The 71566-nt window shown below is 45.8% G+C and overlaps 1 protein-coding gene across 1 annotated transcript; it reads left to right on the top strand.

Annotated features, from left to right (window-relative positions):
- The first annotated feature begins 14395 nt into the window (after positions 1 to 14395).
- Positions 14396 to 22681, top strand: TRIML1 (tripartite motif family like 1). Its single transcript, XM_010385738.2, has 6 exons — positions 14396 to 14937; positions 15502 to 15597; positions 17215 to 17445; positions 18789 to 18811; positions 18987 to 19084; positions 21766 to 22681. The coding sequence occupies exons 1-6, from the start codon at positions 14512 to 14514 to the stop codon at positions 22314 to 22316; spliced, it is 1425 nt and encodes a 474-aa protein (XP_010384040.1). The 5' UTR covers positions 14396 to 14511; the 3' UTR covers positions 22317 to 22681.
- Positions 22682 to 71566: the final 48885 nt, after the last annotated feature.

Here is a 71566-nt window from a genome sequence, read left to right as displayed (position 1 = left end):
GCCCCACTGAGGGCTTGCTGCACTTGGCTGCGTTAGTGTTGTCTGCCTTCGACTGCTCTCACTTACAACCAAACTTCAGTGTGCCAGGGAAAGGTCATGTTGAATCAACATGATTTTCTTGTCATACTAAAACAAGTCCTTTATTTTGCATTATAGAAACATGTTATTTTTAGCGCTACAGTTGATTTCCAGTCCTCGTAGGACAATTCCCAAGGATGTTTAAGATCTATTTGAACTCTGAGTTTCACCTGCCTTCTATAATCATGACAATGGAGACTCCCCATTTGACATTTTCTTCCTGGACAGCTACCTGTGATCTAGTCTTCAGCTACCTTCTGTATGCCAGGACTTTATCTCTAGTTTAGGTCCCTCTGTTCATCTTCAGACTCATACGTATGTACATACCGATCACTGGAACTCTTTATTCAGATATTGTGCAGGGCATCTCAAAGTCAAGGTGTCCAAAATGAAACATATATATATATACACATCACTCGCTCCCCATGTCAAAGGCAACCACAACCACTTGGTTGTTCAGGAATACCAGTATTGTCTAGGAAAGACTATCTGCTTCGTATTTCTGTAGTTAATTACCAAGTGTTATCTATCTAAGACTTTTTTTTGAGATGGAATCTCGCTCTGTCACCCAGGCTGGAGCACAGTGGTGCAATCTTGGCTCACTGCAACCTCTGCCTCCTGGGTTCAAGCAATTCTCCTGTCTCAGCCTCCTGAGTAGCTGGGACTACAGGTGCCCGCCACCATGCCCGGTTAACTTTTGTATTTTTAGTAGAGACAAGGTTTCACCATATTGGCCAGGATGGTCTTGATCTCCTGACCTTTTGATTTGCCTGCCTCAGCCTCCCAAAGTTCTGGGATTTCAGATGTCAGCCACCGCGCTGGCATATCTAAGACTTCACACAACATTGAATTCCACTTCTGTCTATCGCACTGCCACTACCCCAGCCCAGCTTTTAGTTAAGAATTGCAACCAACTATCAAGTTCTCTGACAGTGTAAACTATTTTGATCCCAACCTGAAGCCAGTCAAAAAAATAAAAAATAAAAAATAATCTCTCTCCCTGCCAGTCTTCCGTTTACCACTTTGGTGGATATATATTTACTTTGGAATTAAGTAAACTTTTTTTAGCTGTGTAAGGCCCTGCCTATTTTCTCCCAAATAACTTTTGTTGATGAGGAGCTTGACTTACTCCTCCTTCCAGTCCTTCCTACATAACAATGGTGCCCTCTGGGCCTTCTTGTCCCTTCAAACCCTCTTAGGGTGGAAGAGGTGACACTTGAGCAGAGCCCTTAACTAGTTCTTTGAAACTGTTTCTGGCTTTGGTGCTTTGTATCCACTACAGCCATTTTACCACAGTTTCCAGATCATGACTGTCCAGTGACTTTTCTGACTCTTCCATGAGGATAGTTTCCTTGAGGCAAGAACTTGTTATATTTTCTGGCCTTTATATAGTTCAGGTGCCCACATTTGGGCAAATCGGTGTTTACACCATGGTGAGGAGAAGCTGCAGCCTGTGGCCCTGACCTCACTGAAGACCCCTCCGTAATCACATGGCCGTCCTTACTCGGAAGAGCCCCAAGCATACTCACCCGTTCATTTTTCTCTGCCGAGGCAGTTGTCCGCTTGTGAGACCGTTGCCTTGTGTAGAAAACTCAGGATTTCTTGGACCTCATTCTGAAAAGGATAACTATTATCCTCTCTTGGAGGTTGCTATGCTAGAGCTATGAAGTCAAAAGTAAGCATAAATTTAGGCATGAATTAGAATGTGAAAATTAGAATTACTGTCAGTCAAAAGGGGGCTTTTGGGGCTCCTGAGTCTCCATTGTTGACAGGTCAGGGATAGAAAATGAATGAGCTAATAGGAATTATTTTGAAGACACCATGTCTTAAAGAAGGAAAGAATGATTAAGAATGAACCCCTGAAATTTTCTTTTATTCTTTTTTCTTTCTTTCTTTCTTTTTTTTTTTTTTTTTGAGACAGCGTTTCACTCTTGTTGCCCAGGCTGTAGTACAGTGGCACTATCTTGGCTCACTGCAACCTCTGCCTCCCGGGTTCAAGCAATTCTCCTGCCTCAGCCTCCCGAGTAGCTGGGATTACAGGAATGTGCCACCACGCCCGGCTAATTTTGTATTTTTAGTAAAGACGGGGTTTCTCTATGTTGGTCAGGCTGGTCTTGAACTCCCGACCTCAGGTGATCTGCCTGTCTTGGCCTCCCAAAGTGCTGGGATTACAGATGTGAGCCGCCATGCCCGGCCTGAACTTTTCAGAGAAGACAATCTTACCTTGAAGATGACTTTTGCCTTCCCAGTGATGAATTTTGAGAGAGACTTGTGTTGCTGAGACAGACCACCAGTCTCACACAGCAGCATCTGATCTGTCAACACAAGCCTTCAGGCTTTTTGGGTGCATCTCACATGTGCTATTCTTGAAATCCATTACATGACATCTCAGATGCTTTGCCATCTCAGCCATCATCCCCTATGGCACAGTACACCTCGGAGCACAGGTGCCATCGCCAGGCGTTCCTTTCCATCTCCTCAGAGGCACTCGCAACAAGGCCTGCATGCACCTGCAATTACAAGTGGTTTGATCCAATGATGTGAACAGATGGAAGAAGTCAGCTTTCTTGAAATCTGGTAGATCCAAGCTATAGCCTTCATACTTTTCAGGGAGGAAGAGAAGGATTAAGAAGAGAAAAATCAATAAAAACCACTCATCTTGACCTGATTTTTTGCAGCAACAGGAATTTGTCTTTAATGTCAGCTCACGATCACATTCCTTCCTCTTCTGAGTCACACTTGCTATTCTTAGCCTGTGTAGAAGTTGTCTGGGACTTTTCTCCCTCCGCGAGACCTCCCTCAGAATGTTACTATCTACCCGCATTCATGCTGGGAACTCTCATTTGGAATGAGAGGAGGGAGACACAGTTTTGCTAAGAGGCAGAGTAAAAGCATGTCCCGGGAGCCAGCCTGCAACTCCCTGGGAACCCAGTCTTTGTGAGGTGGTTTTATTTGTGAAAGCTGTGATTCTTAACTTCGTAACTTCATTGCATGTTAGAATCACCTGAAAAGTGACAACAATTCTGATTCTTTCTTTTTTTTTTTTGACGGAGTCTCACTCCACTGCCCAGGCTGGAGTGCAGTGGTGCCATCTCGGCTCACTGAAACCTCTGCCTTCCGGGTTCAAGCAATTCTCCTGCCTCAGCCTCCTGAGTAGCTGGGATCACAGGCTCCCACCACCATGACTGGCTAATTTTTTGTATTTTTAGTAGAAACAGGGTTTCACCCATGTTAGCCAGGCTGGTCTCAAACTCCGGACCTCAGGTAATCCGCCCACCTCAGCCTCCCAAAGTGCTGGGATCACAGGCGTGAGGCACCGCGCCTAGCCAATTCTGATTCTGAAACCTGTGGCTTCCAGACTTCTGTGTGCTGGACCTCAGAATCACCCGGAGGGCTTCATAGAGCAGAGTGCCGGGCCCACCCCAGAGCGTCTGACTCCACAGGTCTGGCGTGGGGGGCGGTCTCAAGAGTTTAAGTTCCAGGTGAGGCTGACAGCCATCCCCAGAGGGCTGCAGGCTCATTAGGATGCTCCACTTGTTTACTCAGAACCCCTGGAGGTGGGACTCGGGCTCCAGGTGGCTGTAACTCCTCAGGTGATTCAGAGGCCCAGGTAAGTTAGGGAGTCACTATTATAAGGGACTGGGGAGTTGAAAGGGGACGTGGCGGGGCGTCTATCTTAGAAGACAGAGCCGTGAAGTTGTACTAAGCATGTGGGGTCAGCGTCCTGGCCCAGCTGTGGCCACAAAGTATTCCTTGTCCCCCCAGACGCAGATGCTCCGTCAGTGAGAATTTCAGTCTTCTGGGCTGCTTTTCCTCAAATGTTCCCGAAGTCTTCCTTTAGATTCCCTCAGTTTCAACCTCGCCCGCCCCGCGCCTCACAACCCCTTGAAGGCATTCAGCGCTCAGGCTCCCAGCCATTCTCCCCAGAGAACCTGACGCGCTGCTTGGTTATTGCCATGAATTCCCACCATGCCTGACTCCCGGCTCGACATAAAACCATCCTTCTTTTCTAGGGTTCTCTACGACCCTACGGCACCCTAGCATAACACATTTCCTTACATCTTTGCACCTCAACATCCAAGGAAGAGAGATGGTGGAAAAGAAGGCTCCAGGCCGGGCGCGATGGCTCAAGCCTGTAATCCCAGCAGTTTGGGAGGCCGAGACGGGCGGATCACGAGGTCAGGAGATCGAGACCATCCTGGCTAACACGGTGAAACCCCGTCTCTACTAAAAATACAAAAAACTAGCCGGGCGAGGTGGCGGGCGCCTGTAGTCCCAGCTACTCGGGAGGCTGAGGCAGGAGAATGGCGGGAACCCGGGAGATGGAGCTTGCAGTGAGCCGAGATCGCGCCACTCACTCCAGCCTGGGCAACAGAGCGAGACTCCGTCTCAAAAAAAAAAAAAAAAAAAAAAAAAGAAGGCTCCAATTTGCTTTTTCTCGAGAGGCTCCACTGACTCCGTTTTTGTTTTTGTTTTTGTTTTCAAGACGGAGTTTCACTCTGGTTGCTCAGGCTGGAGTGCAATGGCATGATCTCGGCTCACCGCAGCCTCCGCCTCCTAGGTTCAAGTGATTCTCCTGCCTCAGCCTCCCAAGTAGCTGGGATTACAGGCACGTGCCACCATACCCGGCTAATTTTTGTATTTTTTAGTAGAGACTGGGTTTCTCCATGTTGATCAGGCTGGTCTCAAACACCGGACCTCAGGTGGTCTGCCTGCCTCGGCCTCCCAAAATGCCCAGATTACGGGCATGAGCCACCGTGCCCAGCCTTGCTGGCTCCTTTTGAAAGCCCTGTCATAAACTCACCTAGAAGTAAGCGCTCTCTTCTCTGGCCTCACCAACTGTGGCTACAAGTAATCAACGAGCATGGGAGGAGTGTCCCCAGGCAGCATCCAGCACCAATTATTATTGGATAGTTCAGGGATCCGGGGACCTCAGCCCATCCACTGTCAGGGACCGACTTGACAGGATCCTTGCCCAGCAAGCCTCCTTCTGGTCACCAAACTCAAGGAGTCTGGCTGCCAACCAAACTGCATGAGCTTTGCATTTGCGGCTCATTCAGTTCTGTGGAAATGCCAGCCTGGCTCTGTGGTTGATAGCCGGAACTCTGAAATCAGGCCACCTCTGGGCCGGGCGCAGGGGCTCACGCTTGTAATCCCAGCACTTTGGGAGGCCAAGGCGGGCAGATCACAAGGTCAGCAGTTCGAGACTAACCTGACCAACATGGAGAAACCCTGTCTCTACTAAAAACAAAAAAAAAATTAGCCGGGCATGTCGCCTGTAATCCCAGCTGCTCTGGAGGCTGAGGCAGGAGAATCGCTAGAACCTGGGAGGCAGAGGTTGCGGTGAGCAGAGGTTGAGCCACTACACTCCAACCTGGGCAACAAAGGGAGACCCTGTCTCAAAAAAAAAAAAAGCCCCCGCTGTGAATGTAAGACAAGTCATATAACTAGAGTTTGTTTTCTCATCTGTAAATGGGGCAGGAACTGACGTCCGCCTCACAGGGTCATGTGTTGAAAATGTTGAGAATGGTGTCTGGCATGAAGCAGGTGCCATTAGAACAACTAGTCTCATGTTTCTTTCTGTTAAAGATCCTATTTTTTGCAGTGGGGGTGACTGGTAGAGTCTTATGAATAAATGTTAAGATTTCCAGGTCAGGTGCGGTGGCTCATGCTTGTAATCCCAGCGCTTTGGGAGGCCGAGGCAGGTGAATCACAGGGTCAGGAGTTCAAGACCAGCCTGGCCAAGATGGTGAAACTCCATTTCTACTAAAAATACAAAAATTAGCCGGGCGTGGTGGCAGGCACCTGTAATCCCAGCTACGTGGGAGGCTGAGGCAGAAAATTGCTTGAATCTGCGGGGAGGAAGTTGCGGTGAGCCAAGATGGCGCCACTGCACTCCAGCCTGGATGACAGAGAGACTGTCTCAAAAAAAAAAGATTTTCCTAAGAAAAGCAAAAAGTGGATTTTCTCATTATGGAAGTTGTGTGCACTTGTAGTCCCAGCTACTTGGGAAGCTGAGACAGGAGGACCTCTTGAGCCTAGGAGTTCAAGGCCAGCCTGGGCAACATAGCAAGACTCTGTCTCTACAAAAAAAAAGCAAACAACAAAAAAACAAAACAAAACAACAAAACAAAAAACAAACAGATGAGGAAACAACGTGTATATACTTAAGCATCTGTTTCCCTATAAAATACAAGTTTAATGTGGGATGATGATTTATTTCTTTTTTTTTGAGACAGAGTCTTGCTCTGTCGCCCAGGCTGGAGTGCAGTGGCCGGACCTCAGCTCACTGCAAGCTCCACCTCCCGAGTTCATGCCATTCTCCTGCCTCAGCCTCCCGAGCAGCTGGGACTACAGGCGCCCGCCAACACGCCAGGCTAGTTTTTTGTATTTTTTAGTAGAGACGGGGTTTCACCGTGTTAGCCAGGATGGTCTCGATCTCCTGACCTTGTGATCCACCCGTCTCAGCCTCCCAAAGTGCTGGGATTACAGGCTTGAGCCACCGCGCCCGGCCTGATTTATTTCTTAATATACTGGGTGTATTACACCACCTAGAACTTAAAGGATTTTTAATAATTCCTGCAGACTTAAGTGACAGGCGTCTCAAAGGGGATCATATGATAGAAGCAAGACACAGAACAAGTGACCTTGGCTTTCAAGGGTTTTTCTAAATTAATCTGCCATTATTCTTTACCAATATTAAATCCTATACACATGGCAGTAATTCAAATTATTCATCTCTAATAATCTCAAACCCCAGAATCTGCATTAGAATGAGGGAAGAAGCTAGACTCTAACTCCTTTTTTGTTTTTTGAGATGGAGTCTCACTCTTGTCACCCAGGCTGGAGTGCAGTGGTGTGATCTCAGCTCATTGCAACCTCTGCCTTCCAAGCTCGAGTGATTCTCCTGCCTCAGTCTCCCAAGTAGCTGGGAATACAGGCGCCCACCACCATGCTTGGCTAAATTTTGTATTTTTAGTAGAGATGGGGGTTTCACCATGTTGGCCAGGCTGGTATCGAACTCCTGACCTCAGGTGATCCACCCACCTCAGCCTCCCAAAGTGCTGAGATTACAGGCATAAGCCACCATGCCTGGCCTTAGACTATAACTCCTAAATGTCAACCAAGAGTTTAAATTCTTATTTGTCTTGTTTGTTTGAACTACTTTTCAAAGTTTCCTGCCCAGGCTCCCCAACTTACACAGTTTCTTTTTGACTTCCCCCTCCTCCACCTTTTTTTTTTTTTTTTAAATCTCTTTAAGAGACAAGTACATAAAGCACCCAGCAGAAAGCCTGAATCAAGGAAATTTTTATCGTTTAACGTTTATTAAAGCAAGGGGATGAACAATATAACCTTTATTCTCCAGAAACAAACAAAATACCTCCCCCTAAATCCTCAGGGAAGCTACCTAGATGGACGCTCTTAGAGAGCGCCTCCCAGTGGCCAACCTGGGCAACTGGTTGAGAGTGGCTGGGTTCAGCACCCCCGGAAACCTGTGGGGTCCAGTTCCCGGAGCCTTCCCCACACATCTGGCTCCATGTCTTGCTGCGTAATGTTAAAGGCGAATATTGTCAAGCTGAATTGGGTCTTTAAATATTTCCAAGATAACAAGAGTGTTGCGACTTTTTTTTTTGTTTGTAATATTTTGACTCACCATCAATCAGATTTCGTATTTTATTTCTGAAATATTCAGTTAGTTTTCTCACTCCTAAATAGTAGCTTATCTCTTCAGTCGAAATACGTGTTAGCCCTTAAAGGTCCAGGTCAAATGCCATTTCTCCAAGAAGTTTTTTATAATTGTTCCAACAAGAATGTCATGTTCCCGCCACTAAAATGCCAAAGCAGTTAATTAATTTAAATTCTACCACTCTCAAGGCACACGTCTTTTCGTTTTGTAGATTTTTCTTCTTCTTTTGCACATATATCTTCTGTTCCCAAAGAAGAGAAATAATGTTTAGTCACTTTCAGCACTGAGCTCATTGCTGTCTGTATAATAGAGGTGCAATATCTATTCGATAAATAAATAAAAGCTTCCATTGAAATTGCAGACTACTAAAAAATTTTATTATATCACAGCTGAAACCAATGTTCAGAGACAATTTTATCCTTAAAGCTGAGGAAAATTGCTTCATTAATTGGCTTACTCCAAGTCACACCTCACATTTCTTAGCTCCTACTCCATTCTCCAATATTTCTTTTTTTTTTTTTTTTTTTTTTTTTTTTTTTCTGAGACGGAGTCTCGCTCTGTCGCCCAGGCTGGAGTGCAGTGGCCGGATCTCAGCTCACTGCAAGCTCCGCCTCCCGGGTTTACGCCATTCTCCTGCCTCAGCCTCCCGAGTAGCTGGGATTACAGGCGCCCGCCACCTCGCCCAGCTAGTTTTTTGTATTTTTTTTTAGTAGAGACGGGGTTTCACCGTGTTCGCCAGGATGGTCTCGATCTCCTGACCTCGTGATCCGCCCGTCTCGGCCTCCCAAAGTGCTGGGATTACAGGCTTGAGCCACCGTGCCCGGCCTCTCCAATATTTCTTTACTGAAAAAACTGCTGACAAATTATTTAGAGTGTGTGTGTGTGTGTGTGTGTGTGTGTGTGTGTGTGTGCATTTGGAGACAGGGTCTTGCTGTGTCACCCAGGGTGGAATGAAGTAACAATCAGCTCACTGCAGCCTTGAATTCCTGAGCTCAAGAGATCCTTGTGCCTCAGCCTCCCAAGTAGCTGGGACTCAAGCCTGTAATCCCAGCAGTTTGGGAGGCCGAGGTGGGTGGATCAGAAGGTCAGGAGTTCGAGACCAGCCTGGCCAAGATGGTGAAACCCTGTCTCTACTAAAAATAAAAAATTAGCCGGGTGCAGTGGCACGCACCTGTAGTCCCAGCTACTCGGGAGGCTGAGGCAGGAGAATCCCTTGAACCCGGGAGGTGGAGGTTGCAGTGAGCCGAGATCACACCACTGCACTCTAGCCTGGGTGACAGAGCGAGACTCCATCTCAAAAAAAAAAAAAAAAAAAAAAAAATCCGTCTAAAAAAAAAGCTATTATTTTAAGTATACATTCATGGAAGTCCTCTCCCTAATTTCAGAGTATTTGTTTGACACCTGTTGCAAATTCTCTTTCCTAGAAATATATAAATAAATAAGGTGAAAAAAGCAATAGAAAAGGAAATAATATGAGTAGAAATTCATATTTAGAGGGGAAAAAATAGACACGCCCCCTTTCCCCCAACATACACACACACATGTATCCTGTATTTATCTACCTGGAATATACTTTGGTGTAAGTTGCGAGGTAGAGATCAACTGAATTTATTTCTCCAGATGACTCCCCGACTTTCCCTGAACTGTGCTGAGTAACCTGTCTTTTCCAGACTGGTATGAAATGACAGATGTATAGATGACCTTTGAACAACGTGGGTTTGAACTCCTCAACATGGACACTTATACATGGATTTTTCTCAATAAAAGTTACACCAAGAATGCTTGCCTCTCCTGCCCAGCCTTCCACTTCCTCTACCTGCCTGGCCTCTGCCACCCCTGAGACAGCAAGGCCAGCCCTCCTGCCCTCACCTCCTCCTCCTCAGCCTACTCAACGTGGTAACCGCAAGGGTGAAGACCTTTATGATGATCCACTTCCACTTAGTAAATAGATTTTCTCGTAATAACATTTTCTTTTCTCTAGCTTATTTGATAAGAATAAAATAATACATGTAACACAAAAATATATTAATTGACTGTTTCTGTTATTGATAAGGCTTTTGGTCAACAGTAGCCTATTAGTAGTTATGTTCTGGGAAAGGTAAAGATAATTTTTGGGCCGGGCGCGGTGGCTCAAGCCTGTAATCCCAGCACTTTGGGAGGCCGAGACGGGCGGATCACGAGGTCAGGAGATCGAGACCATCTCTGGCTAACACGGTGAAACCCCGTCTCTACTACAAAAAAAAAAAAAAAAAAAAAAGCTAGCCGGGCGAGGTGGCGGCGCCTGTAGTCCCAGCTACTCGGGAGGCTGAGGCAGGAGAATGGCGTGAACCCGGGAGGCGGAGCTTGCAGTGAGCTGAGATCTGGCCACTGCACTCCAGCCTGAGTGACAGAGCGAGACTCCGTCTCAAAAAAAAAAAAAAAAAAAAAAAAAAAGATAATTTTTGACTGTGTGAGGGGTCAGCATCTGTAACCCCTGCATTGCTCAAGGGTCAACTGTAGTTTCTTTTTGTTTGAAATCTCGCTCAGTGCCCAGGCTGGAGTGCCCCGGTGATCGTGTCTAACTGCCGGCCTTCTCTCCTGGGTTCAAGTGATTCTCGTGCCTCAGCCCCGAGTAGCTGGGATTACAGGCACCCGCCACCACACCCAGCTAATTTTTGTATTTTTGTAGAGACGCGGTTTCACCGTGTTGGCCAGGCTGGTCTTGAATTCCTGACCTCAGATGATCCACCTGCCTTGGCCTTCCAAAGCGCTGGGATTACTGGCGTAAGTCACTGGGCCCGGTTAACTTTATTTTTATTTATTTATTTATTTATTTTTGAGACGGAGTCTTGCTCTGCCACCCAGGCTGGAGTGCAGTGGCCGGATCTCAGCTCACTGCAAGCTCCGCCTCCCGGGTTCACGCCATTCTCCTGTCTCAGCCTCCCGAGTAGCTGGGACTACAGGTGCCCGCCTCATCGCCCGGCTAGTTTTTTGTATTTTTTAGTAGAGATGGGGTTTCACCGTATTAGCCAGGATGGTCTCGATCTCCTGACCTCATGATCCGCCCGTCTCGGCCTCCCAAAGTGCTGGGATTACAGGCTTGAGCCACCGCGCCCGGCCAACTTTATTTTTTAAAACCAGGCTTTCAAGCAATGTATTTTTCAAATAAGCTCCCATCTAGTCCACTGCCTCATCAACAAGCCCTTACTAACTATATCTATAAAGTTCCTTGTTTTCTGCATGTGCCAACCCTGATGGCCTCTGGGTGATAGTTGATAGTTGTGACTGTGACCCTCTTGGGGTCTCCCTAGCATCACCCTCTCAGGAGAGAAAGGCCAGAGAAGAAGCTGCTTGAGTTGTTGATCTCCGAAGCCGTGTCTGGTAGTGCGACTGGGTCATATATTTTGGGAAGGCTGGTCTGCTCTATGAATGCATTTCATCTATGAATTAAGCCCAGGTAATATGTTTAGAAAGACGGTAAGGAAGTCTGCCTTCCCAAGAGTGAATGTGGCCAGTGATTTCAGATACCTGTCACACCATCACTCCATCGTGACAGCTGTCTGACTTCCTTCTGACAGCAATTGGACAATGTTCATTTTATCGAGAAAACTGGAAATTTTCACCCACTCACCAGTCAATAAGTGAGACTCAGTATAGTGTGTTGACAAAATAGAAAAACTGGGAGGTAGGCGCTCCAGTTTCCTGTCCTAATCTGGCCTATGTAGTAAGTAAGTATCAGGGGACGAATTCAACTTATTCGAGCCTCAGTTTTCTTCAGTATCTGTGGAAGGTAGTTGGACTATAAGATCTCTTGACTTCCAGCTAAATGTAAGACTATATGATTCCATAATAACATAGTTCCTCTATTCATTTGTAACTCATTTAGAGAAAAATCGAGCCGTATGCAAAGAATTCTTGTAGTCACCAATGAATAGCACACGGTCATTGTGTTATGATGCTTATAAAATAAAACAATTTATCCAGAAGAGGGAAGCGGGATGGATCAGATTGGTGTGACTTGAAGACAGACTATGCCAGCCTCACTATTCCAAATTGGAATACTGGCTCTGTGATGTGCTGTAACTGTATTGTGAGGCTTATTCTCATGATTTTGGTAATTGGTAAAGACTCCTCCTGGGGTTGTGTTGGAATAACACACTGAATGGAGGTGCTGGCTAGTTCATAAACTCTTTTTCTAGTGGTGGTAGTTAGTGTTATCATAGACTTTTTTTTTTTTCTTCTTTGAGATGGAGTCTTTCTCTCTCTCCCAAGCTGGAGTGCAGTGGCGGGATCTTGGCTCACTGCAACCTCCATCTCTTGGGTTCAAGTGATTCTCCTGCCTCAGCCTCCCAAGTAGCTGGGATTGCAGGTGTGCAACACCACGTCCGGTAATTTTAATTTTTAATTGTTTCTTTTGAGACAGAGTTTCGCTTTTGTCGCCCAGGCTGGAGTGCAATGGCTCAATCTTGCCTCACCCCAACCTCCGCCTCCTGGGTTCAAGCAATTCTTCTGTCTCAGCCTCCTGACTAGCTGGGATTACAGGCATGCGCCACCACGCCTGGCTAATTTTGTATTTTTAGTAGAGACAGGGTTTCTCCGTGTTGGCCAGGCTGGCCTCGAACTCCTGACCTGCCTGCCTCAGCCTCCCAAAGTGCTGGGATTACAGGCATGAGCCATAGTACCCGGCCTAATTTTCATATTTCTAGTAGATATGGAGTTTCACCATGTTGGCCAGGCTGGTCTTGAACTCCTGACCTCGAGTGTTGCACCCACCTCGGCCTCCCAAAGTGCTGGGATTACAGACGTGAGCCACCACGCCCGGCCAACCTTTTTTTTTTTTTTTTGCAAGTCTTACTTAAGACTGACTCATAGCAATATTCTGAAGCTGTGACAAGTTAGTATCCTGGAAGCTATCTCGGCAGCGGTTTCACGACGCCACCCTGATGCCACCTCTCTTCCACTTTACAGTAGTGTAACTTTCGCTCTGTTTGTTTTTTTTTTTAATAGCTTAAATTCTCATCCTAGTAATTCACGTACGCTTTACGAAGGATGTATATAGGATTTAAACATTTTGCATTCATGATTTCAGAAAGGTGAGTTTTGACTCGGAGAAAGGAAGGTGAGGAAAAAACATTCTCAGCCAGAAAACTCTCTTTTCCCAAAGTTCAAGGTAAGAAAACATCTAACATCCTCTTGGAGGTAAGTGGAAGAGAAGCGGCAGTCGGAGCCTTGAAAGTCAGAAACCAATGAATGGAACAACCTGAGTAATGGACCCAACCCCCGGAAGGTGGCCGAGCCGGAGAGTGAGGGACGGAAACAGAAACCTGGCGTGATGGTGATGGGGGGGCTCAAACTCTCTAGCATTTGAGGAAGAGCTTTTGAGGCGCCACTTCCCGGCGTGCAGCCAGCGGAAGGCGAGTCAGGACGGGAGCTGACTCCCTAGCAGGGGACACAGTGAATCTGTGGCATTTGGCCCCAATCTCGGTGTTCACTGTGCACAGTCTCTACACTAGGTGTTTATTTTTTCATATGTCTGTTTTTTTTTTTTTTTTTTTTTGAGACGGAGTCTCGCTCTGTCGCCCAGGCTGGAGTGCAGTGGCCGGATCTCAGCTCACTGCAAGCTCCGCCTCCTGGGTTTATGTCATTCTCCTGCCTCAGCCTCCCGAGTAGCTGGGACTACAGGCGCCGCCACCTTACCCGGCTAGTTTTTTGTATTTTTTGGTAGAGATGGGGTTTCACCGTGTTAGCCAGAATGGTCTCGATCTCCTGACCTCATGATCCGCCCGCCTTGGCCTCCCAAAGTGCTGGGATTATAGGCTTGTATTTTTTCATATGTCTATAAAAAAGTCTGCACACTTCATTTCTGTCCAGTAAGAACTGATAGAGAATCAGGGATTTGAAAGGACCTAGTCTGGAAATTTTCAATGGGTGGAAATAAGTGAGCAAAATTACATTCATACTAAAGTATAATTCTTTCCATCTGCTCCATAGTGGGATAGCCTCTTGAGGCAACTTCCAATTACAATGTCATTTTAGATGCTTTCCATGGTGGCAGATGGGTGAGGACTAGGGTCTGCAGCGAAGAATAATAAACGCAGCTCTGGCGCTCCATGGTGCTTCTAACACCAAGGAATACTCCAGTGGAAGCGTTCTCATTTTGTTGGGATGAATAAAATAAAATAGAAGTACACAGTACCCAATAAAGGACCAGAAAGCTTAAGCTTTGGTCAAGCAGAACAAAGGGCTAATGAGAAAAGGACGATGTATTACAGTTTTCTTCTTTCAGTTCAAAACTAGGTTTTATTAGTGGAGTTTCCCAAAAGATTTGGACCAAATTTCCAATTCAGATTATTATTAGATATCATCAAAACTCAAGTCTCTTTACTGGTGTACACCAAATCACCCACACTTCCAGCCTAAAACCCACGTGTTCACATGCTTCCACAGTGCTGTTTATGGACGATAACCAATTCTCGAAATGGTAATCCTGTTAGAAGCCAGAGCCCTCGGCCTCTAGCATGTGTGCTTTGCACAGAGATAAGTCTCAAAGTTTGGGGCTGGTGAGGAGCCCAGTGTACAAGAGTTCCACATTAAGTCATAATTGGCTTTGTGTTGGGCAGTGGATGTCAGTTGGTGAAATCAGGCACAGAAGAGATAAGGGTTTCTTGTAATAACAACATAGCAACACGTCACCCACGTGTTACTCAAAACTGTAGGACTGCAGGGAGGGCTCTGCTAATCCCAGAACAGAGGTGTGACCTTGCCCCATGTCCGGCCTCGAGAAAATGTCTACAGCAGATTTGATGGAGAATCTCAGGGAAGAACTCACCTGTTTCATCTGCTTGGACTATTTTAGCAGCCCCGTGACCACCGAGTGTGGGCACAGCTTTTGTCTGGTGTGTCTCCTCCGGAGCTGGGAGGAACATAATACACCTTTATCTTGTCCTGAGTGCTGGAGGACCTTGGAGGGCCCGCATTTCCAGCCCAACGAGCGTCTGGGGAGGCTGGCCAGCATCGCCCGGCAGCTCCGGTCCCAGGTGCTGCAGAGCGAGGATGAGCAGGGCAGCTACGGGAGGATGCCTGCTGCTGCCAAGGCGCTCTCCGATGACGAGCAGAGTGGAAGCGTCTTCGCAGTCCAGAGCCATGGTGTAAACAGAGTGCATCTCTCCAGCGAGGCTGAGGAGCATCACAGGGTAAGACAGCTGCTCAGCATGAACCCCAGGACTCATCACAGGCTCCCCCCGTTAGCTTTTGTGACATCCTCTGTGGGGGACGGTCAGGAGTGCCCATCTGAGCACCACATCACAAACCAGTGTGGGTCCCGCTTACACTCCCCTTTCTTTTTCTTTTCTTTTTTTTTTTTTTTTTGAGATGGAGTCTTGCTCTGTCGCCCAGGCTGGCGAGAAGTGGCATGATCTCAGCTCACTGCAACCTCCGCCTCCTGGGTTCAAGTGATTCTCCTGTCTCAGCCTCCCAAGTAGCTGGGACTACAGGTGCCCGCCACCACGCCTGGCTAATTTTTTGTATTTTTAATAGAGATGGGGTTTCACCATGTTGGCCAGGCTGGCCTTGAACTACTGACCTCAAGTGATCCGCCTGCCTCGGCCTCCCAAAGTGCTGCGATTACGGGCGTGAGCCACCGTGTCCGGCCTGCCCTTTGTTTCAGAGGCCTAGTACTGTGCTGTTACCGGTCTTCAAAGCCCCTTCATGACCTGGTACTCTGCTCATTTGCCACAAAGGGTTTGTTTCTATTGCAGGAGAAACTTCAGGAAATCCTGAATCTTTTGTGTATCAGGAGAAAGGAAGCTCAGGCTGTACTAGCCCACGAGAAGGAGAGAGTGAAACTGTGCCAGGTCGGTGTCTGTCTGACTTTTGGTGCTTGTATATGACCCCATGAGGGGGACTAAAGGGAAATTTAGTGAAATATCAGGAAAAAAAAAAAAGACAAATTTTTCCAGTCTCACCCCTAAAATATGCGGTTTCCTTACACTGGACTGCCTTCTTCTGATTGTCTTCGTTGGAATCTCAAGGCTCAGCTCCAATTCCCCCGCTCTAGGCAGACTCCTTTGTGCAGCTAGACAGTGCTGTGGCTTCCTCTATGATAGCTCTGATAGAATTATTTAAAACATAAGTGATACTTATAGACACATAACAGAAGATGGAAAGCAATTTAAAAAACAAGTATCTCAAAAGCATTGAGGGAAAAATGCAAATTAAAAAGAAATAAAGAGAAAGAGATATAAAAGCAAAATAGTGGTTTAGATGAGACCTGGCAAGTCCTCAAGGTTGGTCGCAGACATGGATCTGAGCTCTGCGGCAGTCAAAGCATTGGAATTCTTTTTTTTTTTTTTTTTTTTGGAGATTTTTGGAGATGGAGTTTCACTGTCGCCCAGGCTGGAGTGCAGTGGTGCGATCCCGGCTCACTGCAACCGCCACCTCCCAGGTTCAAGCGATTCTCCTGCCTTAGCCTTCTGAGTAGCTGGGATGACAGGCATGTGCCACCACACCCAGCTAGCTTTGTATATTCGTAGAGATGTGTTTTTACCATGTTAGCCAGGCTGATCTCGAACTCCTGACCTCAGGTGATCCACGTGTCTCGGTCTCCCAAAGTGCTGGGATCCCAGGCGTGAGCCACCATGCTTGGCCATAGACCTTGAATTCTTCAGTGAGAGTATTTGCCATATATATTTCTATTCCTTTATGGTTATCTGACACCTATTTTCACTAAATAAATATTTATTGAATAAATGAAAACGCATTTTTCATAATTTTTCTTAATTTTGTTTTATTTGTGTCATAGTCCTGATCACTCCCTGTCATACTTCTTGTTTTCGGTTTTCTCCACTAGAACGACAGCCTCCTGGGAATGGAGATTTTGGTTTTGTTCACTATTGTATCTACAGTGCACATACCTCTGAAAACATCAACCTCTACACCCAGCACATCAATAGAATATCTGTGTTATATTCTGTGTTATATGTTGGGGTTCAGGAGTTGCTGCCATGAAACTCTAGGACTTGGCCGGGCGCGGTGGCTCACACCTGTAATCCCAGCACTTTGGGAGGCCAAGGACGGTGGGTCACCAGGTCAAGACACTGAGAAAATTCTGGCCAACATGGGGAAATAAATTTTGTCTTTACTAAAAATACAAAAATCAGCCGGGCGTGGTGGTGGGCGCCTGTAGTCCCGGGTGCTTGGGAGGCTGAGGCAGGAGAATGGCGTGAACCCAGGAGGCGGAGCTTGCAGTGAGCTGAGATCCGGCCACTGCACTCCAGCCTGGGCGACAGAGGGAGACTCTGTCTCAAAAAAAAAAGACAAAAAAAGAAACACTAGGACTTGTAAGGATTAAAAATCTACAGACAGGGGCATTTCTCTTAATCACTTTATCTTGTGTGTGTGTGTGTGTGTGTGTGTGTGTGCGTGTGTGTGTGTATGTGTGTGTGTGTGTATGTGTATGTGTGTTTTGGCAGGAAGAAACAAAGACTTGCAAACAGGTTGTTGTGTCAGAATACATGAAAATGCACCAGTTCCTGAAGGAAGAGGAGCAGCTGCAACTCCAGCTACTAGAACAGGAAGAGAGAGAGAACATGAGGAAACTGAGGAACAACGAGATCAAATTGACCCAGCAAATCAGAGGCCTGAGCAAAATGATCGGACAGATGGAGTCCTCCAGTCAAAGCTCGGCTTTAGAATCTCTTGAGGTGACAGTAACATTCACGAGAGTCATGGGAAAATTGTAGTAACTCATAGTACTTCAAGCCATAGGAAATAATGTTTTCTTTATTTATCTTAAAAACTAAGTTCTGGTCCAAAAGTAGTTTTCCTAAAGAATTGACATTCTATATGTCAATAAAGCCTTATAGAAGAGAGAGAGAAAAAAAAAAAATCCAGAGGAATGCTTATCCCAAACAAGCCTGACAGTGGCTTCAATTTCTTCTGTACCTGCCTCTCTGCAACCTCAGCTTTGTTAATTTTTTTTCTAGTTTATTAATGTGTATTTACTATGTGCTGGGCAGATTAAATTTAATCTTCACAAAGATCTGATGAAGATAAGTACCATTATGATGTGAACTATAGGTCTACATGACTGTCATCTACAGGATGGGTTAATAGCAGCACTGATTTAATCATTCACACCTGTGGTCTCAGGCGATCTGCCCACCTGATAGTTAATAGATGGGAGAGCCCCACTGTTCCGTGCAGGGAGCTCCTATTTCTCACCACCTTTGGTCTACTGCCTTTCTAGGCTACTGCATTCTTCAGGACCTTCTTTTTTTTTTTTTTTTTTTTTTTTTTTTTTGAGACAGAGTCTCACACTGTCACCTAGGCTGGAGTGCAGTGGTGCCGTCTCGGCTCACTGAAACCTACGCCTTCTGGGTTCAAGCGATTCTCCTGCCTCAGCCTCCTAAGTAGCTGGGATTACAGGCATGCGCCACCACGCCCGGCTAATTTTTGTATTTTTGGTAGAGACGGGGTTTCACAATGTTGGCCAGGATGGTCTCGATCTCTTGACCTTGTGATCCACCCACCTCGGCCTCGCAAAGTGCTGGGATGACAGGCGTGAGCCACCGGCCTGGCCATGGACTTTCTTAAACATAAACCATGTGATCCAACCCCAGCTTCAGGTCTATTTGTAGACTGGTTCCACAGAATGCTACTATTTAACTGAGGGCCTTCCAAACACACCACCCCAACCCGACACAGGCTTGGTTAGCCTCAGTTGTCACCAGCCCATTTTCCTTTGTTATCTCTGTCTCTCACTGGATGGTCAATGAGACCAGCAAGTTGGCTTGTTTGCAGAACGGGTTCCCCGGACAAAGTGATGACATGAGAAAAAGAAAAGGACCAAGTATTCTCTAGTCATTGTGAGAAACACCTGGTGTTCACCACGGCACACCCCATCTCTCTGCTCTGTGTGCTCCCACTCATGCGTGCTTCATGGGAAGCAGATTCTGTGAGCTTTGCAAGGACTGCATGCAACATGAATTTCGTCCATGTTATGATCAGAGCGCAGAGTGCTAACTTCTTTCTTTTTTACCCTTAGGAAGTGAGAGGAGCCCTGGAAAGGTAGGCTTTCATTCTGTGTTCAGTTATGCAAGCTGTGGGGAAGGGGTGCTGATGGCCAGTTTGGAGTGGGGAGCGGAGATCTGCGCTGTTGCTGGGGGAGAAATGAGGTGGACTCTCCAGCGGGACCAGGTCACACGATCTGTGCTGAGGAGTAAACCTGTCTGCTGTCTTGCAGGAGCGAGCCACTCTTGCTTCAGTGTCCGGAGGCCACCACCACAGAGCTGAGTCTGTGCCGCATCACAGGAATGAAGGAAATGCTAAGAAAATTCAGCAGTAAGTCAGCCTGATGTGTTAGCCCTCCCGGGCTCGTAGAATTAACTTCAGCATACGTTCTTCCAGTGTCATTCACTGTCTGACACTAGGCTCCTGGTAAAGGAATCTGGGCCAGCAAGGAACATCAGGGAGGGCTGGGGCCACAGACTGTCTCTGAGTGTGAGCAGAGAGAAGCAGTGAGACTTGACTTAGGCTTTATCTGGCTTTGTTTTCTGTGTAAGAAGTCCTGGTCCTTCCCTTTTATTTATTTATTTTTTTTTTTGAGACGGAGTCTTGCTCTGTCGCCCAGGCTGGAGTGCAGTGGTGAGATCTCGGCTCACTGCAAGCTCTGCCTCCCGGGTTCACGTCATTCTCCTGCCTCAACCTCCCAAGTAGCTGGGACTACAGACACCCACCACTACGCCTGGCTAAGTTTTTGTATTTTTAGTAGAGACGGGGTTTCACTATGTTAGCCAGGATGGTCTCGATCTCCTGACCTCGTGATCTGCCCACCTCGGCCTCCCAAAGTGCTGGGATTACAGGTATGAGCCACCGCGCCCGGCCAATCCTGGTCCTTTCTTTGTTGGTTTTGTCATTGTTGTTTCCATCCCTACCTTGCACATGCAGACACACCCCCCCCCATGCAGGGGCGTCTACGTTTCTAGCTCTGTTCCCGTTAGGATAAAAGCTGACTTAAATTCTGCAATCCCAGCAAGGGCGCATTCAACGAACTGTCCTTGTAGAATGCTCCAGATGTTTAGTCTGGCTAACACCCAGAGACGTCAGGATTAGTTCTCAGCTTTTATCTTGTGGACAGTCTGACCTTCAGAGGAAGGTCTAATGAGCTTTGAACTCCAGAGTGTTGAATAAAGCCCTGCCATGGGCCCGGCACTGTGCTGTTGGGCTGTGTCCTTACTTACAATGATAAATAAGGCAGATTTTGCCTTTGCTTTTGTAGAATTTTCAATGAAATTGAGGAGACAGGCATTAATCACACAGATAATTAGTTATGGTGGGATCTGGTATATACATAAAAGCATGAAATGGTATGAGTGGGGCCGGGCACGGTGGCTCATGCTTGTAATCCCAGCACTTTGGGAGGCCAGGAGGGCGGATCGCTTGAAGTCAGGATTTCGAGACCAGCCTGGCCAACATGGCAAAACCCTGTCTCTACTAAAAATACAAAAAAAATTAGGTTTGTGTGATGGTGGGCATCTGTAATCCCAGCTACTCGGAGGTCCGAGGCAGGAGAATCACTTGAATCCAGGAGGCAGAGGTTGCAGTGAGCCAAGATTGCACCACTGTACTCCAGCCTGGGCAACAAGAGAGAATCTCCGTCTCAAAAAAAAAAAAAAAAAAAAAAAAAAAAGGAATGATTGGGGCACCTGATCGTGTCTGGACAGTGAGTGAAAGTTGGAGTCCTCGACCGGGCACAGTGGCCCACGCCTGTAACCCCAGCACTTTGGGAGGCTGAGGCGGGTGGGTCACCCGAGGTCGGGAGTTTGAGACCAGCCTGGCCAGGATGATGAAACCCCATCTCTACTAAAAATACAAAAAAACTAGCGGGGCATGGTGGCGGACACTTGTAATCCCAGCTACTCGGGAGGCTGAGGCAGGAGAATCGCTTAAATCTGGGAGGTGGAGGTTGCAATGAGTCAAAATCGCACCACTGCACTCCAACCTGAGCAACAAGAGTGAAACTCTGTCTCAGAAAAAAAATAAATAAATAAAGGAGGCCCCGTATGTGACTGTCGGTTCACAGCGTGTGTGTGCTTCATCAGATGGTCCCCGGGTGCTGCCCTGAACTCACAGGAAGCTGCATTTGTCATGACGTAATGAAAAAAGCTGATCAGGGATTGTGATTCGAACACTCAGTAACTGTATAATCTTGGTGAAGTTTCCTAACCTTTGTGAACCTGTTTTCTGTTTTGTAAAAATGATAAAAGAATGCTTGCAGTGATTAAATGAGATAATGTATAGAAAATGTTGGGCACATTAGAAGTTCAGCCAAAAGTAAGTGCTATTTTCTCTCCTACCCAAATTGAAGAACCAGAACCTACCATGGCTAATATGAATGCAAACAACCAAGGGTATCCCTGTGTGGATACACAGTTCAGAGCTCTAAAGATGTCCTGTAAACAGAGCATTCCACTCACAGGGATTCTCCTCCCCACACCAGGCAGGCTAAAGCTCCTTCTCCACGAGGCTCTTCTCTCTCTCCATTTGGAGCTTCATGCTATGTGTTGTGGAACAGTGAAAGAGGAACTCAGAAATTTTGTTCTAAACCAAATACTTTTTCTTTTTTTTTGAGGCTGAGTCTTGCTCTGTCACCCAGGTTGGAGTGCAGTGATGTCATCTTGGCTCACTGCAGCCTCCACATCCTGGGTTCAAGCAATTCTCATGCCTCAGCCTCCTGAGTAGCTGGGATTACAGGTACATGCCACCACGCCTGGCTATGTTTTGTATTTTTAGTACAGACGGGGTTTCACCATGTTGGCCAGGCTGGTCTTGAACTCCTGATCTTGTGATCTGCCCACCTCGCCCTCCCAAAGTGCTGCATTACAGGCGTGAGCCACCGCGCTCGGGCCCAAATGACATTTAAAAAACCAGGACTAAATACTAAGAATTCAATGTAAATCTCACATACGTAAGAGGTTTTTCAAGCACGCCCAAGGGAAATTTCTTCTTTCCTCCTCTTGCAGCGGAGATAACGCTGGACCCAGCCACAGCCAATGCCTATCTCGTGTTGTCCGAGGATCTGAAGAGTGTGAAATACGGCGGAAGCAGACAGCAGCTGCCCGACAACCCGGAGAGATTCGACCAGTCCGCGACCGTGCTGGGCGCTCAGATCTTCACCAGTGGGAGACACTACTGGGAGGTGGAGGTGGGAAACAAGGCCGAGTGGGAGGTGGGCATCTGCAAGGACTCGGTGAGCCGGAAGGGGAATCTCCCCAAGCCGCCTGGGGACCTGTTCTCACTGATCGGTTTAAAAATCGGAGACGATTACAGCCTCTGGGTCTCGTCCCCTCTGAAGGGTCAGCACGTCAGAGAGCCTGTGTGTAAGGTCGGTGTCTTCCTGGACTATGAGTCTGGACACATAGCATTCTACAACGGGACGGATGAGTCCCTCATCTACAGCTTCCCGCCGGCTTCTTTCCAAGAGGCCCTCAGGCCCATCTTTTCCCCCTGCCTCCCAAATGAGGGGACAAACACAGACCCTCTCACCATCTGCTCACTCAACAGCCGCGCCTGAGGGCCGTGCCCTGAGCCTTCACAGCGGGCGATGTCCCAGACCAAGACATAACTATTAAGATGATGAAGGCATCGGCAGTATTAATGTCAGGTGATCTGAAATAAACTCCCCTACCCCCACCCCACCCCCAAGAGTTTCCATTAACTTGATCCCACTATGAACAGCCAAATTACACGATCGACTTCAACCCCAACAGAAGAGAGCTGATCATATTCTGTGTCGTTAACTAAACGTCTTCTCTAGGCTACCCCATGTATGTGCTGGTCGCTCAACTACTGAGACCCTATTACCATGAATCCTACTGCCATAGGCCGGATTTTATAAATAGATGTCACTTTTTCAAGTGTATTTAATTATTTGACTCTGAAAAACTGTGCTGTTCGAATGTGTCTTTGTCCTCCGTGCAGAGCTCTGCAGGCTGGAGTAACTCAAATCCATCTGGGAAACTGAGGCACGGGCACATTTTCCAGGGCAGGTGAAGGGGCTCAGGCCTCATCCTTCTCCCAAAAGCCATTTTCCTTCCCATCCCACAAGCCTGCAGTGTTTGTACTCAGGAAGGCTTATATATACTTACATACATAAGTATATTTCAGAACACTGCAAATATTTGTGTGAATATCGTCATATCATTCACGTTTCCATAATCACAAGAGGCTGGAACCTTCCGTTAATATGTTAAAAGGTGACAGAGTAAAGTCTCTATTCAGTAAATATATCATGGCAAGGGGTGCCAAGAGACTATACTGCACTGTATATAAGGTTCTTTTCTGGGCTTTTGCGATGTTCTGTGAGCAGAAGGCTTTCAATCTCTGGAAGGCCAAAGAGCCTACCCTCCTCTTACCTCAAAACGTCAGGACAGGCCAGGCACGGTGGCTCACGCCTGTAATCCCAGCACTTTGGGAGGCTGAGGCGGGTGGATCACCCGAGGTCGGGAGTTTGAGATTAGCCTGACCAACGTGGAGAAACCCCATCTCTACTAAAAATATAAAAATTAGCTGGATTTGGTGGCACATGCCTGTAATCTCAGCTACTCAGGAGGCTGAGGCAGCAGAATCGCCTGAACCTGGGAGACAGATGTTGTAGTAAGCAGAGATCGCTCCATTGCATTCCAGCCTGGGCAACAAGAATGAAACTCCATCTCAAAAAAAAAAAAAAAAAAAGTCAGGGTTTGTTAGGAAGGTGTGGTGGCTGAGGGGAACTCTTTTGGCTGGTGGTCTGCATGAGGCTCGCTATCTTTAGTGATCTGTCCCTGCAGGTGTTTGTTGTTTGTTTGTTTGTTTTAAGATGGAGTCTTGCTCTGTCACCCAGGCTGGAGTGCAACGGAGCGATCTCAGCTCACTGCAACCTCCGCCTCCGGGGTTCAAGCAATTCTCCTGCCTCAGCCTCCCAAGTAGCTGGGATTACCGGCACTCGCCACCATGCCCAGCTAATTTTTCTATTTTTAGTAGAGACGGGGTTTCACTACGTTGGCCAGGGTGATCTTGATCTCCTGACCGCCTGCCTCGGCCTCCCAAAGTGTTGGGATTACAGGCGTGAGCCACCATGCCCGGCCTTATTTAATTTATTTTTTAAAGTTATTATTTTTGAGATGGAATTTTGCTCTGTCGCCTAGGCTAAAGTGAAGTGGCGAAATCTCGGCTCACTGCAGCCTCCTCCACCCAGGGTTCATGTGATTCTCCTGCCTCAGCCTCCCGAGTAGCTTAATCCCTATAGACGCCTGCCACCATGCCCAGCAAATTTTTGTATTTTTAGTAGAGATGGGGTTTTGCCATGTTGGCCAGGCTGGTCTTGAATTCCTGACCTCAGGTGATCCGCCAGCCTCGGTCTCCCAAGTGCTGGGATTATAGGTGTGAGCCACCGCACCTGGGCTCCACTTATTTTATTATATAGATTTCATATCTTGATTTCTCACCTCAAAAAGCTAAGAAACAAAATTATAAAAAGCAAACTGCAAACATTTGGAATATATATTTTCTTGATTACCGAAAATCTCAATTTTGTGGAAGGACTAAGTAAATAAAAAAGCACAAAAGTAATTTACATTTACTTTGGGGAGTGAGAGTGGGAGTGAAGGGGAGTGAGAGTGGGGGTGAGATGAGGATTGAGAGTGGGGGTGAGATGGGGATTGAGAATGGGGGTGAGAAAGGGAGTGAAAGTGGGGGAGGTGAAGGGGATCGAGAGTGGAAGTGAGAAAGGGAGTGAAAGTGGGGGAGGTGAAGGGGAGTGAGAGTGGGGGTGAGAAGGGGAGTGAGAGTGGGGGTGTGAAGGGAAGTGAGAGTGGGGGTGTGAAGGGAAGTGAGAGTGGGGGTGAGAAGGGGAGTGAGAGTGGGGGGGAGAAGTGGAGTGAGAGTGGGGGGGAGAAGGGGAGTGAGAGTGGGGGGAGAAGGGGAGTGAGAATGGGGGGGAGAAGTGGAGTGAGAGTGGGGGTGAGAAGGGGAGTGAGAGTGGGGGTGAGAAAGGGAGTGAAAGTGGGGGGGTGAGATGAGGATTGAGAGTGGGGGTGAGAAGGGGAGTAAGAGTGGGGGTGAGAAGGGGAGTGAGAGTAGGGGTGAGATAAGGATTGAGAGTGGGGGTGAGAAGGGGAGTGAGAGTAGGGGTGAGAAGGGGAGTGAGAGTGGACCCCGGGAGGCGTGTTCCCTCAAGTAGACACTCATCCTTTGCACTGCTCAGGGCGGAGTCTCACTGCTTCGGCCTTTAAACTTGTGATAACGACATTCCCCGAATATGAGGGTGTCCCCACAGAACCTGCCACCATTCCTTAAGCTGTTCCCTCATCCTCCCTTGTTAATTCCTCTGCAAATCCCTGTCTTCCCCCCTTTCCTGAGTGGTCCGTTTCCCCAGGACATAGCTATTCCAAGTGGAATTTGCTTCTCTACCTCTTCAAAATTAGCTAGAAGAGGGAGGAAGGACATCAGGAGGAATCTTCCACGTTGGACTGCAATTTGCTTCATTTTTAAATTTTCCTCCTCCTGGAGCACTTTAAAAATAAAATCTTGCCAATCTCTTATGCTGAAATCTGATATCCAAAACAACTTCAGATAAGATCTTTATCTACTTTTTTGCTCTGATTATTCTCAGCTTCCTGGTGTACCTCCCCCTGCCCCGCCACAATCACCCTATCACGCTTAGAGAGTATCGGTACCTTATCTGACCTTAGATCACTTTACAAGGTCCTCTTACACTGAGTTAACTGAAGAATGTGGCCAATCCAGCCTTCTGTATTCTTGGATTTATCCCTGGCTTGTACCTTGGAAGGATGAGAACTAATACATCACCACAGGAAAATGAGAACATGCTGCAATGTGCAAAGGTTAAAATAAAAATTGCATGTAATTTTACAACATGCAGATAACCAGTGCTAATATTTTTGTGTATATCTTTCTAATCCTTTGTTTTTTAACGTATGTATGCTTTTAGCAAAATGAAAAAAAGTTACCATAATATTACATAGTGAACTTCCTTCAATCATTAGATAGTTCTTGAAAATATGAATTTTTATATTCCTAAATGTATAAGCATGTGTCTTCTACAAATTAGCACATTTTATTACATTACACTTATCTTATCCAAAAATCTACATCCAATAAATGGTACAATGATATCACCTAATAAACACTTCATATGAAAATTTCTCACTTGTCCTTGGAATGTTCTTTACAGTTGTTTTTCAGTCTTCCAGTGACCAGGAATAATATAGGAGCATGCACTGAATTTAATTGCCTTAGAAACTATGATTTTTTTTTTTTTGAGGTGGAGTCTCGCTCTGTCCTCCAGGCTGGAGTGCAGTGGCACGATCTCGGCTCACTGCAACCTCTACCTCCCAGGTTCAAACAATTCTCCTCTCTCAGCCTCCCCAGTAGCTGGGACTACAGGCGCCCACCACCACGCCTGGCTAATTTTTTTAATAGAAATGGGGTTTCATCATATTGGTCAGGCTTGTCTTGAACTCCTGATCTCAGGTGATCCACCCACTTCGGCCTCCCAAAGTGCTGGGATTACAGGTATGAGCCACCACACACGGCCTGATTTTTTTTTTTTTTTTGAGATGGAGTCCCACTATGTCACCCAAGCTGAAGTGCAATGGTATGGTCTTGGCTCACTGCAACCTCCACCTCCCGGGTTCAAGTGATTCTCCTGCCTCAGCCTCCCTTGTAGCTGGGTTTACTCGGCTAATTTGTGTATTTTTAGTAGAGATGGGACTTCACTATGTTGGCGAGGCTGCTCTTAAACTCCTGACCTCGTGATCCACCCGCCTTGGCCACCCAAAGTGCTGGGATTATAGGCCTGAGCCACTGTGCCAGGCAGAAGATATGATTTTTAGTGGGAATAGTGCTTCATTATATGACTGTCCCTAATTTATGTAATCATTCCACCATGGCGTAGCATTCAGATTTTCTGTTGGCCACTATTATGCCTCCCACTGTGGTGAACACAGTGCACAGAAGCCCCTGGGGGTGTCTCTGATTCTTCCCCCAGTGCGTCTCCGGCAGGCAGGAAGGCTCCCTGTGCGTCCTGTGCCGTGTGTGTGTTGGTTGTCCCCTCCCTTCGTTCTACCTGCACTGCAAGGAGTCCCAAAGGCTTCCCTCACACCCCCACACCGAAGGGACAGACACACTAGTTCCAGACCAGCGAAAGGCCATGTGTGCTCTGCCTTACGGTCTCGCCAGAGCATTGCGTTTATTCCCCAGGAAACTACACTGGGAAGGATTGGAGTAGTGCTTAGACTTTGAAACTAGACACTCAGGCTGGGCGGTGACTCACACCTCTAATCCCAGCACTTTGGGAGGCTGAGGTGGGAGGATCGCTTGAACCCAGGAGTCTGAGACCAGCTTTGGCAACACAGTGAGAACTTATTTCTACAAAACACTGAGGGCTGGGCACCGTGGTTCATGCCTGTAATCCCAATACTTTGGGAGGCTGAGGTGGGCGGATTACCAGAGGTCAGGAGTTTGAGACCAGTCTGGCCAAAATGGCGAAATCCCATCTCTACTAAAAATACAAAAAAATTAGCTGGGCGTGGTGGTGTGCGTCTGTGATCCCAGCTACTCAGCAGCATGAGGCAGGAGAATAGCTTGAACCCGGGAGGCAGAGGTTTCAGTGAGCCGAGATTGCCCCACTGCCCTCCAGCTTGGGTGACAGAGTGAGACTCTGTCTCAAAACACAAACACAAAAACAAACAAACTAAAAACTAAAAAATAAGCTGGGTGTGGTGGCACACAATGGGGCATCCAGTTACTCTAGAGGCTGAGGTAGGAAGAGGGCCTGAGCCCAGGAGGTCAAGGCTGCCGTGAGCCATGACTGCTACACGCCAACCTGGGGTGAGGGAGCCAGACTGTCTCACAGGAAAAAAAAAGTTAAAGAAATGAAACTAGACAACCTAGGCTTGAATGCTTGACTTTGCCACAAACTAACAGTTTTAACGTTCACAAGTTATTTCAACTCTCAGAGACTTAGTCACCTCTTCTCAACAGCGTGGGGAAGACCTCCTCGCTGTGACAATTACATGAGCACAAATCACAACAACGTGTGGGGCACGATGACTTTTGTTGGCTCTCCCGTCTCCCCCAGAGGCTCTATTTTGTGTTCTTCAGAAAGGAGACAGAAAAACATCGGACTTGTGGGAAGACAGAACACACAGGCACCAACATCTTTGAAACGTTTCCAAGCTTGGTGTTACTATTTTAGAGGGAAAAATATTAATAAAAATTCAGTTGTAGTAAAAGAAAGCCTCCACACATTGTTTTCTTATGTCTGTGCAGTCCTTCTGACCCTACATGCTGAGCATTCTATTCCCCAACGTTTAAAAAATCAACTAATATAATATATAGTAAATAAATACAACTAGGTCGGGCCTGGTGACACATGCCTGTGATCCCAGCACTTTGGGAGGCTGAAGTGGGAGGATCCCTTGAGGCCAAAAATTTGAGACCAGCCTGAGCAACACAGCAAGACTCTGCTTCCACCAAAAATAAAAATGAAAACAAATTAGCTAGGCATAGCGGCAGGTGCCTATAGGCCCAGCTACTAGGGAAGCTGAGACGGGAGGCTCACTTGAGCCCAGAGCTGGAAGCTGCAGTGAGCCATGATGGTGCCATTGTCCTCCTGGGCAACAGAGCGACACCCCGTCTTAAAAATACATTTAAAATGAATACGTAACTATTTTAAAGAGGAAGTCTTGTTTTCATCCTTCCGTCTTGGGACTCTCACACCTTTGCCCTGAGCTCCTAGGACATGGTGCGAACTTTGCTAAATGTTGTGAGTGTGTGCACTTCACGTCCTGCAGGTGGAAGAATGGGCTAAGGTCGCCCGGCCTGTCTACGTTTTTATATTGCATACATGCATGGAGTCCTGTGAGACCTCCCCGGGCCTGCTGTGGGTCTCCCAAGTGATGGCCTGTGGGGACAACACCCTCTATCCTGGCTTCACAAAGCGTCTGTACAAGGAGCTGAGCGCTGATCATGTCTCCTTCACCAAGGCCATGATCTGGGCAGGTTCCAGTAGAAACTTTACTGTCTGGCTAGGAGTGTTGGTTGTGGCTCACTTTTCTACCTGCAAGTCTGAGTGAATGACCCAGGAGGAGGACGGTGAGTGTCTGAGGACGTGACCTACTCATTCCTGAGAAGGGGCTCCTGCTAGACGGGCAGGGGTGGATTCATTTCAGCAAAATGCTCTGGGCAGGGGTAGGATGGGGTGAGGTGGGGTTAGCTGACTTTGGAATTCTGGGGACTTGAGTGTATTTTTTAGGCTCTAAGGTTTTAGGGTTTTATCTTCTTTCAAGAGTGGGACCTCCCCAGGCAGAGGACAGGAAGTCATCCTCAGAAGCCCTACAGGGGCAGTTTTTCCAGGGTGACCTGTCACTGGGGTGGGAGTGGCTGGCTGCGAGCTCCATGCCTGATAGCCACTGATTTCTCATTGGCATCTCTGTTGGTTTGTCTCATTCTTCTTGGTTGAGTAGGTTTTAACGGGGGTAACCCTTCTGCTAGAGTCGCAGTTGGTTTTGACTGGGGACAAACAAGTGTTGGGGATCGGGAGAGGTGACATTTCTGGTCCTACAGGCCCTTTCTGGCCAGGGAGGCATTGCTGCAGGTGAGCCTGGAATGCTCTTGCCACCCATTGGGGTCTTTGTTTTTTGTTTGTTTGTTTGTTTGTTTCTGAGGCAGAGTCTCGCTCTGTCGCCCAGGCTGGAGTGCAATGGCGTGATCTCGGCTCACTGCAACTTCTGCCTCCCGGGCTCGAGTGATTCTCCTGCCTCAGCCTCCCGAGTAACTGGGATTAGAGGTGTGTGCCACCGTGCCCGGCTACCTTTTTTTTTTTTTTATTTTTGTATTTTTAGTAGAGATGGAGTTTCACGATGTTGGCCAGGCTGGTCCCGAACTCCTGACCTCAAGTGATCCACCCGCCTCGGCCTCCCCAAGTGCTGGGATTACAGGTGCGAGCCATCACACCCGGCTGTGGTCTTGTTTTATATCTGCAAATAAACAGCTTGTTTGCAAAAAAAGAGAAAGTAAAAGACAGAGAGAGAGAAAGTTACCCATAGTTGCACTGTTGCACAGTTGCCTGAGATATGCTGTTGTAACTTTCTTATTGACAGCTCACAGAATGGTGCAAGGTTTTTTGAGGCCCGACCTCTTTAAGAAAAATAATTTAAGCTGGGCACGGCGGCTCACACCTGTAATCCTAGCACTTTGGGAGCCTGAGGCAGGTGGATCACCTGAGGTCAGGAGTTCAAGACCAGCCTGACTAACATGGAGAAACCCCACCTCTACTAAAAATACAAAAATGAGCCAGGTGTGGTGGCGCATGCCTGTAATCCCAGCTACTCAGGAGGCTGAGGCAGGAGAATCACTTGAACCCAGGAGGCAGAGGTTGCGGTGAGCTGAGATTGCACCCTTGTACTCCAGCCTGGGCAACAAGAGCAAAACTGTCTAAAAAAAAAAAAGAAGAAGAAGAAGAAGAAGAAGGCCGGGCGCGGTGGCTCACGCCTGTAATCCCAGCACTTTGGGAGGCTGAGGTGGGTGGATCACGAGGTCAAGAGATTGAGACCATCCTGGCCAACATAGTGAAACCCTGTCTCTACTAAAAATACAAAAATTAGCCGGCTGTGGTGGCAGGTGCCTGTAATTTCTGCTATTTGGGAGGTTGAGGCAGGAGACTCACTTGAACCTGAGAGGCAGAAGTTGCAGTGAGCCAAGATTGCGCCACTGCACTCCAGCCTGGTGACAGAGCGAGACTCTGTCTCAAAAAAAAAAAAAGAAAAATAATTTAAAAATTACAAATGATAAAATTAGGCCCAGGGTCTTAGAGAGTCTCAACTAAAGAAGAGCCTGAACCTGAAGTTTCTCTGGCTCCACGGTGCATCTGCCTCTGGGTTAGCCAGATGCGAAGACGAGGCGCAAAGGCAGGAAAGCCGGGTCTCCTGGGTTGAAATCTCGGCCCCACCACTTACTAACGGTACCGCCTTGTCTCCCTGTGCCTCAGTGCCCTCATCAGGAAAACATGTTTGAAAATAACATCTGGGCTGGCGCATTGTAATCTCAGCACTTTGGGAGGCCCAGTCAGGAGGATTGCTTGAGCCCTGTTCAAGACCAGCCTGGGCAACATAGTGAGATCCCAGATAATATTATTACCAAAAAGAAAAAGAAAAAGAATGAGCCAGGCGTGGAGGCACACCTGTGGTCCCAGTTACTCAGGAGGCTGAGGTGCGAGGATCACTTAAGCCTGGGAGGTTGAGGTTGCAATGAGCCGTGATCGTGCCATCACATTCTGGCCTGAGTGACAGAGTGATACCCTCTCTCAAAAAAAAAGAGAAAGAAAATGGAAATAATACCTGTTTCACAGGGCTGTATAGGGCTGTACAGGGCTGTACGAGGCTGTATTAGGGCCGTACAGGGCTGTGCGAGGCTGTACAGGGCCGTGCAGGGCTGTGCGAGGCTGTATAGGGCTGTATAGGGCTGCTGCATGTATGAAATGACATAACACTTGTACTTGGAGCATCACTTAATTTAAGGTGTAAGCACCTAACAGTGCTAACTATGAATCGCTCCTCACCAGGCTTGGACATCTACACTAGCATGATTCTGTTTGCATTTTTAGACACTGCCTGGATTCCTCAGCATTCTGACCGAGAACCTGAATCTGAGGTCGGAATTTTGCCTTCTATTCCTCCCACTTCTGCCTGGGGGTCCTGGTTCTGTCCTTACAGAAACTCTACCTCCCCAGTTTTGCAACGGCCTCTGTGGGGTCCCCCAGTAACCCTTCTCCCCTACTTCACTTTCTTTCTGTGTCCTGACCAAAAATCGCAGAGTGCCTTGACTGCTCTGTGACCCAGCCAGGTGCAGGCTCCTCCCAGCACACCCAAACCCAAACCGGGCCCAAACCAGAGTCTTGAACCTTCCCAGACACTCACAAAGGTCTCGAGGTTGTCGCCCAAAACATGAAAAGAAACTGGCCTTGGCCCCCAACCAAATTTCTTAAACCCTCACATTCCATAATCCCTGAACCCCCTCACTGCAGACACACCCAGGTAGAACACCTTTTTTTTTTTTTTTTTTTTTGAGACAGAGTCTTACTCTGTCACCCAGGCTGAAGTGCAGTGGCACAGTCCCGGCTCACTGCAGCCTCTGCCTCCTGGGTTCAAGCAATTCTCGTGCCTCAGCCTTCTGAGTAGCTGGGATTACAGGCACGCGCTAACATGCCCAGCTAATTTTTGTATTTTTAGTAGAGATGGGGTTTCACCACATTGGCCAGGCTGGTCTTGAACTCCTGACCTCAGGAGATCCGCCCACCTCAGCCTCCCAAAGTGCTGGGATTACAGATGTGAGCCACGGTGCCCAGCCTCCATCTCTCTCTTTTTTTCTTTTCTGGTTACTATATAAATACTTTTTAAAATTGTAATTTAATTTTATTTTAAGCTCTGGAATGCACGTGAGGACATGCTGGTTTGTTACATAGGTAAACATGTGCCAGGGTGGTTTGCTGAACCCATCAACCCCTCACTTAGGTATTTAAGCCCTGCAAGGATTCGCTATTTATCCTGATGCTCTCCCTCCTCTGCCCCACAGACAGGTCCCAGTGTATGCTGTTCCCCGCCCTGTGTCCAGGCAGAGCACCCCTTTCTCTCTGAGGATCGCTGTGGCCTCGGTAAGCTCCCGTCACAACTGCTCTGAACTGAGCACCCTGCTGCTGGGGGCTTCTTTCTTTGGAATCCCCATCGACCCCGTCCTGGAACGGTTCAGAGCACTCCCTTGTGGGAATTCCCCCGCCGCGGCTTTCGGGGTGATTCAGCCTTGGGTTGGCCGGACAAGGCAGCCTCAAAGCGTTCTGCCCCAAATGCGGCCCCTCTGAGTCTCTCATTCCCTCACTCTGCATCCGGCAGGAGGCCTTCCTAAACATTCCTGAGAGTTTCAGACATTGTCTTTTATTTGACTCACGGATTCATCCCCTTCCTGTTCCAATAGTCAACTCCTCTGCATGGACGCACGGATTCACCTCCTTCCGGTCTAAACAGGAAACTCCTCTGCATGGACGCACGGATTCACCTCCTTCCGGTCTAAACAGGAAACTCCTCTGCCTTGTCAGTCAGTGTCTAGAGTGGGGATTTGCTTTCTGGGGTGTGTTTTTCACAGTGATGGTGGATCCACGACTTTCAAACAAATTCCTTCTCCACCAGTTCTGTTCGGTTCTAGTTTGGTGGGGCCCACCCCTCCTTACAGAGTATCTGGGAGGCCTGCCTTCCAGCAGATGGGAAGGGAGGCCCAGGTGCTCAGGAGAGGCGACTGTCCTCTAGGTGAGGGGTGTGAGTGTGAGTGTGAGGACTGAGGTGCGGTGTAGGAGGGTCCTTGCAGGGTCTGGCTGCTTTCAGAGGCTGTTTTTCTCAGCTCCCCATCTTGTCCCTTCAAATTGTGCCCCTCTCCTTCCAATTGTCACTCTCCTTTCCCCCAGCCCTCTCTGTCTCCCAGTTATCTCGCTTCTCAGAAATGAAACACTGGTTCTGTAAACCTGTTTGAGAAGAACAGCTTAGGGTGATTTCTGGCCTCTCTGCTTCTGGAGCAAAGGATAAAAATAGCCCCAGGCTAAAGACAGGAGGAACCAGATTACTGCTTGGTGACGCGATTTCACTGCCCAGGCAGCCAGGAGACCCTCCTGAGACCAATCATGGAGTCCACGCTGCTTTTACACGCATCCTAGTTATTTCATAACTAGCCTTTTCCTATTAACAGACATCATTCAAAAGCCAATTTTAAGCAACATAAATATTGAAAACAATACTATTTAGAATTAATTATAAGTTTTGTTTTTAAAGCCTAAATCTTCTATTGTTGTTTGAACCCTGGGCACTGAAGCTAATAACGTAACTTTTCTCCCTTCTTTCTTCTTTGGCATAGATCTAAAGCACTGTTAGACTCATTTAAAATGCTATGAGGCATTTTAAAGAGTAACTGTTAAATGTGTTGTCCTTTTGTGGGGCTGGAAATGTTCTGTTCTTATCTGGCGCTGGTTACATCCTGTTTTTCATTGGGAAAGTGCATTGAGCTGGAAATTTATATGTTCAATTTCTGTATGTAAATTGTACTTCAGTAAAAAGTTTCAAAAAAGTGGTTGCCTTTTATAGCAGGTGTCCCATGCTGCTATATATATATACATATATATATATACACACACATATATTTGTTGTTGTTGTTGTTGTAAAGGGGATGACCTCAAGACCAAGACCTGTTTAAAGGTGGGGAAGGAAGCAGGATTGCGCAGAGGGGTAAGTCTAGCTGCCATGCAGGGCCCACTACAGGCTGCCTCAGCTGCACACAGGGCGCCCTGGAGCTAAATTGGCTCTGCAAACTAGCCTGGCTGGAGTTGGACTGAGATATCCTAGCCCTTGGGCAAGGCGGCTCCCCCAGCAGAGGCAGTTCCTCAAGGGGCTGACAGCTGTAGTCTATCTGCCCAGGGCACTCCCCGTAAGAGGCAACCAAATCCTTCTTTGCTGGGAGGAATCTGGGACGTGCATCAAAGTGTGCACCTTGGCCGGGCGCGGTGGCTCACACTTGTAATCCCAGCACTTTGGGAGGCCGTGGTGGGCAGATCTGGGGTCAGGAGTTTGAGACCATCCTGGTCAACATGGAGAAACTCCGCCTCTACTAAAAATACAAAAATTAGCTGGGTATGGTGGTGCGTGCCTGTAATCCCAGCTACTTGGGAGGCTGAGGCAGGAGAATCACTTGGACCAGGGAGGTGGAGGTTGCAGTGAGCCGAGATCAGGCCACTGTACTCCAGCCTGGGCGACAGGGTGAGACTCCGTCTCAAAAAAAAAAGAAAAAAAAAAAAGTGTCTCCCTTAATTCTGGAGACCAGGACTTCAGGAGGGAAGAGGTGGGGCAGAGTTCCTGTTGACCTTTCGTTTTAAAACTCCATTTTATTTATTTGTTTGTTTGTTTGTTTGTTTATTGAGACAGAGTCTCACTCTGTCACCAGGCTGGAGTGCAGTGGCACAATCTCGGCTCACTGCAGCCTCTGCCTCCTAGGTTGAGGGGATTCTCGTGCCTCAGCCTCCTGAATAGCTGGAATTTTAGGCACGTACCACCATGCCTGGCTAATTTTTGTTTGTGTTTGTTTTTTTAGTAGAGAATGGGGTTTTGTCATGTTGGCCAGACTGGTCTTGAACTCCTGTCCTCAAGTGGTCTGCCCACCTTGGCCTCCCAAAGAGCTGAGATTACAGGTGTGAGCCACTGTGCCTGGCCCAGCACTCTGTATTATTTAATTTTTAAAAATTCTTGTAGGTGTGTTCCTTTAATTCAATGGATTAGTGGTTGACACGTCCACACACCAGCATCATTATTTTAAAATCACATACACTGCATCATTCTTCTGCCAGGAAAAGTTCAAATTGGGGCTTATCATCTCAAATCTGCACAGAGAGATTTGGATATATTTTGCTTTATTTCCATGTGATGTCTTCCACAAGACTCCCTTTCCTTGGATTCAACCTTTCTCTTATTTTAGTCTGAATTTGACTTACTACCTACTCTTTACTTTGATTGACTTGTATTTATAAATTTTCATTTCATTTTGAACATTGATTTTTAATTTTTTTTTTTTTTTTTTTAAAGAGACAAGGTCTTGCTACATTGCCCAGGTTGCCCTCAAACTCCTGGGCTCAAGTGGTCTTCCCATCTCGACCTCCCAAAGAGTTGAGATTATGGGAGTACCACCAGTTCAAGACATTAATTTTTGTTTAATTGATGGATGAACAGTTTTTTATCACATATTTTGATTTTGATCAATTTGATCATCAAATTCATTCTTCCCATGGTTACTCTCTACTAGGTAAGGAAATTCAGAATGAAACGAGGCTTGAATGGGAAGAAAACCTTTGCAAGGTACAGCATCCATGGCCTGAAGATGCATCTCCATGATCCCCAATTTTGGGAGGTGTAGTTGACCAAGGCCCCAGCTGCTGGCCTTTGAAATCCGTCACAGTGTCTGTGGATGGGCCATGCCTCCTACAGGCTTCTACTGGGTTTGGCCAAGAGTGGCAGGGATGACAGTGCAGACCCAATCCTGAGACACACAGGACTCCTCTGGTGTTTGGCTCTGGCGGTGGGATCCTTGACAGCTTTGCCAGTCTCCCTTTCTCCTTCCCTTGCAGTGCAGCTGTGGACAGCGCCCTCCTTGTATCCCTGGCAGAGGTCGTGTGCTACAGGCGGCCGGACTGGTGCTGGCTCAGGGGGATTGTGCCCATCTCTTCTCAACTTGAGGTTTACTGACACTGCACTGAGAGCCTGAAATGGGCTGAGGTGGGAGAGGTTGCATCTAACAGTTGGCAGACATTACAAATCAGGGCTTTTTCCTCCTAAGGACCTATTATCAGAAGACCAGGCTCTGTGGCTCATTCCACCACTTTGGGAGGCTGAGGTGGGTGGGTCACTTGAGGTCAGGAGTTCAAGACCAGCCTGGCCAACATGGTGAAACCCCGTCTCTACTAAAAATACAAAAATTAGCTAAGAATGGTGGCAGGTGCCTGTAATCCCAGTTACTTGTGAGGTTGAGGCAGGAGAATTGCTTGAACCCAGGAGGTGGAGCTTGTAGTGAGCCAAGATCACGCCACTGCACTCCAGCCTGAGTGACAGAGCGAGACTGTGTCTCAAAACAACAAAGACAAAATCAGTTATCAGCATACCACTGACTTCATCAGCATCTTACCTCAAAATGTCCTTGCACATTTAATCCTGTCTGTTGTCTCTTTCTTGGAGAAGATAGATGAACACAAATGGGGAGGAAAGATGAAATCTGTTTGGACATGTTGATACAGAGGGTGGAAATCTTGAGGCTCATCAAGGTCATCAAAATATCAGCGAGTAGGTCGGGCGCGGAGGCTCACACCTGTAATCCCAGCACTTTGGAAGGTTGAGGTGGGTGGATCACGAGGTCAGGAGATCAAGACCATCCTGGCCAACATGGTTGAAGCCCTGTCTCTACTAAAATACGAAAACTTAGCCAGGCATGGTGGCGGGCGCCTGTAGTCCCGGCTACTTGGGAGGCTGAGGCAGGAGAATTGCTTGAACTGGAGGGGTGGAGGTTGTAGTGAGGCCAGATTGCGCCACTGCACCGCAGCCTGGGCGACAGAGCGAGACTCTGTCTCAAAAAAAAAAAAAAAAAAAAAACCAGCAAGTAAACATAATTTCTTTTCTTTTCTTTTTTTTTTTGAGACAGAGTCTCACTCTGTTGCCCAGGCTAGAGTGCAGTGGCGTGATCTCGGCTCACTGCAACCTCCACCTCTCTAGTTCAAGCAATTCTCCTGCCTCAGCCTCCCGAGTAGCCGGGACTACAGGTGCCCGCCACCACCCCTGGCTCATTTTTTTTTTTTTTTTTTTTGTATTTTAAGTAGAGACAGGGTTTCACCTTGTTAGCCAGGTTGGTCTTGAACTCCTGACCTCGTGATCTGCTGCCTCGGCCTCCCAAAGTGCTGGGATTATAGGCGTGAGCCACCACATCTGGCCAATTTTTTTTCTTTTTAAAAAAGAGCATGAAAATAAAATGGCTTTCTCCAGTTAGAAACTTGTTATCAACCAAGGCTGTTACTGCCCTGAGGAACTGAAGTTTAAGATGTAGACTTTTAACAGAAATAGCACCTCAGTTCGAGGTAGCACACATTTGCTGCCTTTGGGGCCCCTAAAACCTTCCAAATCAGACCTTGCTCCCAAGCTCTCGGTCTATGAATTCTGCACTGGGACTGGAATTAGTTTTTCCTTGAAGGGTATTTCCGACTTTCCTCACTTCGTTTATCATCACAGGCTAACCTCAATTTTCCCTTCTATTTCTGTATTTTTATCACCTCTTGGCTGCTCTTGAAAATCTGCAGTATATTTTTTTTAGAAAATCAAACCTATTACAAGGCAATTCATAAAATTTGTCCTCCTCTTTTTCTCAAATTCCTTATCGTTTAAAAAGTATATCCCCCACATCTTTCTCTAACGGCCCTGGCCTAGGGCAAACCTTCCTTACCTCCTGCAGCCTAGAAACACCTGGTAAGTCATGCGGCTGCAGGGCTTGGCCCTTAAGCAAGAAAGATTTTATTCCTCTCCAGTGGCTCTGGCCTTTCAAACCTGGAGGCCCTGGGAACTGCTCTCCTTGGTCTCCTTTGCCTGCTGTGTGGCTCCTTCCTGGGGTCTTTTCTCCAAACCCTGTGACTCACAGACTAATTCTAATGTGTGTGTGTGTGTGTGTGTGTGTGTGTGTGTGTGTGTGTGTTCGTTTCTGGCTACACAGGTTCTTAATAATTGTACTGGTTGCTAAAATTTGTAAATTAGGCAATTAATCTAAACATAGAGATTTCTACCTTCTTTTGGCAAACTGACATACATGGAAATACTGGGCCTTCATTCACACATGAAAAAATCAGCTAGAGTCCTTTAGCAAGTTAGAAGGTTTCCCCATGTTCTGTGTCCTCCTCCAGCCTAATCAACTTATTTATTTATTTTGAGACTGAGTCTCGCTCTGTCACCCAGGCTGGAGTGCAGTGGCACAATCTTGGCTTACAGCAACCTCGGCCTCCCGGTTTCAAGCAATTCTTCTGCCTCAGCCTTCCCAATAGCTGGATTTCAGGCGCCTATCATCGTGCCTGGCTAATTTTTTTGTATTTTTAGTAGAGACAGGGTTTCACCATATTGGCCAGGCTGGTCTCGAACTCCTGACCTTGGGTGATCCACCCATGTCAGCCACCCAGGGTGCTGGGATTACAGACATGAGCCATTGCGTCCAGCCTCAACTCATTTTTAAATAACCCCTGGAGTCTTGAGAGTATTTGGGTGCACACCCTCTCCTCCAGCCTATCAGGTAATAGGAAAACCTATGGAAGTGGCTGCCTCTTCTCTACGTTTCTTCTTAGACTTGCATTTGTTTTTATTTTTCTTTGAGACAGAGTCTCTCTCCTGTTGCCCAGGCTGGAGTGCAGTGCTGCAATCTTGGCCCACTGCAATCTCCACCTCCTGGGTTCGAGCGATTCTCCTGCCTCAGCCTCACAAGTAGCTGGCATTACAAGTATGCACCATCATGCCCGGCTAATTTGTGTAATTTTAGTAGAGACAAGTTTTCACCATGTTGGCCAGGCTGGTCTCGAACTCGACCTCAGGTGATCCGCCCACCTTGGCCCCCCGAAGTGCTAGGATTACAGGCGTGAGCCACCGTGCCCGGCCTTAAATTTATTTTCCATCAGAGAGTATACATGGATACAGGTGAATATGTTCCCTTTCTACGCCAGTTAGACTGTTCCTAACAACAGTCTCCTTCGATATTGTTTGACTTTGCCTGTAGAACAGTACATGCATCACACATACAAAGAGAAGGATAATAAAAATAAAATTTGCCCAAGCCAATGAAGGTTTTGTATTTTTGTGGTAGTGGAACATGGTGTTTTTTTTTTGTTTGTTTTTTGTTTTTTTTTTTTTCATTTTTTTTATTTTGGAGTCTCGCTCTGTTGCCAGACTGGAGTGCAGTGGCACGATCTCAGCTCGCTGCAACCTCCGACTCCCTGGTTCAAGCGATTCTCCTGCCTCAGCCTCCCGAGTAGCTGGGATTACAGGCACTCGCCACCTCACCCAGCTAATTTTTATATTTTTAGTAGAGACGGGTTTTCACCATGTTGGCCAGGATGGTCTCGATCTCCTGACCTCATGATCCACCCACCTTGGCCTCCCAAAGTGCTGGGATTACAGGGGAACAGTGTTTAACTATCATGCTATTCCACCCACCTCTTTGAACTGGGTTTTTCATCTATGTTCATAGGGAGAAGACTTTGCTATGAATCAGGTAGTGAAGGCTATTAATTGATGCGGTTTAAAGTGCTTTATATTACGTTCTTTGCCAGCTCATTTAGAGTGCAAGTAGATGCAGTGAGATTTGGTGATAAACGTTACCTTTATGGCCCACATTTGTCTGCCCTTCTGGATTCGTCTCCTGTAATGCACATGTATGTACATTATGTTGATACATGGACAGCTGTAAATTCTCTTTTTTTTTTTTTCTGAGACAGAGTATCACTCTGTCACCCAGGCTAGAGTTCAGTGGTGTGATCTTGGCTCACTCAACCTCTGCCTCCCGGGTTCAAGCGAATCTCCTGCCTCAACCTCCTGAGTAGCTGGGATTACAGGCGCCCACCACCACGCCCGACTAATTTTTGTGCTTTTAGTAGAGACGGGGTTTCACCATGTTGACCAGGCTGGTCTCGATCTCCTGACCTCATGATCCGCCCACCTCGGTCTCCCAAAGTGCTGGGATTACAGGCGTGAGCCACCGCGCCCGGCCAGACAGCTGTAAATTCTAAACATCCCCAAGTAACAAAAAAAAAAAAACACCACAAGCAGGGGATTGTTCTCGACTCCATTACTGACATTTAATTTTTTACTGCTGTCGTTAGCAGGAGAGTTCCTTGAGAACAGAGATGTGTTAAGAGGGCGATGGTGATAGTGATTCAATGAGGAGAGCAAATGCTCGTAACACTCACTGTTTGCTTGGGACTGGTCACAGCGCTTCACTCACCTTATCCCCACAACAACCTAGAGAGACCCTTGGTGTTATTATCTCCAGTTTCTAGGTGAGGAGATGAAGCACAGGGAGCTTGAGAAATGATCCCATGCTCACAGAACTAACAGGAGACACAGGATTTGAATGCAGGTGGTCTGGCCCCGAGTCTGTGATGTTTAATCATACCGATTGCAGCATAAAATGTACCTATAGGCCAGGTGCAGGGGCTCACGCCTGTAATCCCAGCACTTTGGGAGACCGAGGAGGGCGGATCACCTGAGGTCAGGAGTTCGTGACCAGCCTGGCCAACACGGTGAAACCCCATCTCTACTAAAAATACAACAATTAGCCGGGGGTGGTGGCGGGCACTTGTGGTCCCAGCTACTCGGGAGGCTGAGGCAGGAGAATAGCTTGAACCCAGGAGGCAGAGGTTGAGTGAGCCAAGATCACACCACTGAACTCCAGCCTGGGCAACAGAACGAGACTCCATCTCAAAAAAAAAAAAAAAAAAAAAAAAAAAATCTCTATATGTCTATATATAGAGATATACATCTCACATACTGAATGTACAAAGCTGTTCTTAATTCTTTAGAAGTTACATACGTTGCTGTTTTGTTTTGTTTTGTTTTTTTTTTCTTATGAGCTACTATAAGGAAGAGGCTGAGAATATGTCTTTTAAAAAGAGCAGGCTGTGGAAGATCTAGCTGGTAATGCTGTTAGTATTCTGCTGCTAGAAATCAGATTGCATTTGATGTGCCTCTTCTCATCTCCAGGGCTTTTATCTTCCACTTCATGGATAATATCTTGGCTCTGTGTTTGGATTCAGATGCTTATCTTTCCCAGAAACTTGGCCCTCTGGGGACTGTCATCCTGCCTTCCTCCCCTGATGGCTGATGGCTGCAGCTTGGTGCTTAGACGAGCAGCCACTGAACTGGGCTGAGCCGTTGCTGGGCAGCTTTGGCGTACGCATGCAATCAAGGCAAAGAGAATAGCTGCGACTCAAAGTCTTTTCTATGCATATGTACTTTCTCGCTAATAACGATCATAATCTTTTAATCTCTTGGATAATATATCCCAGATGTTTCATAAATTCTCACATTTATGAAACAGCTGTAACAGGTTAAGTATGTGCATAATAGTTACACCACTTTTAGAAGGGTTAAAGAAGTTGCCTAGGCCAGGTGCAGTGGCTCATGCCTGTAATCCCACTGCTTTGGGAGGCCAAGGCAGGAGGATCACTCTAGGCTGGAAGTTGAAGATTAGCCTGGGCAACATAGTGAGACCCTCATTTCTACAAAAATAAAATAAAATAAATTAGCCAGCTGTTGTGGCACATGCCTGTTGACCTAGAACTCAGGAGGCGAGGCGGAAGCATGGCTTGAGGCTAGGAATTCAAGGCCAGCCTGGGCAATATAAAATGTTCAGTGCCAGCCTGGGCAATGTAAAATCTCACATTCTTGGTTGTTAATTAACCAGAGGGTACCATGAGTATTGCAAGCCAAGTATCAGTGCTCTGGACTTGAAATAACCAATAGTTTTCTCCATAGGGCTGAGGGTTTGCTGATTGCTGCTGGATATTCATCAGCAAATCCCTGACATCCTGGTGTCAGCACCTTGGGTAGCAGATGTTAACCTCTGGAACATTAATAAGAAGTGGTAGGTCGAGGCCATACTGATTAGAAATTGGGGTATGATGAGAAGTCAGTCATTAAGAAGAATCATCCCTACAGTTTATAAGGATATATTTTATACATGTCTATTATTTTACCACCTTGTAAAAGGTCATTTTTTAAAAAGACCAAGAAGGTCGGATGTGGTGGCTCACACCTGTAGTCCCAGTATTTTGGGAGGCTGAGGTGGGCGGATTGCCTGAGTTCAGGAGTTTGAGACCAGCCTGGGCAACCTGGTGAAACCCCATCTCTACTACAAATACAAAAATTAGCCAGGCGTGGTGGTGCATACCTGTAGTCCCAGATACTTGGGAGGCTGAGGCAGGAGAATTGCTCGAACTCAAGAGGCAAAAGTCATAGTGAACTGAGATCACACCACTGCACTCCAGCCTGGGAGAGAGAGTGAGACTCCATCTCAAAAAAAAAAAAGTCTGGGTGCGGTGGCTCACACCTGTAATCCCAGAACATTGGGAGGCCAAGGCGGGCAAATAACGAGGTCAGGAGTTCAAGACCAGCCTGACCAACATAGTGAAACCCCATCTCTACTAAAAATACAAAAAAAATTCGCCAGGCATGGTGACCCATGCCTGTAATCTCAGCTACTCGGGAGGCTGAGGCAGGAGAATCGCTTGAATCCAGGAGGTAGAGGTTGCAGTGAGCCGAGATCAGCCTCCAGCCTGGGCAACAGAGAGAGACTCCGTCTCAAAAAAAAAAAAAAAACGATGACTTTTGCCTTTTTCTTCTTTTGAGATCTACACAGGAGCTTCGAGGGCTGCTATGCCTACGCCTCAGCAGAGAGAAAAGACCACTGTTGGAGAAAGTTGTTAATTAAGGAACTTATTAAATGATGGAAATAAAGGAAAGGAAAATAGTTTTGTCAATTTGGGCCAATGCTGATGAGCTAATTGTTTGGCTAACCGAGAGTCAATGAGAGGAAAAAAAATCAATGAGCTGAAAAGGCGTCTTATTTAATCCAAGAAACCTATTCAAAAAAGTCTGAGAACAAATTGTCTTTTTTTTTTTTTTTTTTTTTTTTTTTTTTTGAGACGGAGTCTTGCTCTGTTGCCCAGGCTGGAGTGCAGTGGTGTGATCTCGGTTCACTGCAACCTCCGCCTCCTGGGCTCAAACAATTCTCCTGCCTCAGCCTCCAAAGCAGCTAGGATTACAGGTACCTGCCACCACACCCAGCTAATTTTTGTATTTTTAGTAGAGACTAGAAATACATGGGGTTTCGGCATATTGGCCAGGCTAGTCAGATATTAAACTCCTGATCTCAAGTGATCCGCCCACCTCAACTTCACAGAGTGCTGGGATTACAGGTGTGAGCCACTGCGCCCGGCCTAAATGTTCTTTTTTTTTGATAGAAATAATGAAACCTCATTAAGTCACTATGTGCTAACTGCATGCTGATGATCTCATAATAGGTAAAGGCCAGGTGCTACACCAACGATAACCCCAAATAGGTGGATTAAACAGCAGACAACTTTCTCTCATGTAACCATTCTAGGTGAATTAGTGGCCTCTGCTCCACGGTCATTCAGCAACTGGGACTAGCAGAGTGTCTCTGCCACGCCCAGCACAGGATTTTAAAGTCAGCTTCAGTCATGACCATTTCAAGCTACTAGAAGCTGGGGTGGGGGGAGTAAGGGAGCCTGGAAGTTCAGAACGAGAGGCCCTCCCCTCCCCTTCCCTCCCCTCCCCTCCCCTCCCCTCCCCACTCCCCTCCCCTTCACTCCCTTCCCTTCCCCTTTATTTTCTTTATTTTCTTTCCCTTCCCTCCCCTCCCCTCCCCTCCCCTCCCCTCCCCTCCCCTCCCTTCCCTTTCTTTTCTTTTCTTTTCTTTCAGAGTTTTGCTCTTGTTGCCCAGGCTAGGGTGCAATGGCGTGATCTCGGCTCACTGCAAACTCTACTTCCCGGGTTCAAGCGATTCTCCTGCCTCAGCCTCCTGAGTAGCTGGGATTACAGGCGCCACCACGCCCGGCTCGTTTTGTATTTTTAGCAGAGACGGTTTCGCCATGTCGGTCAGGCTGGTCTCAAACTCCCGACCTCAGGTGATCCGCTCGCCTCGGCCTCCCAAAGTGCTGGATTACAGGCGTGAGCCGCCGCGCCTGGCGAGAGGCTGTTCTTTCCCGGGTGACGCAGAAGCTTCCGCGTCTCTTCGCCTCAGGTTCCACCGCTCGTCCGGTCCCAGGTGTCTGCGGAGACGGTTAGGTACTGGGTGCAGCCGAGCGCTAGGAGGAGAGCACATTTAGGGACCCAGCAGCCTCTGCAGCAGCTGCACTAAAACCTCACGCACGTCACCTGCTTGACAGGAAAAATGCTTTGAAAAGCGTGCGGGCTTTCAATTCCTTAACCCCCTTGGGCTCAATGTGCTTTGAAAGTCAGGAATTTTTGGTTTATAGAAAAGTAAAAAATTACACATGCTCTACACTGTGTAGCACCCCAGTGGGGTCTGAGGCAGCACCCTTTACACAAATCACTCAATATTTCTGGAGTGAAACATAAAATTATTCAGACGAAACGGGATCAATAAAGACTAAAAGCATCCTCCTGTCAGTGCAGGGCAGGTTGTCTCCGAATACACTTCCCCCCGCCCCCCTGGATTGAGGAAAGCACTTTTAGGCCCTGGATTTATAAATTGTTGATAAGAAATTATGGAACTGAATTAATGGTAAAACCATGTAAGTTAAGCATGATTAAGTAATTTTAAAGCAAAACTTTTAAAGCAATTATAATGACACAAGGTCAGAGAATTTTTATTTAAGTTTTGTTCTTTAAAATTATGGTTTTTTTTTTTTTTTTTTTTTTTTGAGACAGAGTCTCACTCTGTTGCCCAGGCTGGAGTGCAGTGGCACAATCTCGGCTCACTGCAAGCTCCACCTCCTGGGTTCACACCATTCTCCTACCTCAGCCTCCTGAGTAGCTGGGACTACAGGTGCCCGCCACCACGCCCAGCTAATTTTTTTGTGTTTTTAGTAGAGATGGGATTTCACCGTGTTAGCCAGGATAGTCTTGATCTCCTGACCTTGTGATCCGCCCACCTTGGCCTCCCAAAGTGCTGGGATTACAGCCGTGAGCCATCACGCCCGGACAAAAATTATGGTTCTTTATATATAAATATAGTATTTGTGTGTATCACAACTACAGTAATGACAGGGTGGCTTAGAATTCTAGGAATAGGCCATGTGCTGTGGCTCACGCCTGTAATCCCAGCACTTTGGGAGGCTGAGGTAGGTGGATCACCTGACATCAGGAGATCAAGACCAGCCTGGCCAATATGGTGAAACCCCGTCTCTACTAAAAACACAAAAATTAGCCGGGCGTGGTGGCAGGCACCTGTAGTCCCAGCTACTCTGGAGGCTGAGGCAGGAGAATGACATGAACCTGGGAGGCAGAGCTTGCAGTGAGCCGAGATCGCACCACTGCACTCCAGCCTGGCCGACAGAGCGAGACTCTGTCCCCCCCTGCCCTAAAAAACGTCTAGGAATAAAGGACTAAAAGGAGTCCCACACTCAACAGCAACACAACTAAGGAAGGTGGAAACGATGGCCCAGGAGAAGAGAGGATGGGCACAGGAGTGGGAGAGTCCATGTGTCCCCTGGGCAAAATTTCTAAAAGTAGATACTGTTTAAAAGGAAGGAAATACATTGACATTGTGGCTGTCATAAGTGCAAGAGAAGGTGGTCAGTGGATGGTACTAGGAAGCAGCACTGCTCTCATCCATAACTGACTCTCGCCCAGCTTAACCCCAGGACCTCTATGAGGCTGGAACCCCACTAGGCCTCTGCCTCCAAAGGCCACCCTAAACTCTTCTTTTCCTCCTTTTGGGAAGAGAAACTCAGAAGTGCATGCGTTTTCATTCGGAACTTGCTAATCATCCCTTAGTGCTCTCACGTTTGGGTGCTCATTTGTGTCTCTGCACTTAGCATCACGCACAATGTAGAAACGACCACTTTTTCCTGATGCCCAAGAAAAACTGGTTGAGATGCAGGAGTATCCCCAAACAGGCACTTGTGCCTGATCAATGTGAGCAATGTGAATTTGGTCCTCCCCGTCCAGATGAGCTCAGCTTCACTCCAGGCTACTATGACAAGTGAGGGCCAGCAAATCTCTGTGTGAGAAGCAGTATCACTTGAGGAAGTCGCAAGGCTTCTTAGAGCAATTTTAGGTTCAAAGCGAAACTGGGAGAAACATACAGAGCTTTTCCATAAACTCCTGCCTCTGCACACATGGAGCCTCCCTCATGATCACCTTCGCCCACTAGAGTGGTACATTTGTCAGAACTGATGAGCCTACACGGGTACATCTTTATTATATACAGTCCAGGGTTCACATTAGGGTTCACCCTTGGGCTCAATGTATTTCAAAAGTGCTGCACATTCCTTGGGTTTGACAAGTGTATAATGACATGCAGCCACCACTATGGTATCGTACCGAGTCGTTTCTCTGCCCTAAAAGTCCTCTGTGCTCTACCTATTCATCCTTCTCTCCCTAGTAACCCTTGGCAACCACTGATCTTTGTAATGTCTCCATAGCTTTGCCTTTTCCAAAACACCACATAGTTGGAATCACACAGTGTGTCACCAAAATTTTTTGGAGCAAGGATTTAGTGACTATTCGTTTCTACTAGGACAGGCTGCTTCCTTGCCTACATCTTCTGCTGTGAGACAGCTCCACAGTCGTCTCCATTTTGCTCTTGATGTGGGAGAGTGACTCCCATTTCTCACCATCTGTCCAAGAATACCCAGAGGTGCCTGACAACTGAAAACAGCTTATGTTTAATAGCTTGATAGGCTACGATCTGATGCATATCTCCCTGAGGAGGATCTGATCAGGTCACTCATATAGAAATACATTCAGTTCTGCTATTCATTTGTTTCAAAAATGCAAATGTGTTCCAAGCAGTTGGTGTATTGGAGAACAGTTGGAGCAGAATGAGAATTTCATGTTTGTGTATGCATGATTTCATCCATGGAAAACACTAGGTGAGCAGAGACAACTGCACTTAGCTGAATCCAGCTGCCCAGGAAGGCATAAAACACTGACACACTCACACGCACGCACACGCGCAGACACCCCTCGACACCTGCCAGCCACCTCAGTTCACTGCCAGTGTTGTGAGCCACACCCACACACCTTTGGTGTAACAGCCTTCTGTTTGATTTCCTTTCTTTTCTGTCCCTCCTGATAACCCTCCTTCTACTGCTTCAGAATAGCTCATAAGCTGTAATCCTTCTGATGCCCACTTCCATAGCAAGCTTCAGATATTTTTCAAGGTACAGCGCCATATTTATTGTAGTGTGTATGTATGTCTTAACCATTTAACAAGTGTCAAACTGTACTACAGTGTTTATTAGGTTCCTTCTTTTTTTTTAATGTGTCAGTTGACAATGTTTTAGGAACCCAAAAACCCAGTAGTTTGTTGCTATGTTTCTTATTTTTTAAATAAATAAATTAATTTATTTTTGAGACAGAGTCTTGTTCTGTCACCAGGCTGGACTGCAGTGGTGCAGTCTTGGCTCACAGCAGCCTCTGCCTCCTGGGTTCAAGCAATTCTTCTGCCTCAGCCTCCTGAGTAGCTGGGATTACAGGTGCACACCATCATGCCCAGCTAATTTTTTCAAATATATGTATTTTGAGACAGAGTCTTGCTCTATCGCCCAGGCTGGAGTGCAGTGGCGCGATCTCGGCTCACTGCAAGCTCTGCCTCCTGGGTTCACGCCATTCTCCTGGCTCAGCCTCCCAAAGTAGCTGGGACTACAGGCGCCTGCCACCATGCCTGGCTAATTTTCGTATTTTTTTTTTTTTTAAGAGATGGGGTTTCACCATGTTAGCCAGGATGGTCTCGATCTCCTGACCTTGTGATTGACCACCTTGGCCTCCCAAAGTGCTGGGATTACAGGCGTGAGCCACCACGCCCAGCCTTAATTTTTTTGGTATTTTTAGTAGAGATGGAGTTTCACCATGTTGGCCAGGTTGGTCTCAATCTCTTGACCTCATGATCCACCCACCTTGGCATCCCAAAGTGTGGGGATTACAGGCATGAGCCACCACACCTGGCCAAACCCAGTAATTTTTATGACACAATTCTGTATATTGCAGCGATTTTTAGAAATGCATGTGGCACTCCAGCAGAAATGACTGTGTATGACAGGATGTGAAAATGGGATTCTTTTTCTCTAGGATTCCACTGAGAGTCCAAGATCATTTATGCATCAACTTCCTCATTTTTTCTCATATTAAACTTGCAAAAGGAGTTAGAAAAGAATCACTTTTTTATTTACTCTTGCATGGGCCAGTACTAAAGTTGAAGAAGATGGAAATTTATTTGGAAATTGGAGGTGCTAAAGCAAAATATGCAGGAGGTCATTAGCCTGGGGTTGGTTCTGTAGCTAGAACACTTACACAAGCAAACCAAAGTTCAACTTGGAAGCATTTCTTGAAACTGATTTTTTTTTTTTTTTTTTTTTTTTGTGGGTTTGGGGAGACAACAAGCAATAAGCAGCCAATCAGAAACAGCCAATCAGCAACCAGTCACAACTAACTAGCAACCAATCAGTGAACTAGCAACCAGTCACGGACAACCAACCAGCAGCCAATCACAAACAGCCAACTAGCAACCAGACACAAACAGCCAATTAGCGATTAATTATAAAAAGTCAATCAGCAACCAGTTACGAATAGCAAACCAGTAAGCAGTCACTAACAATCAGCTAGTAGTCAATCACAAACGGCCAACTAGGAACCAGTCTGAAACACCCAACCACAAACAGCTAATGAGCAACCACTCACAAGCAGCCAACTAGTACTCAATCACAAACAGCCAACTTGCAACTGGCCACAAACAGCCAACTAGCTGTTAGTTATGTAAGTAAGGACTTTTCACAAGATCATACTCAAATGAGGCCTGGCTGGACCAGTCAGTCCAGTAATTCCTTTGTTTTCATGGTCAGCCTATAAGAGCTTGTTGCTCACTCTGCTAGGGCGGAGCTCTCCGCACCTCTTCTGCGTCTGAGTGCTGCCTGATTCATGAATGCGTTCATGCTCAAATAAACTCTGTTAAATTTATCTTGTCTAAACTTTTTCTTTTCATGGAAGCTTTCTTTGGAAAGAGTAACTTGAGCACGTAGGTCCCTAAATCTCCCCTCTCTGGGAGAAGGATGGGTGTACTGTCCCCTCACATCATGCCTGGTAAGACGGGCTTCAGGCCCCTGCTACAGCTGACTGTGCATCCACAGAGCTTGCAGTTACACAATGGAGCAGTGTCTGCCTCACGGCTGAGAAAAGCCAACAACCTGGCTCCAGTGGCCTGAAATACATGATCAACACTATGTTTTATGTATCTGCCACAACTGCTTGAAATAACTGTTTAGAATGGTGTCCCAGGTCCTGAGAATAGAAATGATGACCGAGGAGAGTTGTGGACAAGAGGTAAGGACATAAGGAGAGGGCAGAGAGGACACAAGATGCCACTCTCCTGCTTGTGAAGATAGGGTAAGGGACCACAAGCCAAGGAATGCAGGTAGCCTCTAGCGGCTGGAAAAGGCATGGAAACAGCTCCTCCCCTTATCTTCCAGAAGGAATGCAGGCCTGCCTACACCTAATCTTAATCTAGTCAAAATAATGTCAGACTTCTGAGACCTCCAGAACTGCAAGATGATAAATGTGTGTTGTTTTAAAACTACAGAAGGCATGGTGATTTGTTAGCCCAGCCATAGAACACTAACACGGATCGAGGGTGTAAGCAGAGGAGAAGGGGAAGAAGGGGGAAAGACCTTCAATTCTTCTTGGAGAGTAAGGCTCACAGTCACACTGCACACTGAGTACAAATTTACCTCCAGGGACTGAGGCCAACCTAGCTCAGGACCAGGGCAAAAGCACCCTGAAGTGCTGAGACCAGTCTGATCATATCACCGCCGACAGCACAGGGAGGCTCAGTTCCAGCAGACACACCCTGCCGACTCCATTGATGACACAGTCTGTCTGCTATTGGCAAACTCTTCTTTATCTGTGAGTAAAATGATGCTGTTTACAAGCAAAGTTGAAAGCATAAAAGATTTTCGATAAACTCCTAAGGGCTCATTACGATTGGGATCAATTTTATGCACTCTGGTTTGGGTAGCATCCTTCTATGATTAGAGGGTGGATCCCAAGCAGCCTATCATGTTAAAAATAGGAAGAGGTGCTATGTAAAAAGACTATAGGATTGTCTAAGTAGAGTGGAAAAACAGGCTGAAAGAGTTCATTGGGTTTGTGTCACTTTGTCTTGAAATAAAGTCAGCAAGTGAAAAGCGAGGGAAGGTTTTTTCCTCCTCTTCTGCCTCAATTTTTTTTCATTTTTTTTCTGCCTGAATTTGAATATAGATTTCAGTAATTTAAACAGAAATACTGGTCTATCCTCTTTGTATACTGATCTCTTGTATTCCCCGCTTCTTCACTTTCGTTTCTTCCTCATTACTTACAAGCAGGATGGAAGTCAGGTGGAGCCGACCTCATTCCAGGTCCTTCACTTCCTCTTCGGGTAGCTGGGCCCTGGGTCTGGCATCTTGTGAGTATAAAATGAAGGTTGCCTTTTGTCCGGTTCTTCTTTCATATAACAGATCATGGTGACTGGCACTCATCACACACACATTTTTATTCCAGGATATAGTCTCAGAAACTCCTGCGGAAGGTTCAAGCCAAGAAGACACTTCTGTGCCAATGAATCCTGAAACCACCCTTGCGTAATTATAAGTATTGAGAGAACTCTGACATGACCCACTCCATCTTGCTTTTAACCTCACCTGCTAACTTGTTTTTGTTTTGCTTATTATAGTAGAGAGGTCAATATAACTGTGAAAGGAATGTGGTCATAGTTAAACTTGGAGGCCAGGGAAACTGATTCCCCTTCTTGTCTGGAGATTAAAGGTACATTCATAAAACAAAATTAGAATTATGGTTGGAGATTAAACTTTGCTAAGGGCCAGGAAGCATTAATGACCTGTCATTGCTTAGTGATTATGAAACTCCTTCTTTACTGCAATAACTGTTGTTCTTGGGCCAGGCAGGGATGGCTTATGCTTAGAAACTCAGTACTTTAGGAGGCCAAGGAAGGAGGATCACTTGAGTCCAGGAATTGGAGACTAGCCTGGGCAACATAGTGAGACCTCGTTTCTCCAAAAAAATTTTAAAAATTAGCTGAAGGCTGAGCGCAATGGCTCACACCTGTAATCCTAGCACTCTGGGAGGCCGATGCGGGTGGATCACATGAGGTCAGGACTTTGAGGCCAGCCTGGCCAACATGGTGAAACCCTGTCTCTACTAAAAATACAAAAATAAAATAAATAAATAAATAAATAAATAAAAATGGCCACGAGCGGCGGCTCACGCCTGTAATCCCAGCACTTTGGGAAGCCTGGGCGGGCGGATCACCAGGTCAAGAGATCGAGATCATCCTGGCCAACATGGTGAAGCCCTGTCTCTGCTAAAACTACAAAAATTAGCTGGGCATGGTGGCACCTGCCTGTAGTCCCAGCTACTCGGGAGGCTGAGGCAGGAGAATCACTTGAACCCAGGAGGTGGAGGTTGCAGTGAACCAAGATCGCACCACTGCACTCCAGCCTGGTGACAGAATGAGACTCCGTCCCAAGACAAAACAACAAGAAGAAGAAAAATTAGGTGGGTGTGGTGGGGTGTGCCTGTAATCTCAGCTACTTGGGAGGCTGAGGCAGGTAGGAGAATTGCTTGAGCCGGGAGGTGAAGTTTACAGTGAGCCAAGATCGTGCCACTGCACTCCAGCCTGGGTGACAGAGCTGTCTCTGTCTCAAAAAAAATAGTAATAATAATAATAATAATAATTAGCTGGCTATGGTGGTGAATGCCTGTAGTCCCAGATATTTGGGAGGCTGAGGTGGAAGTTGAGACTGCAGTGAGCCATGATGGCACCACTGTACTCCAGCCTGGGTGACAGAGTGAGAACCTGTCTCAAAAATAAATACATAAATTAAATACCTTCCATCTCATTGGCTTTTTTTGGTGGGGGGGCAGTGGAAGAACCTGTCAGTCTGTGACAGGTCCCTCAATATTGGCTATCATGACTTTTATGGTCTGGATGGTCAAAGAGAAAAATGGCTTCAGAAAACCCAACATGTCCCTATTTAATTAGGAAAAGGGGAATTAGTATTACTGTACTGCCTACTATTTACTAAGTACTGATGAAAGTGTTGGTTACTTAGAAATATTTCATTTCTTTACCATGTTCATAGTTATACCAAAGTGTAGGTTTAATTGTCAAATAGCACAATCTCTTGCAACTGGTATAACTTAGGCTATTAATAAATGCTAGGTATTTGGAGTAAGAGTGGAGTTTGAAACTTTATTTTGCTTTTTAGAAAGTGGTGGATTTCAGACAATTTTCTTAACCTTTTCAAGCCTCATTTTTTTCGGCTGACCTTTTACTCAGTGTCTGCAATGGGTCTACCATTGGCCTGTCCTGAAGGGGTAACAGATACACGACAAAGTCCCTTCTTTGCAGAGAAAACCATCAGCTTTTAGTTTCTTCCATGTGAAAATGTGAATAGTACCCATCTTGCAGTGTGTGGTGAGGATTAAATGAGATAAATTTTTATGAGAGTGCTTCACATTTAGAAGAAACTCAATAAATGTTAATTTCTTGCTTTCCCTAGTGGCAGCCTAGGGGGAAGGAAATTCTTCAGCTGGGAAGCCTTTATTTGTGCTTCTCAAATAATATTAACACTGCCTTGGGGGTGACTGGTTCTGAATAACAAGCACGGGAACAGTATTAGAATGAAGGTACCTCCATGGATTGGTGAAAATTATAGTGAGATTCTGATCAATATTCAACATTTGACAGTAATCTTATTATAAGAATAATTCTAGTATATTCAATTTTATCATTTGGTGAGATGTGCTGAAGCATAACCTCATTGATGGAGACAAAGTGAGAAACAGTAGCGATTTTGAGTAGAATTAGCAGAAGTATGTGTTACTGGTCCTGGGCTTATTAAAGGGTCTGTTACAGTCAGTGCAGTAACTCCTGTAAGATGTGCTGATAAGAGTAGTGTAATACTGTGACCATTCATTCACAAATGGTAGGACCAATGTTCTCTCTCTCTTTTTTTTGTTTTTGAAATGGAGTTTCACTCATGTTGCTGAGGCTGGAGTACAATGGCGCGATCTTGGCTCACTGCAACCTCTGTCTCCTGGGTTCAAGCAATTCTCCTACCTCAGCCTCCCTAGTAGCTGGGACTACAGGCATGTGCCACCACGCCTGGTTAGTTTTTGTATTTTTAGTAGAGACGGGGCTTCACCATGTTGATCAGGCTGCTCTCGAACTCCTGACCTCAAGTGATCCAGCTGCCTTGGCCTCCCAAAGTTCTGGGATTACAAGTGTGAGCCACTGCGCCTGCCCTGGACCAACGTTCTTCTAACAGGACGAGTATGCTTAACTCGTATGAAACTAGACTGCAGTGCTCTAAAGGTGTGCCTCCTTCTTTGGCGAATTTACAAGGAAGTCCCCACAGCCCTCAGGATAGAGACTGAACAAGGGACGTGACTGCTGTGAATACTCCCAGCCAAAGGCCATCAGGACACCCGGAGTTGAACAAGGTGGGCTTATTGCTAACAAGGAAACCACCCTCTGGAGACCCATGGGACGTCTCAGGAAGAGGGTGATAGAACAAGCTTGTGATGGGGTTTGAGCTTATGCTAGGTGATTCTGAGTGAGTCATCAGTGAAGCATGGTTTTTCTCTGGTGCCGTCAGCGAGCAGTGGAGATTCTGTGATAAAGCATTGTAATACTTTTTATCTAGGAGGCAGGAGGAACACAGGAGGGCTTAAGCTGAATCCACACAGAGGCAGTTGTTCACATGAGCGGAAGAAGGGGATGTTCAGGCAGTATTATGGTTTGCACAGTCTTCTTGTTTTTTGTTTTTGAGACGGAGTTTTCATTCTTGTCGCCCAGGCTGGAGTACAATGGCGCGATCTCGTCTCACTGCAACCTCCACCTCCTGGGTTCAAGTGATTCTCCTGCCTCAGCCCCCCAAGTGGCTGGGATTACAGGCATGTGTCACCACGCCCAGTTAATTTTGTGTTTTTAGTAGGGACAGGGTTTCTCCAGGTTGGTCAGACTGTTCTCGAACTCCCAACCTCAGGTGGTCTGCCCACCCCGGCCTCCCAAAGTGCTGGGATTACAGGCATGAGCCACCACGCCCGGCCAGTGTTCTTGTATTAATCTGTGCTCAGACTGTTTATGGAGTGGTCTTGTTTTTGTCTCCCTCCATCACAGTCACAGAGTGACCCTGTTGCTGCTGGTGCTCTGTGAAATTGTTTACGTCCAGCAGAACACGAGGCCCAGCTGTGAGCACCAGGCCAGCTCCTGGCAGACGACCGGCAGGAGCTGCTCTATCCTTTTGTTTTTCCTGCCCTCACCACATGGCCTATTTCCTTCCAGTCCAGTAGAAATGGGCAGTGACTGGCCCAATAGTAGGAGCCCTTAGCCACTGACACTGGGAACAGGCCTAAGGGTGGTGAGTCTGCAACACACAACAAAGAGATAGTCTGTCAAATAGGAGAAGAAAAGGGGAGAAATGGAGGGATTGAACAGGGAGATTAGAGAGAAAGAGAAGGGTGGAAAGGGAGACAGTGGGAGAGAGGAGACAGAGGGAGCGAGACAGCCCATGGAGACACGCTCCTTTCCAAGTCTATAAGACTCCTTTATTTGCAAGAAAATGTAAATTATACAGGACTTACACGTAGGAATGGTCTTTTGAAATCCTTTGTGCATAATTTTGTACACTTCCCTTGGAGTTTGGTATATGTGTGTCCACCCAGCAATGCAGGAGGTGCTTAAGGGACAGAAAGCACCTTTTTTTTTTTTGAGACAGTGTCTTGCTGTGTCTCCCGGGTTGGAGTGCAGTGGCACAGTCTTGGCTCACTGCAACCTCCACTTCCCAGGTTCAAGCGATTCTCCTGCCTCAGCCTCCTGAGTAGCTGGAATTACAGGCATGCACCACCACCCCCGGCTAATTTTTTTTTTTTTTTTTTTGAGACGGAGTCGCGCGCCCAGACTGGAGTGCAGTGACCAGATCTCAGCTCACTGCAAGCTCCGCCTCCTGGGTTTACGCCATTTTCCTGCCTCAGCCTCCCGAGTAGCTGGGACTACAGCCCGGCTAGTTTTTTGTATTTTTTAGTAGAGACGGGGTTTCACCGTGTTAGCCAGGATGGTCTCGATCTCCTGACCTCATGATCCGCCCATCTTGGCCTCCCAAAGTTCTGGGATTACAGGCTTGAGCCACCGCGCCCGGCCTTTTTATTTTTATTTTTTTTTGAGACGGAGTTTTGCACTTGTTGCCCAGGCTGGAGTGCAATGGCGTGATCTTGGCTCATCACAACCTCCGCCTCCTGAGTTCAAGAGATTCTCCTGCCTTAGCCTCCGGAGTAGCTGGGATTACAGGCATGTGCCACCATGCCCGGCTAATTTTGTATTTTTAGTAGAGGCGGGGCTTCTCCATGTTAGTTAGGCTGGTCTTGAACTCCTGACCTCAGGTGATCCGTCCGCCTCGGTCTCCCAAAGTGCTGGGATTACAGGCGTGAGCCACTGTGCCTGGCCTTAATTTTTGTATTTTTAGTAAAGACAGGGTTTTGCCATGTTGGTCAGGTTGGTCCTGAACTCCTGACCTCAGATGATCTGCCTGCTTCAGCCTCCCAAAGTGCTGGGATTACAGGCGTGAGCCACCACGCCCAGCTGGAAAGCACCTCTTAAACCTGCATTGGTCCGGGCACAGTGGCTCACGCCTGTAATCCCAGCACTTTGGGAGGCTGAGGCGGGCCGATTGCCTGAGGTCAGGAGATCGAGACCATCCTGGCCAACATGGCGAATCCCTGTCTAAACTAAAAATACAATTAGCCTGGCAGTGGTGGTGGCGGGGCCTGTAGGTCCCAGCTCCTCGGGAGGCTGAGGCAGGAGAATGGCGGGAACCCGGGAGGCGGAGCTTGCAGTGAGCCCAGATGGCGCCACTCACTCCAGCCTGGGAGACAGAGACTCTGTCTCAAAAAAAAAAGAGAGAGAGAGAGAGGGAGGAAGAGAGGGAGGGAGAGAGAGAGGGAGGGAGGGAGGGAGGGAGGGAGAGAGAGAGAGAGAGAGAGAGAGAGAGAGAGAGAGAGATGGGGGCGGGGACAGGATTATACCAGGAGCCGGAGGGGATGCCTCCTGTAGTTTATAAAACAAAACAAAACCAAACACTCCAACGCAAACAGTTGACCCGAGGGCAGTCAAGATCGAAAAGTTGAGAATGTTCACAATGTTTCGTATCCTACTGAACTGTTTCCTGAGAGAATGATAATGAAGTTTTCAACAGAGGGCTTGGAAGTACAAAAATTGTTTCTTGAATACAAGTACGTTTACTAATAATAAGTTGCCTTAAATATATTCATATATTTAAACTTTATTTTCTGTACCATAATTTAGTCACCCCAAAATTAGGTTTTGAGGAATTTTTTGAGATATGCTCTAGCGGAGAGAGGAGAAAATTTGTTTGGTGCAGCTAAAGAGCTATCCCCAGGCAGAGCTCTGCAATGAGACTGGAACTCCATGCAGGAAAGGATTTTCCAGCCAAAAGGGGTTTAAAATATGCCTCCTCCTGGCCCCCATCCTTGCTACAAATCTATAGGAATACTTATCACAGAGAGAAAAGAACTAACTGGTAGTGTCGCTGCAGACTACAGAGTTGGGATGAGAACAGGCCGGCGCTGTAGGGTGCACAGCACCGCGGAAGGAAACACTCAGTGATACGATAACGACCGGAAGAATAGGCTTGAAGCAAGTGCAAACGCAAACACTGAAATTTGCAGGGGTTCGAAACTGCCCTGAAGGAAGAGGTGGGCAACTCTGCCAGACACTGTCTGGGAAGATCAGGGCGGAACACAAGGCCAGGATCCGGCCAGGCAGAACTGAGACTCACCCGTCAATCACATCTTTGCAGGAAAATCTACACCAGAACTTACTAGATTCCTAGGTTAGTAAAAAAAGGTTTTCTTTTTCTTTTCTTTCTTTTTTTTTTCTTTTGGTAACTAACACTTGCAAAGTAAACATTATATCATGTTCATTATACGTAAGTAATGATTTCAGCTATTGTTTGAAATCCGTGGTCAACATCAAAAAGCCTGTAGGTTCTTTTCTAAAAATGATAGGACAGCTAAGAAACCTTATGCAATCTTGAGGAGCCATGCTCAGAATAAATTAGATGACACGTAGATGTATTAGATAAGAGTCATTTCTGCTTCTCAGGTCGAGAAAGTTCTTTGCATTTAAACTGTGAGACCAAGCTGAAGACAAAAACAATCTACCTAAATATATCTTAATGTTATTATTATGAAAACTAGGATCCAGTATGACAGGATCAACCTAGGATGAATATGCTCAGAACATTTATTTTAAATTTTATGTAAATTTCTTATTTGTAATATGTCGGGCAGGTGAATGGTTCAAAATTCAGGTACAGTAAGACATATAATGACAAGCAAATATTTGACTTTTTTTTTTTTGGTACTATGATGAGCTAATAACCCCCAAACTTCCCAGCCATAAAGCAGAGAAGTCAAATGAGGCCAGTAACAAAGACAGTTTGAGTCCAGGGCAGTGCCTTAGAGCAGGGATGGGATCGGAGTTCAAAGTCCCTGCTCCTCTTGTGGTGGAGAGGTGGGTTGGGCATCATGTTCATATAGCCAGAGGAAATAGAGGGTGTCATCTATGTTAGCACTGGCTGCAGTGGAGCTTAAAAAACACCCTCTCTCCGGCTCTCACTTGGGTTGAGTCTGAATTTCCACTGTTTATATGGTCTGAAAACTGCAAGCAGGAATTTAAATTTAAAGCACATGGAGTCTATAGTATCCCCAGGTACCTCAGAGAAGCAAACGTCAATACTCCCTTGAGGAATAAGTTTTCAAACAAGGCCTCGGAGTCACCTCACAGGACGAGTGCCACCAACTTTTAACTAATACAACTAATAAAGAGAAGCCATGGGTACATAGGAAGAAGTTGTTTACGAGCATTTGCCAACAAAAACAGACCTGCAAAGACATCAGATACTGGAAGGACAGAATACAGAATATAAAATGGGTATTCTTAATATGTTTCAATGAGTAAAGGCAGAAATAGGATGAAGAGTCGGGATGAAGAGATCACCAAATGTTAGCAGACACATTTGGGCCAAACTACTAGAAATATAAACTATAATAATTGAAGTAAAACTGAAAACTCAATGGAAGGGTTAAAAAAGCAAATTGCTAGAGATGAGAGAACAATTAGTAAACTGAGTTATTCAAAAATTATATTGACTATTACACAAAGACATCAATACATTGAAAATAGAAAAGTTTAAGAGACAAGTAGAAAATCTACCACATATATAAATCAGAATTTGAGAGGAAGATTATTGAAAAAATACAAGGAATAAAATATATATACACATATATATATATATTTTTGAGATGGAGTCTTGCTCTGTCACCCAGGCTGGAGTGCAGTGTCACGATCTTGGCTCACTGCAACCTCCACCTCCCAGGTTCAAGCGATGCTCCCGCCTCAGCCTCCTGAGTAGCTGGAATTACAGGCTCCTGGCACCAATCCCGGCTAATTTTTGTATTTTTAATAGAGACGGGGTTTCATCATGTTGTCCAGGCTGGTCTCGAACTCCTGACCTCAGGTGACCCACCTACCTCAGCCTCCCAAAGTGCTGGGGGGTCAGACGTGAGCCACCGCGCCTGGCCAAAATATTTCAAGAAATAATGACTAACAATGTTTCTGGAATGAATAAAAGACACAGATCCATCCTGTGTCTTTCATTCATTGCATTTGATTTCTCATTTGATTATACCTCTTTTTGCAGCTGGGAAGTTTCCGGGTTATTGGCTCATCATGGTACCAAATCATGACAGATCCAAAGAAAGGTGAATGGGCCGGGCGCGGTGGCTCACGGGAGGCTGAGGCAGGAGAATGGCGCGAACCCGGGAGGCGGAGCTTGCCGTGAGCCGAGATGGCGCCACGCACTCCCGCCTGGTGACAGAGAGACTCCGCCTCAAAACACACACAAATAAAACCGGAGAAAGATAAATAAGCGCCAGTCAATATTAGGACAGATCACAGTGCAACAGCAGAACAACACGAACAGTACGGGCTCACGAAGGCAGCGGCGCTTTGCACCGGGCACGGCACAGAAGCATGTGTAAAGATGATGTCGACTTCTTGTATCATCAAGCGCTGCAAATTTTTAAAAAACGAGACAGCACGACCCACCTATTAAAAACGTGAGCAGGCCGGGAGCGGCGGCTCCTGTCTGTCATCCCAGCACTCTGGGAGGCCGAGGCAGGCGGATCACCTGAGACTGGGAGTTCAAGACCATCCTGGCCAACATGGAGAAACCCGTGTCTACTAAAAATACAAAAGTAGTCGGGCGTGGTGGCCGGTGCCTGTGATCCCAGCTACTCGAGAGGCTGAGTCAGGAGAATTGCTTGAACCTGAGAGGCGGAGGTTGCGGTGAGCCGAGATCGTGCCATTGCCCTGCAGTCTGGGTAACAAGAGCGAAAGTCCGTCTCAAAAAAAAGGTGAGCATCCCAAACCCCAGTGCTGGCCAGGATGTGGAGCCGCAGGACTCGGATCCACTGTGCTGGGAGCGGATGGACTCCTAAAACAGTACTGATACCATGGAGGGCAGTTTGGTGGTTTCCTCTAAAACGAAACATTCTTTTACTATATAGTCCAGCCACTGCGCTCCTTGATATGTACCCAAATGAACACACTCATGTTTGCAGCAGCTTTATTTGTAATTGCCAAAGCTTAGATACAACTAAGATGTTGTCCATTAGGTTAAAAAAGAAAAGAAACTGTGGCACATGCAGAAAATAGGATATTATTTAGTGCTAAAAAGAAAGAAGCTATCAAGTCACAACAACACATGGAAGAATCTTAAATGTGTATAAAGGACTGAAACAAAAACCGATCTGAAAAGGTTATGAACTGCATGATTCCAGTCATGTGATGCTTTGGAAAAGGCAAAACTGTGAAAACGGTAAAAAGATCAGTGGTTGCCAGAGGTTAAGGGTAAAGAGAGATGGTTAAGTGGAGAACAGAAGATTTTTAGGATAGTGAAACCATTTTGTATGATAATATAATGGTGGATATGTGTGATTATACGTTTGTTAAAAACCATGGGATGTACAACCCTGAGAGTAAACCCTAATGTAAACTGTGAAATTTGAGTAAAATCGTAATGTATCATTGCAGGTCTTTAGATTTGTCAAAAATGCACCACTCTGGTGGGGGATGGTGGTAGTGGGGTAGGTTATGTGTGTCTAAGGACCAAGGGTACATGAGAACTCTCTGAACTTTCTGATCAATTTTGCTGTGAAGCTAAAAGCTGGTCTCAGCTACTCAGGAGGCGGAGGCAGGAGAATCACTTGACCTGGAGCATAGGTTGCCAGTGAGCTGAGATCGTGCCATTGCACTCCAGCCTGGGGACAGAATGAAACTCCATCTCAGAAAAAAAAAAAAAAAAAAAAAAAGAAAGAAGGAAGGAAGAAAGGAAAGGAAAGGAAGAAAGAAAGAACAAACATGTATGTGGCAGCATGAAGATCAAGAATAGATGGGAGAAACTCTTCAAGTGGAATGAGGTGGGAACATATGCTACCTCAGATATCAAGACGCATTATAATCCACAGACTATAAGACAGTGGCATTAGCACAAGAATAGACCAATAGAGAAAAGAAATTTGATAGATTGTCTGGAAATAACACAATGAGAATGTGGACGCTTGATAAGTGGTGAAATTATCCTGTATGTGAATGGGGATAATATGTGCTAGTCCATTAAATTAATCTTCTCTCTATGACTTTTTCTCCCTCCTGCTTTCTTTCTCTGTGTGTGTATGTGCATATATGAGTGTGTGTGCATGCGTGTTTGATATGGACAGGAGGCAGAGAAACACCGGGTAGAAGAAGGCAGTTCTCCAGCGAAGGCCCCACCTTCAAGCCTGGAAACTGTGGCCCTAAATGAGAACAGTTATCTCTGTTTTCCTGCCCAAATGCTGCTTTATCCAAAACCACCCTGGCCTGCCTCCCCAACGCCCCCTTGACTCTGCATCTTGTACTCATAAAACCCCCAAACCCCTGGTTTAATGAGCAGAAGGGCGGCACAGCAGCAGAGCAACAGAGTGGCACAGTGGAGAAGGAGAGAAGAGAAGAATTGTCTGAACGTGGGGAGGAGTTTGGTTGGGGGCAGTCAGAAAAGAGATTCGCCACAAGATGGCTGAACTCCAGGGGACGATCATCTTCCCACTCCATCCCCTCTCCACCTCCCCATCCCACTGAGAACCACCTCCACCTCTCAATAAAATCCCTGCATTTACCATTCTTCAAGTCCATGGGACCTGATTCTTCCTGGAAGCTAGACAGGAATTCAGGACCCACTGGGTACAGGAACCCAAAAAGGCTGTCACACTGACTCTTCACTGAGCTGTTTAACACTTTAGCTTTCCGTGGGTGGCAGGGCTAAAGGAGCATTGTAATACCCCTAGCCACTGCTGGGGGGCCAGAGCCCAGATGTGCTCTCCCCAGTTCACCTGTGTGCTCTCCCTCCTGAAGGGTTTGAACGCGCAGCAGCCCAATAAATGAGCCACATCCCATCACATGTCCAGTGAGGAGGTCAGGGAACTCTCCTGTTTCATGTTGACAGATGTTGTAAGCATTAATGGTTTTAAATGCAAAAGGAAAACTCAGAAATTTTAAAGGCAGTATAGAATAAATTCATTATGGCCTTTGAATAGGAAAGTATTTCTGAAACCACATATAAGATGTACAAGCCACGAAAGCATCTCGATAAATTTGACGACATTAAAATTAAAAACTTCTTTTTATCAAAAGATACAATAAAGAAAGCAAAAATATGATACACATGCAGGGAGAATTTTTTTTTTTTTTTTTTTTTTTTGAGACAGAGTTTTGCTCTTGTTGCCCAGGCTGGAATGCAATGGTACGATCTCAGCTCCCCGAAACCTCCACCTCCCAGGTTCAAGCGATTCTCCTGCCTCAGCCTCCCAAGTAGCTGTAATTACAGGTGCCCACCACCACGTCCAGCTAATTTTGTCTTTTTAGTAGAGACGGGGTTTCTCCATGTTGGTCGGGCTGGTCTTGAACTCCTGACCTCAGGTGATCCACCCGCCTCGGCCTCCCAAAGTGCTGGGATTATAGGCATAAGCCACCATGCCTGGCCTAATTTTTTTAAATACATAAAATTAATGAAGCATTATGATCCAGAATATATAAAAATATAATGTATCAGTAAATCAATAAAAATGGGGGGAAAATGTGAAAAAATTTCACAGTAGAGGAAATAACCTGTTAGAAAAATCTGTAAAAGGTACTAACAAGTACTTCACAGAAGAGGAAATATAAGTGGCCAGTAGATGTATACAGAAAGATGCTCAATTCATAGTAATCAGTGAAAGGCAATTTAATGTTTAATGAAATCTCATGATACACCCAATACATAGGTAAGTATGACCAGGATATAGAACAAGGATGTCCCTGGGGCAGTTGCTAATAGTGTGAACTGGTGCAATCACTTTGGAAATCAATTTGGCATTATCTTGTAAATTGAATGTGAGTATGCCCAGTTCTAGTATGTGCTGTAGAAAAGATGTCCCTTTGCACAAGGAGTCATATAAAAGAATATTTGTAAGAGCATTGTTAATAATAACAAAAAACAAAAACAAAATCTTGCAATTAACCAAATGTCTATTGGGTGTATTGGTGGGAAAATGGATAAAGAAATTGAGGTTTATTCATGAATTGGACACTATATAATGGTGAAAATGAATAAACTTGAACTACACATGTCAGGGTGATTGAAACCCGGAAAGTTAATACATTGAGGAAGCAAGTTGTGGAAAGATATGCAGCGTGATACTGTATTATAAATTCAAAACCAAGCTGACTCAGCAGTGTATTAACAGCTATGCCACATGTCTGTGAATGGAACTATAGGAGAAACCCAGGGGCAGGGACACAGTGACAGAAGCGAACAGGAGCTTCAGAGGGAACAGTGACGTTCCATGGCTTAGTGTGGGTGAAGGGTTCAGTGTATTTGTTTCAGGAAAATCTCTCTCTCTCTCTCTCTCTCTCTCTCTCTCTCTCTCTCTCTATCATCTGTCTATCTATCTATCTATCTATCTATCTATCTATCTATCTATCTATCTATCTATCTAACATCTATCTAATCTTATCTATCATCCTATCTACAGATGAATATATTTGTGTATATATAAATACACATCTGTTACAAACATTCTCTTATGTGTATCAAATATTTTCATAATAAAAACATTTACAAAATCCCCTACTCTTTCTAGTCCTGTTATTCCATTGTTTCCCCTTCTGTGTCTTGCTTTGTAAACTTAAGGTGTGGGCCGGGCGCGGTGGCTCATGCTTATAATCCCAGCACTTTGGGAGGCTGAGGCGGGTGGATCACCTGAGGTCAGGAGTTCGAGAGCAGCCTGGTTCAACATGGTGAAACCCTGTCTCTACTAAAAATACAAAAATTAGCTGGGTGTAGGGTGGTGGGTGCCTGTAATTCCAGCTACTCGGGAGGCTGAGGCAGGAGAATCGCTTGAATTTGGGAGGTTGAGGTTGCAGTGAGCTGAGATGGCACCACTGCACCCCAGCCTGGAGACAGAGTGAGACTCCATCTCAAACAAAAATAAAAAAATTAAATAAAATAAAATAAACTTAATGTGTGGATATTGTTCCTTCCCAGTACACATTATTTTCCCCCAGCTTTATTTAGGTATAATTGATAAATTGAAATTATATATATTCAAGGAACACAATGTGGTAATTTGAGATATGTATACATTATGAAATGACTACCACAGTCAAGTTATTTAACACATCATCACACGTGTGTGTGTGTGTGTGTGTATTGTGTGTATGTGGTTAGGACACCTAAGATCTACTCTCTCAGACAATTTTAAGTATTCACTGCCTCCTTGTATATATGGATGCAGTGTATACTTGAAATTGTCTAAGGGAGTAGAACCTTCCTCCCTTCCTCCCTCCCTCCCTCCCTCCCTCCCTCCCTCCCTCCCTCCCTTCCTTCCTTCCTTCCTTCCTTCCTTCCTTCCTTCCTTCCTTCCTTCCTTCCTTCCTTCCTTCTCTGTCGCCCAGGCTGGAGTGCAGTGGTGCGATCTCGGCTCACTGCAAGCTCCACCTCCCGGGTTCCCACTATTCTCCTGCCTCAGCCTCCCGAGTAGCTGGGGCTACAGGCGCCGCCACCACGCCCGGCTAATTTTTTCTATTTTTAGTAGAGGCAGGGTTTCATTGTGTTAGCCAGGATGGTCTTGAACTCCTGACCTCGTGATCCGGACCCTTCTGCTGTTAAAGCTTGAAACTTGTTTCACTTTATCTGAGTTAGGTCCTCAGGAGAGAACCTTCAGGCCTCTCAAAAAAAAGGATTGAAGAACGGAAACTCACCAGATCATATGGCTTCTTGTTTTCTTACACATTGTTATATTTCTTTCCTGCTGTATAAATCCCTGGTTGTAGTCAGTCAGGGAGAGGATTTGAGACTGAGCTCCCATCTCCTTGGCTGCAGCGTCCCATTAAAAATTTCTTCCTTGGCAATACTTGTTGATTGGTTTTCTGTGCAGTGAGCAGCAGGACCTAGACCAAACCACTGGTGTTTTGGTAACAAAATAATGTGTAAAATCTCTACGCAGATAGTTATAAAACATTGCTCAGAGAAAGAAATACTGCACAATTTATGTAGGTTTTTTTTTTTTTAGATGGAGTCTTGCTCTGTTGCCCAGGCTGGAGTGCATTGGTACGATCTCAGCTCATTGCAACCCCTTTCTCCCAGGTTCAAGCAATTCTCCTGCCTCAGCCACCCAAGAAGCTGGGATTACAGGCTCCCACTATCATGCCTGGCTAATTTTTGTATTTTTAGTAGAGATGGGGTTTTACCATGTTGGCCAGGCTGCTCTTGAACTCCTGACCTGAAGTGACCCACCCACCTTGGCCTCCCAAAGTGCTGAGATTACAGGTGTGAGCCACCTCACCCAGCCAGGTCTTTCTTAACTACTTCAAGGTGGACTATATATCCAAATGGAATTGCTAAAACTATAAAGCTTTTCAAAGAAAACGTAGGAGAATATCTTTGTTCTCCTATGGACTGACCTTGTGACTAGCTTTTTCTCAGTAGAATGTGGCAGCTCTGAGCCCCTTGTCCCTTTTAGTAGGTAAAGATTACTTACACAGAACTTGGGAAGCACACACACACACACACACACAAACCCAGATAAATTAGACTTATTTGGTATGTAATTATTTACTTTGAATAATAGTACATTTATGTACTGTAAAATTAAAATGATGGAAAACGATCTATTCCTGAGGTACTAAGTTCCCTTTCTTATGGACGTTTCAGTCTATAAGTGAATTTTGTATTTTTTTAAAAGATATTTTAACCCTTTATACTTTCCCACACTAACCCTACCTTTAACCCACCTTTCTCTGTTAAATTTTTTCACTTAATGTATCCTAGTGATTGTTCATTTACTACACAAAATTTCTTTCTTTTCTTTTTTTCTTTTTTTTTTTGAGACAGGGTCTCTCTGTCACCCAGGCTGAAGTGCAGGATCTTGGCTCACCACAACCTCCACCTTCCAGTTCAAGCCATCCTCTTACCTCAGCCTCCTGAGTAGCTGGGACTACAGGTGTGTGCAACTACACCAAACTAAATTTTTGTACTTTTGGTAGAGACAGGGTTTTGCTATGTTGCCCAGGCTGGTCTTGAACTCCTGACTTCAAGCGAGCTTCCTGCCTCAGCCTCCCAAAGTGAGCCACTGCACCTGGTCTAGCACAAAAAATTTCTTTAATTATTTGTTAGTTTTAATTTTTTCAAAGTTGTAAATGTACATATTTCAAAGCCTCAAATAGTTCTATAAGGATTAATATGTAAAATTGTACTATATTCGGCCAGGTGTGGTGGCTCACGCCTGTAAATCCCATTACTTTGGGAGGCTGAGGTGGGCTGATGACGAGGTCAAGAGATTGAGACCATCCTGGCCAACATGGTGAAACCATGTCTCTACTAAAAATACAAAACATTAGCCGGGTGTGGTGGCGGGCACCTGTAATCCCAGCTACTTGGGAGGCTGAGGCAGGAGAATTGCTTGAACCCGGGAGGCAGAGGTTGCAGTGAGCCGAGATCACGCCATTGCACTGCAGCCTGGGCAAAAAGAGAGAAACTCTGTCTAAAAAAAAAAAAAAAAAAAAAAAAAAAAAAAAAAAAAAATTAAATTGTACGATATACATCTCTTTCTAGTTCTCATTCTTCAGAGATAATAATTAAGCTCACACAGCTTTTCTTTTGGTATTTAATGTAATCTCATGCTTTAATGACTATACTGCTAGTTCTGTATTTTGTTGTTGCTACTGAGTCTTAAGCTTAACTACTGACTTCTCACTAGATCAAATTTATTTTCTTTCATCACATTTCACATACGTTTACACATTTTCATGTACCATTCTACCAATTTACTTGTATTTGTTAGGTAAGTATTCAATGTTTGTATTATGACGATATAAGCATGATTTACACTACAGATATGTAGAATACTGACTTTAACTCTCCCGAAAGAGGACTGCTAACGATTTCTCCCACCTTTGTGTGTGAAGTCTATTCTTTCCCACTTGAATCTGGGCTGACCTTGTGACTAGCTTTTTCTCAGTAGAATGTGGCAGCTCTGAGCCTTGCCCCTCAGAGTTATGGCAACTTCCGTGTTCTCTCTTTGGGAGACTTATGACAGCTTGTAAGAAGTCTGATTATTCTCCTGGCTAAAGAAGCCCAGTCAGTCCCCAGCCATGCTAGCTACCACTTCAGCAAGGGCACCAGACAATATGAGTGGAGTGCGGTTTTCATGGATAGCTTTTTCATGATTCACATTCCTCCTTTTTTTTTTTTCCTTGGACTAAGGAATTCTTTTTTGGATTGAAAGTCTAAAGTCTTTTTAACTTTCTTATTTTATTTTGCACTTCTTAGAATCATGCTCTACTTTTTGGGAGGTCTAAATTTTAATTTTTAATTAATTTCTCTGTTTTTAATTATGGACATCATATTTTTCTCTTATTCTCCAAAATAATTCTCCTCCTCCTCCTTATCCTTCCAGTCCTATTTTCTTTCAGAGATGCCATATATCCTCTGACTTCTCTGTGGACAGTAATGACTGTTTTACAGAGTTTTGGCTTCCTGCACAGTCTCAATTTTCTCCAAGTTACTTATTATTGTTTTTTTTGTTCTGGTCTATTTTTAAGGTGAGAGGCTATCTTCAGTTGCCTAGAGACACAGGGTTGTCTGCTCATATTTAGGATTGGATTTGGGGTATTAGCAGCTGGGTGAGGTGACTCACATCTATAATCCCAGCACTTTGGGAGGCTGAGGCAGGCGGATCACTTGAGGTCAAGAGATCGGGACCTTCCTGGTCAACATAGTGAAACCCTGTCTCTACTAAAAATGCAAAAATTAGCTGGCCATGGTGACACATGCCTGTAGTCCAAGCTACTTGGAGAGGCTGAGTCAGGAGAATCGCTTGAACCCGGGAGACTGAGGTTGCAGTGAGCCGAGATTGCACCATGGCACTCTAGCCTGGCAACAGAGCAAGATGCCCTTTCAAAAAAAAAAAAAAAGACTGTGGTATTAGCAAGCTGATTGGGCAAGGCTTGAGCCTGGCCCTGTTGCAGAGAGATTTAGTCGGGCTGACTTGTCAGAGCATGACTGTGCCAGTCTCTAAGTTTTCTTCCTTGGATAGGTCAGATTTCTCAGAAAAGTAGCTTCTGGTCAGTTTGGAGGACAAAATCCTGGATATCAGGCAGGCATTCTGCACATCAGGTGGGGGAAGAAGGCTGGATATGTGAAATTCGGTGTGTGAGCAAACTCCAGTGAAATTCGATGTGTGAGCCAACCCCAGTGTGATCCCTTTTGTTAATGTGACATCCCAGGCCTTGTCTGGTGACCCCTGATCTGTAGAGAAGAAATCTCCATGCAGCCTTCTGCTGGATGAGGTGATCCAATTGCTTAAACAGACATTCAGCTTCTTGGAAACAATCCTATGCTAATTGCACTTCCTAAGATTACTGGAGCCAAAAATTACTGAGCCTTTTGGGATTTCTGCAAACTCGTTACTTCTGGCCTTTTCCTACCCCTGGCTTAGTATTTATTACATTTGGATTTGCTTATTTAAATATTACTTCCTTTTTTTCTTTCAGAATTTTGGTGCTTTTTATTTCTTTTCCAGGTTTTTGTTCTTGTGGGGTTTTATCTTCAAAATAATCCCTCTGTATCATTTCATGGTATTTTTGGAAAGATTTGGTATTTAGACAGACAACTATCATAAAATGAAGTCTCCTTTGTTTAATGGCCTTATAAAAACATTATGCTGTGAATATATGAGAATTTACTTATCCAGTCAAATATTTTGTTTTTTTAAGTATGTTGTTAAACAATTAGAATTTTTCTCAGTTGAAGACTAAGAAATGCTATTTCAAATTTGTATTTATTTTACTATGAGAACATTGAGCATATTTTCATTAGTTTAAAAACCATTTGTTTTTCTTCACTTGATCTTAGGCAAAAGGCTGAGAAGCAACGACATTTGTTTTCCTTTCATGTGAACTACCTATCATGCTTTTCTCCTCATTTTTCTGTTGAAATTTTGGTGTTTCTCTTCTGAAATTTTGTGTCATGTGCTATTAGTAACAAATAATTCCTTTAGGCTAACTCTGGGCACACTGCCTATGAGTTACCCTGCTCTGCAAGGAGCAGCACTGCTCAGTCAATGCCTGTTGTCTAGGCTGGGCGCGGTGGCTCACTCCTGTAATCCCAGCACTTTGGGAGGCCAAGGCAGGCAGATCACCTGAGGTCAGGAGTTCAAGACCAGCCTGGCCCACATGGTGAAATCCTGTCTCTACTAAAAATACGAAAAAAATTATCTGGGCATAGAGGCAGGCACTGTAGTCCCAGCTACTCGGGAGGCCAAGGCAGGAGAATCACTGGAACCTGGGAGGTGGAGGTTGCGGTGAGCCAATATCATACCACTGCACTCCAGCCTGGGCGACAGAGGGAGACTCCGTCTAAAAAATAAATAAATAAATAAACAAAAGAAAAAACAAAACCAGACTGCTGTCTAACACCAAAATGACAGATTTATTTCAGTGTGGTTTTGGTCTTTTGCCTTTACTTATGTTGTATGCTTCTGTGTGTTTGTAAAGTAGAACTCTAATAAAATTTACTTTTAAGTTCTTAAAACTGAATATTTATTGGATGAAAAAATTATAATATCACTTGAAAGCTTTGTAATATTTCAATAGTTTTCAATTTTGTCTCCATATTAATAATTTTTTTTCTAATAAATAACACTCCTAACATTCTAAAATAAGACATCAATAAGGAGCACACAACTCTTGCAAACACTCATGGCGTGATGTGCCGTCCTGTTCCCTTGTCTGCCCCAGCTTCACACCACCCCTCAGACTCCCCACAACCTCTCAGGGGCTCCCCTCTTTCCACCTTTCAGGTCCTCTCAGCTCTTTCAGAGGTGCAGAGTGGTGTAGAATGAAGATTCTCTGGGGGAGTGGTAACTTAGAGTCTTCCACTTGAAACCCAGACCAAGAAGTGTGGGGAGAGAAGGCTGGGGACAGATTCCTGGAGATCGCCAGTACCCTAGAGTCAGGTAGAGCAAGAGGAGCTCCTGGGAGACACTGAAAAGGAATGATTAGAGCAGTCAGAAAAAAACACTGTTCAGACAGCACCACAGAAATTAAAAAGAAGAGAGTTGACTGGGTGCCGTGACTCACGTCTGTAATCCCAGCACTTGGAGGCCGAGGTGGGTGGATCATGAGGTCAGGAGATCGAGATCATCCTGGGCAACATGGTGAAACCGTGTCTCTACTAAACATACCAAAATTAGCTGGGCTTGGTGGCGCGTGCCTGTAATCCCAGCAACTCAGGCAGGAGAATCGCTTGAACCTGGGAGGCGGAGGTTTTAGTGAGCCAAGATCACACCACTGCACTCCAGCCTGGCAACAGAGTGAGACTCCATCTCCAAAATAAATAAATAAATAAAATAAAATAAAAAGAAGAGAGTTTTTAGAAGGATAGTCGGAAGAACTAACAGTTTGAGAGATATCAAATAATAACACCACCAGCAGTAGTCTGCTGGAGAACTCTATCCTAATCAGAGGAAGGTCATTCTTTTTGTTCTAACCAGACCTTCACCTGATTGGATGGGGTCCACCCACAGTCTAAAGGATAATCTGCTTCCTCAAAATTGATTGATTTAAATGGTAATCTCAGGCAAAACCACCTTTCAAATAGACACGAAAAATTAACTGTCATAGAGTGGTAGAGAAACAATGTACCTTTTTAGTGAGATGAATAGAGAGAGAAAGGGGAATGGGTGTAATAAATGAGATGGTCAGTTATGGAATTAAGTGGACTAGAGAAAAACACAATACTCTGTGAGAATTTTTTCTTTTTTATTATTTTGTTTTTTAAAGATGAGTGAGACACAAGCATGCTCTTTTGCTGGAGAGATGCAGTAGCTGAGATGAAGAGCAGGAAGGTACATGCTGAAGGAGGTTTTCAATGTCATAGTGTCAGCTGTCACTTCTGAGCCTCAATTTTCACAGATTCTCACAAGAAGTTCTGGCCCTGATTCATAGATTTTTGCTAGCTATATCCACTGGCATCCCCCACCATTCCATATGCAATACAATTAAGTTTATTTTTTCCATTTCCCTTTATCAAAACCTTCCCCTGATTTCACCTTTCACATGTCTCTCAGTAACATCAGTAAATGCCCAAAGGCCTACGACCTGGCAGAAGAAATCAGAAGCACACACATGAACATGAATTGTTTCACCTTAAAGAACTCTGCCTTGTTGATTTCACATACTTACTGGACTCTTTTATTTTTTGTTGCCAGGATTTGCGGTCGCAAGTCTTTTTTCCTGATCACGGTGTTGATATGTCGCGAGAACCATCAGGATAGCTCCCTAGAGAAAGGTTTCTCAGGAGGTTTTGCAGAGGGGGAGTGATTTTCACGATGCTCGGTAGTTCTTGAAGAGAGAATGCAGAATCTCAGCTCTGGTATTCCATGAATCTCTGTTGTTTTATTCGCAGAGTCTCTTTGCCTGTTTCTCCTCCTCGCATTTATTAGAGAGAAAAGCATCTGGTTATCACCATTGGCCTAAAAAGATTTAGTAATTAAGGATCTTCTTAAAATTCACATTCTATAGCATCAAGATGTACAGATGAGAAGGTGTTTCATGTAAAATAAACTTTGTAAGCAAAATATAAAAACCCATTTATAACAGGAAGAATTGTGAGTCAGCTAGCCGTCTCAACCCTTCAAGGCAGAGAGAGCACCATAGAGGTGAATTACACTGAATTACCCAATATTTGAATCTTGCCACATTGAAAAACAGTAATTTTTACAACAAAATTGACTAAATAAAGTGTTA

The sequence above is a fragment of the Rhinopithecus roxellana genome, chromosome 2, assembly GCF_007565055.1.
Source record: "Rhinopithecus roxellana isolate Shanxi Qingling chromosome 2, ASM756505v1, whole genome shotgun sequence".
In the NCBI taxonomy this organism is placed as follows: Eukaryota; Metazoa; Chordata; class Mammalia; order Primates; family Cercopithecidae; genus Rhinopithecus; species Rhinopithecus roxellana.
Note: the sequence above shows the minus strand (reverse complement) of the source record. Positions and strands in the feature narration are given on the sequence as shown.

Bases quoted from the DNA above. Each gene is read 5' to 3' on its own strand.
- TRIML1 (XM_010385738.2), top strand. From the start codon at position 14,512: ATGTCCGGCCTCGAGAAAATGTCTACAGCAGATTTGATGGAGAATCTC. The intron at 14,938-15,501 runs GTAAGACAGCTG...TTTCTATTGCAG, and splicing joins AGGCTGAGGAGCATCACAGG to GAGAAACTTCAGGAAATCCT. The intron at 15,598-17,214 runs GTCGGTGTCTGT...GTGTTTTGGCAG, and splicing joins AGAGAGTGAAACTGTGCCAG to GAAGAAACAAAGACTTGCAA.